The 64,650-nt window shown below is 41.4% G+C and overlaps 1 protein-coding gene across 1 annotated transcript; it reads left to right on the forward strand.

Moving 5' to 3' along the window:
- The first annotated feature begins 19,856 nt into the window (after positions 1-19,856).
- On the forward strand, positions 19,857-60,162 carry LOC137502697 (general odorant-binding protein 19a-like). Its single transcript, XM_068229675.1, has 7 exons — positions 19,857-19,991; positions 44,648-44,720; positions 44,811-44,863; positions 53,804-53,839; positions 55,265-55,382; positions 56,597-56,664; positions 59,887-60,162. Exons 2-7 carry the CDS (start codon positions 44,672-44,674, stop codon positions 59,920-59,922), a joined length of 360 nt encoding a protein of 119 aa, XP_068085776.1. The 5' UTR covers positions 19,857-19,991; positions 44,648-44,671; the 3' UTR covers positions 59,923-60,162.
- The last annotated feature ends 4,488 nt before the right edge of the window (positions 60,163-64,650 follow it).

Here is a 64,650-nt window from a genome sequence, read left to right on the forward strand (position 1 = left end):
ATTTAATGTGTACGTCTACACAAGTACAGCCACTATGCCATGACATCTGTCGTTTGTTTTGCCTGTAAGTGTCATGGCTGCCAGCAGTTCAAGTAGATTCAAAGATGGTCGGTAGGTAGCAGTCTATATCTTTCATGTCGTTGGTACGAGCCAGTTTATTATTCCCTTTCCATTTTTAATTTCTTAAACAAGTCCTGATTATATCAAGTCTCTAAATTTACAAGGAATACCTCATTCTCATGTCAGATTGTCTTTTGACATGTTCGAATATTTAAATTAAATTTCAACATTTTAAAAGTGTTTTCTTAAATTCCTGTTCTTGGTCTTATTTTGAAAGCCTTATTTAAATCACTCACAAAAGTTACAGTTCCTCTGCAAGTTCGTCGCCTGTTTTTCTAAAAAGAAGCCATTGCTTTAAAATTCATACGCATCAAAATTTTCCTTGATTTAACCACGTCAGTCCTTGCTCCTATGAATTATTCCAGAAATCTCCGTTGAACTGAAGAATGAGATCACCTCTTACGAAGTAACTCCCGTTATATTGCTTACTACGTGTTTCTTATTTAATTAGTATTAATTCTTTTAATCATAACTCCTCACAGTTTTTACCAACAGCGCAGCAGTCAAGTTTCATTTCAATGTTGTCCGACTCGTTGGCTGAACAGTCAGCGTACTGGCCTTCGTTTCAGAGGGCCCCGGGTTCGATTCCCGGCCGGTTGGGGGATTTTAACCTTAATTGGTTAACGTAATGGCTCGGGGGCTGGGTGTTTGTGCTGTCCCCAACATCCCTGCACCTCACACACCACCCATAACACTATCCTCCACCACAATAACACGCAATTACCTACACATGGTAGATGCCGCCCACCCTCATCGGAGGGTCTGCCTTACAAGGGCTGCACTCGGCTAGAAATAGCCACACGAAATTATTATCATCATTGCATCCCCATCATGACGCGCCTACGGGAACCCGTCCTGGGATATCCCGGCACTAAAAGCCATACGACATTTCGTTTCATTTCAGTGTTAGTCCTAGTTTTTCCATTATACTACTATAATGGAGGTACACTACCTGAACAAAAGTATCTGGATACCCTTTTATTCTCCTTCTTCATCCATTTCCTGTACCAAATCCCTCCCCCTTAATCGATCTCTGCACCAATCCTCTTCTAGTACGTTATTGCTATCGACTCCTCTAGTTGCAATACATTCCACAACAGCGCTCCTCCATCTCTTTGCAGTCTCTGTATCCATGAATGTTCTCTTTGCTATTCTCTCTCCTATCATTTGTCCAAAACATTTCGGCTTTGGTATATCAGTCTGCTCCTGAAGTTTACACACTCCCACGCTTCTCCTTACTTCCTCATTTCGTATTCTATCTCGTCTTGTCCTTCTCTGTATGCTCATTTCAGCTGCGTGAATCTTACTTTGGTTCCGCTTATTCAATAAGACGGTACAAATCCTTCTTGCACTTTGTTCCATACAATGTTTCTCTCACACTGTTAGACACTTGTATCCTTAAATCAATTTCTCCATTCAAATTTCCATCTTGTGACATCATGCTACATGAATATTTAAAATGTTTCACTACTTCAAATTTTTATTGTAATCTTCATTCCAAAATGTCTCATCTCCTCATGTTTCAAGGGGAGCGACTGCATGTGGCCCGGTCATCCGCCCATGTAAGAGTCCACATAATAGAAATAGTTTATTTTTGTTCACTTGGTAGATTTAGTGCATATTTGTTTTGTTCTTTCCTTCACTTTTGTAACGGGAAAATGTATATGGGCCGAAAGACTGCAAGGTTCTTAATAAATGTTCTAAATGTTCTTATCTCCTCATTCCATAAATCAACTTGTGTCTGTACTTCATTTTCATTATCTCGCCAAACAACAAGATCATCAGCAAAGAGCATAGACTTTACTTGCTCACCCATCACCTTTCCTTCACATTATGTGGAATTCTATCCATGATGATACTGAAGAGTAAGGGAGACAGTGCACTCCCCTGTCTTAAGCCTGTCTCAACTCTCAACCATTAAGTTTGCCCCACTTTAGTTTTAACAAAGCTTTCGCAATTTTGAGACGATGTTGTTACCATCTGCATAATTTCATTCCCATTCCGTGCCTCCGTCAATGTTTCCTACACCAAACTCCTTGGGACAAGGTCGTATGCCATTTCAATATTTAGAGATGTAACTACAATGCCCTTTCCATATTCCCACTACCTTTCCATCATTTGACGCAATGTAAATATAGGGTGAAATGTGGAGCTGCCTCTTCTGAATCCATACTGGTGTACTTCCAATATTCCCTCTAATCTATGTCTTATTCGTCTATCCAAGATTCTATAGAGGATGATGTATCAGTGTCACCCGTCTGTCATTTTCACATGCTTCCTGTCTCCTTTAAAAAAAGAACTGGTACCGAACTCGATAGCTGCAGTCCCTTAAGTGTGGCCAGTATCAAGTATTCGCGAGATAGTAGGTTCGAACCCTACTGTCGGCAGCCCTGAAAATGGTTTTCCGTGGTTTCCCATTTTCACACCACGCAAATGCTGGGGCTGTACCTTAATTAAGGCCACGGCCGCTTCCTTCCAACTCCTAGCCCTTCCCTGTCCCATCGTCGCCATAAGACCTATGTGTGTCGGTACAACGTAAAGCAACTAGCAAAAAATATATATATATTTGTATAATGACCAGTTTCGTCCACTCTTTTGGAATACGCATTTCTCTGCATATCGCTCTGAGGAGTCTATACGACCACTGTAGACCAAATACTTCTGTTGATATTACCATTTCTATGATGACCAGCCACCGTTCCTCTCGTTTCATCCTTTTACTGGCCCACTCAATCTCTGCCATGGACACATCGTTTTCCTTATCATCCGTCTGCACTAACTCTGGTTCTTCGATTTCTCCTTGAAGTATTTCAAAGTATTTTCTCCACCTCTGCAATATATCTATATCCTTTTTCTGTGTCACCACTTCCTCCTGTTCATTTTTAATGAAGTTAACACTTTCACCTTTATTTTTCTTCTTTTTTTCCCACTGGATTAAGATCTTTTTGCTTCCGGTTGTATCTTCTTGCAGATGTTCAGTGAATCTTTGCCAGAATTTCTTTTTCTCTTCTTGAACCACTCTTGAGACTCCTTCTTGGAGTGCCTGTATTCTGTTTTTCAATCTATTGTTCTGCTTCGCAAATATTTTTCCAAGATTGCTTCTTTCGTTGAACTATAAATTTTACCGTGTCATTCACTAGGGCTTTTCTTGATATTTCTTTCTTCCTGATACTATTTTACAGGCTTTCTCTGCAGACTCCACCGTGACTGTTTTGAATTAGGCCCATTCTTCTTCGACCCTTCCAATGTCTTCCTTATGTAGACTTGTTTTAATGGGTGTCCGAAACTTTTCATTTATTTCCTTCTCCTGTAATTTCCACACCGTAGCTTTCTCTGCCTAATCTCAGTCATCTTTTGTATCTTTCGCATCTTCAACTTAGCTATCACAACTCGGTGATCTCCTTCCAAAGTTTCACTTGGGAGGGCTGTTGAATCTCCCAACATTTTCCTGTATCCTTTCTCGACAAAAATGTTGTCTATTAGAGTTATGACTTTTCTTCTGATGAATTATCTTTAGAATCCATGTGTTACCAATGGTCAACTCATTTCTTCTACAAAAGTCTACCAAAATACAGGGGCGGCTTTTCAGGTGAAGTAGGTGAAGTATTTATTTTTACCAGAATGATTTTTTAAATCTATTTCCTCATGATATTTGTTGGCTTTACGGAAAGAAAAAGTTTTTTACGACGTTTGGAGCACCAAAAGCTCGCGTTACTTGATGAGAACCAGGGGAACTCACGAAAGCGCCGGCTGTCGGCCACAGTACGGCGCGGCAGACTGAGTAAAGACGAGAGATTGCGCAGCTGGCTCTACCTCCCAAGTGTTCCCTCGTACCGCTTGGCCTTGGCGGTTGCCATGACAACCGTAACGTCACCCGCGTACTGTCCTCATAGCTGAATGTTGAAGTGAAGTTGCCGGAAGATCGGAATGTTTCGTCTTTTCTGCGTCATCCTGCGTAAAGTACGAGTAATTACGCACCATGGTTCATTCGTAGTGTTGTGCTGTTTCATTTAAACATGAATCCTGTTTATGACATAGTGTGTATTTTATTTGAAACACAATTTTCACGTTGGAGAAACGAAGATCCGAATGAAGTTCTACGTTTTGGTCGCCATGCTGAATCACTGCAAATTTCTGCTACAAAAGAAGTGAAACATTCCGGTAAATCTTACAATCTTAGTTTCAACGATCGTCGTGCTCCTCTCCAGCTCTACAGGAGTTGTTTTGTTGGCCCTGCTTGCTTGTGAGCAATAAAATAGCGTTTGGAATAAAGAAGGATTTTCAGCCCTTTTTAATATAACACCTTCTTTACATAAGCACTCAGGCTCTGCAGTCCTGCTAGGTTTGAAGACTTTGGAAAGAAACAAAAATACGATCTCTGATGCCCTGAAGGAAAATGCTTGACTGTATATTGTACAGTTCAATGAAAATGTAGTTTAAATAGGCTTTTCCTTCAGTGTGTATTTGATGCAGTGCTCTATTTAAGTAAGCAAGAACAACTTTTCGTGGTAATGACGAAATGTTATATTCAATAAATCCCGGTAATTTTAAAATATTGCTGAAATTGCTAGTATCAAGGAGCCCTGCAGAAATACAACACCAGTATTCTAGGATAAAAAGTGTGTTTAGTGGCGAATCAAAGAGTATTCAAAATGAATTAATCGAGTTCAATTCGTAACACCAGTTTCAAATCTCAATCTGACCTGTCATTTATGTATTCCACCAATTCTATGTATTACTAGCGAATGTACCCGTGCTTCGCCACTGTATTCTACATTGTATTCGAATATCGAACTAAATAGTGTGCATGCAGTAAATAAGATTGTTTTAAAATTGCATGTCTCTTAGCGTTATCCGAGAAAGAGCATGGGGAGGTCCCCGTACGTTGTTTCCAATGTAAACTGTTTGTTACGGATTTGTGATATAACGGCAGGCTCACTTGCCTACTGGCATTCACAATCGAGTTGGGAAGTTTACATTATCATTGCAGGCCCCATCGCCTACTACGCGGACAGAATCGATTTGGGGAGTTTTCGTTAAAATGGCAGTCCCCCTTTCCTACTTCCAGACAGATTACAGTTGAGGATTTTCTATTATAATGGCAGGCAATTATCCTACTATCACTCGAAATTGATTTGTGCAGTTATCATTATAATGCCAGGCCCATTTTCCTACTGCCAGCCAGCTTACTGCCAGTCACACCAAGTTCATGAGTTTCCATTAAAATAGCAGGCCACTATGTTTAATGCCAGTCACATTTTAGATGATGACATTTCTTTATAATGGCGGGCACCCTTGCTTACTGCCAAACACAATCGGGTAGGGGAGTTTTAAACAAAACAGCATGCTCACTTGCCTTCTGCAAGTCAAATCGAGAAGGGAAGTATTAATTACAATTGTAGGCCTTCCTTACTAATGACAGTTACACAGGAGTTGGAGAAGGAACCCTTTCCTACTGCCAGTCAAAGTCGGTGTGGGGAGTACTGATTACAATAGCAGACCCACCCTTTCTCGATCGCTACAAATCGACATCGACATCGATATATATCGACATACGAAAGTATATGCGTGTTTACAATATTGAAGACCTCCATTTACAGATTAACTGCTACTAAACGTACGTCATATCGACAAAGGATTATACCATAAGGCACGCCGGATTTAGTGGCCTAAATGGCTGGTCCTATGATATGTCATCTATTCTTGGGTCAGACTGAGTTAGAAACGTGGAACAGGGTAACGTTTTTCTAAGATTATCTCACATTACATTACTTTTCGGATAATTATGTGACAGCTACATACATAGCATTTGGCTCACATATGGCTACTGGGTAGGCCAATTTTCGTGAAGAGTTTGATGATTCTGTATTTCATATAAGTAATTGAAAGTATGAATTATGCATGTGAAAATTCCAAATTGACTTAACATCGATTAATAGAGAAAAATCAAACGTAAAAGGGATACAGATACGGCAAAAAGTCATAAGACCAAGATTGTAGATCATTCCAAATTGAACGGAGATTGTGCAATCCGTTATGTGATAGGAATTACCGAAGGTGTGCACCATCATTAAAATTGCCTGCATATTTCGATATTCTTCGGGGATAAAAAGTGAAAAATTTAATGATCTAGGATGTTTTCCGTTCGTTACAGGCTAAAACGTATAATTTTGTCAAATTTCAATTATCTTCTTTTTTCTTCTGGCAAAAATTAGGACTTTCAGGAAACTAAACCAAAAATTATGGAGATGGTCATTATTACCCCTTAAACGGAAAGCTGTACGAAAATTTCGCCAAAATACTCAGTGTAGAGGCACACAGTCGTTACGATTTGATTGATATAGATAAGGAATCTGCTCCATGTAAAACACCTTTTGGGCTATGTCCGCTGGACTTAACCTGCAAAAGTGACCATTCACGATATCTCCCTTATTAATCCTCCTGACGAAAAAATGCACATGAAAAAAAAGGTTTAGAGGTGGAATTTCATCACGTTTGGTCGATTTCCAGTCAGGTTGGTCTTGTTCTGTAGGCCTATATATTGTGGAAGAGTAAAATCACCATTTCGGTTCCCTATAAACCTCCAGTCCATTCCGGAACATGAAATGTTATTTACGTTTAAAACCTACCTTTGGACAGGTGGATGCTAAATATAAATTTTGGTTCGAATGTCTTCAGTAGTTTTCAATTTGTAAGGAATACGCTTTACACGCACCCACTCGTGAGTTAAGTACGATGGGACTTGTACAGAAAAAGGGTCCGTTATTGATATCTCCGTTATTAATCCTCGTATCGAAATGATGTGCGTGAGAAAAAAGGTTTAGAAATTAATTTCTACCAAGGTAGGTAGATTTCCATTAAGTTTGGTTGTGTATATTTTGTGGAAGTGCAAAATCACTTTTCGGTTTTGTATAAACCCCCAGTCAGTTCAGGGATTTAGAAACAATATTTGCCCTAAAACATATGAGTCGTGGTGGAAATACATCCAGTAGTTTGTAGCACTCGCGTACATACGGCGTAATTAAGGAAGAAAATAATACAGTTGAGAAAGTTGAAAGTAATAGAAAATGGATTATAACTGAGGACAGCCGGATAATGACAAATATGTAAATGCCAAGTGAATGTATTGGAAAATCAAATGCCCCTCAATAAATTATGCTAGTGTGAGTTATGGATATAATAAAGCGGTAACAGAGGAGAAATTTAGGTCCAGTGATTCTTAGGTAAACAAATAAAAAGAAGATGACTAATGGTGTCATTACTTAATCTATTCGAGGGCGGTTATAACATCCAACGATATTCCGCCAATATCCCGCAGATAGGCCGATTGACGCCTCTCTTGCCTTCTACCCAAGGAACAACCACGAATTTAAAAGCATAATGAGGAAAATGGCAATACGTTACTTCCCTGCTGGCATGCAGAGATGTTGCCATGGTAACCTGTAGGTTCGTTGTCGGTCTGTCGGTCACTCAATGCAGAGCATGATACCAGCGAAAACTGTAAATTTCTCCGTCATGTGAAGAGTAAGGTAAATTATGAACATAACGAAAGTTGTTTATAATGAAGAGACGTTTCACGTATGGTGAACTAATTTACAGAAAATCAATAGTATAAGAGAAAATGGAGGAAAACCATTCTGGTTTTCCTGTAAACCCCCCGTCTATTCAAAGATTTTAAAATAATATGCATATCGAAACCTTCCCTGGGATGAGTATGCTCTAAATATGAAGTTTGGTTGTGATCTATCCAGCCGTTTCGACGTGATGGTGGAGAAACCATTCTGGTTTTCCTACATACCCCCGTGTATTCAAAGATTTTAAAATGATATGCATATCGAAACCTTCCCCGGGATGAGTGTACTCTAAATGTGAAGTTTGGTTGTGATCTATCCAGCCGTTTCGACGTGATGATGGAAAAACCATTCTGGTTTTCCTACATACCCCCCGTGTATTCAAGGATTTTAAAATGATATGAATATAGAAACCTTCCCTGGGATTAGTATACTCTAAATATGAAGTTTGGTTGAGATCTATCCAGCCGTTTCGACGTGATGGTGGAAAAACCATTCTGGTTTTCCTATAAACCCCCCGTGTATTCAAAGATTTTAAAACGATATGCATATAGAAACCTTCCCCGGGATGAGTATACTCTAAATATGAAGTTTGGTTGAGATCTATCCAGCCATTTCGACGTGATGGTGGAACAAACAGACAGACAAACAAACAGACACGAAACGTAAAAACCACCGATTCGGTCTTGAGTTGACCTAAAACGGATTAATATCTGAAAAATGCGCAAAACAAAAGAAATTACAGACAGCGGACCCCCTACAATTTTATTTATATAGATTTTAGGTCTTTTTACTATGAGATTTAAACCATTTTTGGCTTCTCTTCCTCCACTATAGTGTAGGATGTATCCTTTCTTTAGTTTTCTCTCACCTTTTCCTTTCCATTTGACCTAACTGATTCCCAGCAATTCTACATCTCTGTCAACCCTAAAATCTATTAATTCTTCCACTTTCCCTGTTAGTGACACAACAATGATGGTCGCTATCTTGATGTATTTGTTTGCTGATCGCCCATTTCTCACATTTCTTCCAGCTTCACCAGAACTGCGCGTCGCTTGTGGGGAACGAACTAGTATTTCCTGAGGCTTCAGTACATTTGTCATCATATAGGCTTTTATTACGATGGGATCGCCAACCCCAAAGGCATTTTAGAGCTACTGCCAGCCGAATCTTTTAGGGCGCACCTAACTTGAAGAACGGAGGGCTTTTGTAGCCGCTCCTCTGGAGTAGTGACGCTACAGTTTATATGGGGTTACAGTGGCATTTTCTGTTCTGATGGCCCAAGTCCCTTCTATAAGGACCCCTCCGCCCGTAGCCATTGGTCCTTACAGTGGGTCAGTCTATTTACCACCGCCCAACACTCGGTGTGAAGACACCGGCTGTATGCTTTACTACGTTACGATAGCAGATTTAACTGGCCAGACTGCGATGTGGACACCCATGTTACGTAATTTTTTCCCATCTCTTCGGAAATTAATTCATGCCGTCTACAGAAAGCTTGAAAGTTTGCATTGCCCGCTCGGCTACGCAATTCTCCACGACGTGGTGGGTTCACACGTCGACAGGCCGCCACTTCACGCCCTACCTGCAACTCGCACTGTTCAACAGCGTAGAGCTTAAAGAAGGCCACAGGCGGGTACCCATCTGTAGGAATCTCTATGGCATTGTGTCGTGGGGATTAACATCTGTAAGGATGAAATAGAGAAGAAACCATGGCAGCAGCAGAAATATTCGAATAAGAGTTAATTCTGTTTTAGTGTGCTTGGTCCTGAAAAAGTGTGTAACCGTGTTCAGAGTTGGTTCAGCCTACCGCATTTCACCAAGTGATATCCACCACACGCATTTACACCATAATGCCGAGAACTACTGCAAGCGGCGAACTTATGGGTTCTTCATGCATCACCGCAAGGGAGTCGCAAGTTGTGTTTCCTAAGATGATGGAAGGCAACAGGTTTTCCCACGATAATGTTCATGTTGTTTGCACTAAATCGGGAAAAATGAGATCTGTATAAGTGAACGAAAGTTTTAATGACGTATTCAAGGAAAATACACTGTCCGGTATAGTGGCGCTCATTCCGGATTCCTTTTCTGAATATAAATCTACACACAATGACGATACCGTACGGCTGATGATGATTCCTCTCTGTGCCACAGCTTACTGTCAACCACTAGACGTACGCGGGTTTAGAGTATGGAAAGGCTTTGTTCGTAGATTATCTGACACTATTCGATTATTGAACTTCGATATCGTCTTGGAGAAGAGAGACACAATCTTGAAAAGGTGACATACCATCAAATGTTGTCTCCTCATTTGCGTCCCATGTGGTAATACGCCTGCTACCGAAGTCAATGCTTGTACAAAGCGCCGGGAGCACGCTGTGCAATATTGTTTTGAAGGCGGTCACTCAATATATTCCACTGTTCAGAGATGATGATTACTTTGTTCTACTTCCTCTTCAAACATCACCATCACCATCTTGCCCTTGTCCGCGCTTCTTTGGACGTGCTTGACGTAGAACGGATTCGTGCGTTCAACTTTTCTAGCACCAACATCAGTGTTGCTGTAACTATATAAAGTACCCTGCCTTCCCTTATCATACTGATTACCCCTTAATTTCACTGCAAAAACCTTATGTTATAGCCTTTTTGATCCACTATAAGCGCAGGAATTAAATTAATTCTCTTAATGTCACTACATCAATTTCGCGACGTGCTACGCAGTTACTAACGAAATTAGAAAGAAGATCAGTGACGCGGTCCCTCGACGAGAGAGAGCAGCACCTGCCGCAGTCAGCGCAGCCAACCGCACCAATTCAAACATCCGACCTTTAACACTTTCTGTACGTTGAAGAAGTTAATTTGCCAAAGAAATGTTTTGGCTCATTTAAAGTGTGTGCAAAATTTACGTAAGATCCGTGACTCACCGGTACGCGCCCTTCCATAGTTAGACTTTACCCGTGTTATCCCCCTGTGTGTGGGGGCGGTAGAATAACACCCACGGTATTCCCCACCTGCCGTAAGAGGTGATTAAAAGAGGCCCCAGGGCCTATCAACGTGGGAGCGTGAGTTGGCGACCCTGTGGTAGCTGAGTCCTGGCATTGCTTCCAATTACTTCTGCCAGGCTCCTCACTTTCATCTATCTATCCGACCTTCCTTGGTCAACTTTTTTTCTTTTCCGACCCCGACGGTATTACAGCATTCGAGGCTTAGGAGAACTTTCATTCTCAAGCCCTTCAGGCCCTTGTCTTCTTTTGGCCGATACCTTCATTTTTCGAAGTGTCGGATCCCTTCCATTTCTTTCTCTGATTAATGTTATTTAGAGGAAGGTACTCCTCTCGAAACATTAACGACGAACACCACCACCTTACCCGCGTGATGTTCCCTGTTAGTGAGCATTAATATGGGATGTGAGTCCACCCTACGCCTATGCAACGCCTTCAGCTCTGCTGGGGACACTCAATGAGATGCTTGAATGTGGATAAATGGTAGCCCATCCTTCCTGAAAAACAGGAACCAGAGAAGGTAGTGATGATTGACTCTGGGCGCCAGTCCATTCCAGGAATGTTATTATTCACAAACCATTGCGTCACAGATGACAAGGTGCATTGCCGTGCTGCTGAAAACAGTCATCGTCTCCGAAATGCTCCTCTTCTGTCCGCAGCACAGACTGGTTTAAAATGTGTTCATATCCCTCCGCATTTAGAGTTTTCTTAAACACAATAAGGGGAACACACATCCAACCACCAAAAACACCCGCGTACCAAAACACCACCTCCTCTGTACTTCACACTTCCGCCAGATTGCCACAAGCTACAGCGTGATTCACCACTCCAAATCACTCGTTTCCAGCAATCCACTGACCAAGGACGTCACTCTGTACGCAAGTTCGCGAAAGACGTCTGTTTGTCTGTTTGAGCTTTTTGGTGTTTTGTCCAATACTCGTTTGTGCACCAATCCACGACCTTCCAGCCAGGTTGTATGATGATGATAACCTACACATGGCATAGCAGGGAATGAATTAGCTGACCAGGTGACGAAAGAGGTGTCTTCATTACCACCTACTTCTGTGTATGTGGGTTCGGTACTGTAGTTCACTTCTTATCAGTTTCGCCTTGACATTTTTAGCGCTGCTTTTGGTGGAGCATAAGCGAATTAATAAACAGCCAATCATAGGTAGCCGATCGCTCAGATAGAAAGCGTTAAATTGCAGTTCCGATTACCAGTGTTGTCGATCAGTTGTTTTCTGTAACCTGGTATTATCTGTAGTGTGTTGTATTTGCTCAGTTCCCTTCTTGGTCTTTGTTATTTCACTCGGCCATTCTTGACAAAGCACCAACAATGGCGGCTAGAAATAGTGAGTTGTTAGATTGGTTGAAGGAGCACAAGATTTAGGCTCGCGATGACATGAGCAAGGGGGCGATCCCATGCATCTTGTGAAACAAAACAATGCCTACGACCTTGTTTACGTGCTGGATGAAATAGCTAATGGGCCATGGGCATACATTTGTTCGCCTTCCACCGTATCATTGCCATTTTAACGCAGTAGAGCTGATTTTGGGGCCAAGTGGAGGAATATGTAGCTGCGAATAACAGACTCTTCACAGCTTCGGAAGTTGGAAGACCACTTTGGGAAGCCGTAGGCACTGTCAGAGCGGAAGACTGGAGCAAATTAAAATCCCCGACCCGACAAGGAATTGAACCCGTGTCCCCTTGAACCGAAGGCCAGCAATAGACCATTTAGCCACAGAGCCAGGCAGAATGGAGTTATTGTGCCATAGTGAATTTGAGTATCAATGTAAGCAGAGAACACCCACTCGTGTTTTCTTTCTAACAAATTCTACGGTCGAATTACTCATTTACCGAACTCGATAGCTGCACTCCCTTAAGTGCGGCCAGTATTCGGGAGATAGAGGGTTCGAACCCCACTGTCGGCAGCCCTGAAAATGATTTTCTGTGGTTTCCTCATTTTCACACCAAGCAAATTCAGTTTGGCCACGGACGCTGTCTTCCCATTCCAAGTTCTCTTTTCCCCCTGGGGGGCGGTAGAATAACACCCACGGTATGCCCTGCCTGTCGTAATAGGCGAGTAAATGAGGCCCCAGGGGCTCTGGACTTTGGAGCGTGGGGTTGCGACCACGGGGCCCTTAGCTGAGTTGTGGCATTGTTTCCACTTACTTGTGCCAGGCTCCTCACTTTCATCTGTCCTACCCGACCCCCCTTTGTCAACACTTGTTCTTTTCCGACCCTGGCGCTATAATGTTTGCGAGAGCTAGGGAGTCATTCATTTTCACGCCCTTCGTGGCCCTTGTCTTTCTTTGGCCGATATCTTCATTTTTCTAAGTGTCGGATTGCTTCCATTTTTCTCTCTGATTAGTGTTACGTAGAGGATGGTTGCCTAGTTGTACTTTCCCCTAAAACTTTAATCACCACCACCACCACAACCACCTAAGCCTCTCCTGTCCCATCGTCGCCATAAGACATTTTTGTGTCGGTGCGACATAGAACAAATAGCATAGGAAAGAAACGTCAGTTTTCTCCATTACTAGTATTTTTGTGGTCTGTGAAATTCGTGGTTCTCCCCTCAAAACAAACCGCCGTCACTGCCACTGCAAAAAGCTTTCGATTTAGTTTCACCGTTGTTCGGTTGATGAATTCGTCACGGACGGCTAACTATAGGCTATATACTCGGGGAACTAGTAAACGCTGCTAAATTCCTCGGCAGTGAAATAGACACGAGGTCATTAATAGGCGTGGTCGAGTTTATCAACAACTCTACATTCCGACCGTCCAACCGAGTAGAGGACCGGTGAGTCCATACCCCTGAAATCGGGACTGGTTCCCAACGTCGGCTCACCTGATAAAAGATTTCCGTGGTTTTCCATCCTGCACTAACGCGCATGCGAGACAGCTCCTAGCATTGGCCACACCACATCTCAAATCTGCTGGCCCGAGAGACGGCTTCACCGTCTTGGAGGCCCGCCGTATCCGTTCAGGGACAGAAAAAGAATAAGTTATATTTTCATTACGAACTTCAGGTAGAATGATGAGAAATGATCGTAAAGTTCATGGAACAGATTTTCATCCAACTAATCCACGTGGGAATTTTTAAAACATTGAGCGAGTTGGCCGTGCGGTTAGGGTTGCACAGCTGTGAGTTTGCATTCGGGAGATATTGAGTTCGAACCCAACTTTCGGCAGCCCTGAATAATCACATAACCCCACCTGCTGCAATAACACATGAAGATACACGACATAATCACAAATACCTACCTCACTTACCTCTTTGATAAATTGCCGTGGACGGACTGGAACGAACTACGACAGTTCGGAGCTGGACCCGCGCGTAGACAAAAAGGGGAGAGAAGGACAGAAAGGCAATACTAAAATTAATACAGGAAAATGGGAAGCTGCTTTAAAAAGTTACTTACAGAACTGCAGGCAAAATGCATATCGAGTAGGTCCATGTTCAATAACACAGTAGGTTGCTATATTTCTCGGCCAGAGTGCACACAGTCGCCCAATTCAATTCAGTACGACCACATACGAATACAATGTTCCAAAAATGCATGAAAATGTGACGTGGGACACGTTACCAAAGGAAACAGAAAATGGAACCACCATGGGATAATATAATCGTATAATTACGAACCGCGCATATATAAAAAGTTAGTATTCCCGTGCTGCGAATGAGCGTCAACTCGATGCTAGCGCGTCACAAGGACAATGCCAAAGCACAGCCTCCCAAAGGAGAAGAATCAGTATCCAAGAAGATATTAACACAGTTACAAAAACCAAATGCAATCGCCGACAATAGAGCAGCAAAGCGGCGAAAAAAAACGAAAGCAGAAATGAAAAAGTAAAGTAATGTAAAATGGAAAATTAAAATTACGAGATACGGAGAGTACTATAACCCGCATTCAGGCAGACAGCACAGCTCGCAGAACAGAGACCCAATATAAAAATCGACCCAGACTAGGTCGGCGTATCAAGGCACGCGACGTACAGATGGCGACGGATATCATGGACTCACGAGATTGGTTCGAACACCTCAGATACAATGCTGATCCTCCGCAAATATAGGCAAAGCTGATCCAAAAATAATAGTACCAGCCATAATTTTCGTCGACCCGCTACCCGCGTCGTCCAAATTGCCTCACGAGGTCACACATGGATTAAATCCCGTAGCGTCAAATCATACAATATACCAATGCTCAACAGTGATTCAAAACGATGAGAAAACAAAAGTGCGTGTTCTCAAAACTCATAAACGCACGGACCCAAACAAACGGATAAGTAGATACCACTCTCCGCTCTCGCGCGTGTGCACACATTTAAAACACACACTAAATAAATTAACTAAGAGCCCGCAAAGACAGGTAATAAAAGACAACGGAAATGCAATCACATAGAACCGTTCTTGTAATCATGGCACGTGAGATACCTGGGTGCAGCACATCCGGAATCTCAAAAATATTTACTTCAATCAGAATAACGACACCCAGCCCAGCGCCGATCGTTGAAATAAGTAAATCCAAGATAGAAGCAATTCTTGGATCAAGAAGCACATTTTAAATCCCAGTTTGCTCATTATTACCGATCCGTCCATTTTTGGTTCCACGAGTAGACCAACTTAATACTCGGGGAGCGAGAGACAGACTCAATCACAACACAGATGGCTACAGCGCCATCTTCAAGGAGAAACTAAGTTTCACGTCACATTTTGGTAACGTTATCGCAAATGGCGACAACGGCAGTCAAGGGTCCATCAACAAGGCAGGCTTGGTGTGGCACAAGATGCTTCTCCGTAGTTTCCAATTTCACGTTAGTTAAATGTTGTGGCTGTACCTTAAATAAGAGCACTGGCGCTTAAAACACACTCCTAGCGCTTTCCTCTCCCTTTGTCTTCATAATTTTCAATTTTCAAACCTCCCAACCGGAGTTCCACTCCGACCACTACTAAACCAAATACCTTCAATCCCAACAGTTTCGATGCCGAAGATGACAAAGAAGTGAAGCCAACCGAATTTCCTTGGTCGATGTTGATACTGGCATTCATTATGTCTTCACCCCGCTCATTTTATATAGGTCTGTCATATGTGGATTTCCATTTCATGGCTGGTGGTGTTGGTGATGGTATTTGTGTTAAGGAGATATTAATTTTATACCTAGATTTCCCTTGTGCAACTGGGAGTAAACGGTCTCTGAAGTCATTTGAGGTATGACAAATATATCAAAGAAAAAGCCTTAAAAGCATTCCACTTGGGAGCAAATTTGGGCAACCACGGGGCCCTTAGCTGAGTCTGGTATTGCTTCCACATAGTTTTGCCAGGCTCATTATTTTCAAATACCCTGGGTTAACACTTGATCTTTTCCGACCCCAACGGTATTAGAACATTTGAAGCCTATGGAGCAGTTTTATATCATACCCTTCTTACACCTTGTCTTTCATTGGCCGATACCTTCATTTTTCGAAATGTTGGACACCTTCCAGATTTTCAGTCAGATTCGTGTTAATAGAGAATGCTTGCCCAGATGTACTTCCTCTTAAAATAATCATCACCACCACTGCTCATAAAGGAAAATGCCGAGTCTTCCATTTAACTTATTTTGTAGCAGCATCATGTGATTCCCTGTCCCATTGTTAATGTTGAGATGGGCCATTGTTGTTGGAGTTGCTATGGAGAGAACGTTCAATCGTATTACACACGCCTGTCGCAGCCTTGTCTTGAGGATTTATGATATACACATCGATGACGGTCAATTCACAATGAAAAGGTACACATTTTTCATACTTTCTTGAATCATATGAGATGGGTAGATGTGAGGCTCTGGTCATGGGCGATTCCATTGTGAGAAACGTAAGGACAGTGTGTGTGGAGGAAATGGAAGCATGGGTTTAGCTTAAGGCAGATGTTGAGGAAAGAGACGACAAGGAGGAGAAAAATAGAACTGTGGTAGTTTTTCACATCGGTACGCACAACGTAAGGCAAGCAGGTACAAGTACCTACATAGTTGAGGATGCGAAAGATCTGGAATATGCAACGCAGGTGAAGTATAAGTAAGCGGAGATTGTTATCAGTGGAGTACTGTGTAGCAGGGAAGGTGATCGGTGATTTAAATGAGAATATGGGGCGGGTTTTTGGGAAACTGGAAGTGAGATTTCTAGATCCTAATGGATCGGTTGGAGATTGGGATCTGTGTTCAGATGGCTTTCACTTTAACCGCAGTGGTACGTGTAAGATAGAAGGTTTGTTGAGAAGCAGGGGCGTAACCAGGAGGCGCTTACCGGGGGTTTGACCCCTCTCCCGTACCGTGGAATTTATACAAGGATAAAGAGAAACTGACAATAAACAATAAACGGAATACACTTTCACAGACATAATTGTATAATCAATAGAACAGTTCAATCTATGTTCTAAGAACCCTCGGAAGTTGGATTTTATATTGTAAACTGTACTTAGCATTGTACTGTGAGATCTGATTATCAGCATAATTCACTTGTGCCAGTGCCGTTATAATGACAGTCATGTGCACACACCTTCTTTATATTCTGTCATAATTCTGACGAGAAACGTATCTCATCAAGTCAATGGAGAATTTTCCGTACTGAATGCGCAGAATTAAGAAAGACATAGCTACCAAAATAATGAAAAATTATTTGGAAAGGATATTTTCCAAATTTACTCAGGGAATGGTTCATTAAGGTATGATGACCTGACCGCTAGTGGATGTAACAAGTGTTTATTTAAAATCTAAATTAATTCTATAAGCTACCTTCATCACAATCAAGCGATAAGCGCAGAATTCTGATCTAAAAGACTAACTAGCATTATGTTTAAGAGAGATTCCCGAACTTGAGACATGAAGTAATACTTCAAATAGGAGCAATAGTGGAAAATTGGATCATACAATGCTTCATTGTTTAAAGTATTCGTCCCTGTTGTGTTTGTCCGCTACAATCTGCTAGCTGTAGAAATGTCAAAGGGAGGAGAGACGCGATTCTCGCTAATGAGGATAGGAAGTGCTGGCACTTTTTTCAACTTTATGCTAAACAATGTTTAAAACTACGACCAAGGATTTTTCGTCCATAGAATATAGGAATCGGTATTGCCGGAATATTCCAGCCAAAAGGGAAACACGAACACAATTGTCCTTTCGTGTAGGATTACCACCATAGTTTAGTACAGAAAATTGTAGGAACGGCATTACGTCTCAGAATTATTTTCTCATCCTCTCTAATTTTTCCCACATACGTAGCTCAAGGTGGGTTCCCAGTGAAATAAAATGAGATACCGATAATATTGTGGATACTTAGATTACTTTAAGAAAAGTATGTTGGACTTTCTTCACATAAAGGCGATGTTTCTTTAGGAGACCACCATTTTCTTTTAAATATAGCAGCCCGTGGCTTTCTTCGAATTGGGTCCCTGGGAAATACGTTCATGGTAATTCCTCTCCCCGGCCTGTTCGTAAAGCCGAAAGCTTAACAACCGGGCATTTTCACCAACTGTGCGAACTACGACCTCTAAAACATTGTGTTTACAATACAGTGCTAGGTACGAACATGGCGGTGCTAGCGCAGTTCCAGGGTTAATCAGAAATAGAATCGATTTGGCCACACTGTATCTATATATTCGTTGTAATCTAGCCTAGGCCTATCCTAATAGTAGAGTTGATAAAGATCCATACACCTTTCCAACAGAACACACGTATTAATTTACCCTTAACATTTTTATGTAAAAACATGGCTTTGGAAATTTTTGTTGGCTTAATATGTAATAGCAACTTCTCGCTCAGTGTGCAGTTAACGACTTTGAATTTGACCAGGTAAAAAAACTCTTAGTCCTAATGTAATAACTCTTTACAACGTTAGTTTCAAGAAACCAACCTTTAGCCTAAATTTATCTTTTAACAAGATGAACTCACGACTTGTTTTCCTTCAGTGTGGACTCGCTTTTTGCAAACTCTCATAGTAACATAGGTAACAGTTACATATGTATTTCTAAGCGGACAGTAAAAAGTTGCATAAAAGTTGAATAAATAATATATTATGTAAGCAGTCATGCATCCCACACTACGTTTCGCATGACGTCAGGAAATAATCTGCACGTGTGCTGAAGAGCATGTTTTGCAAGACCGCAGCACGTGTAAACTAAATTCGTATGCATTCCCTCACTCTTATCTAAGAAAGAAGATCCGACAGCTCTCTTATCAACAGTAAGATAAAAAATACTTCGGATGCGGTTTGTTTGAGAATGATCTGACACTATGCTTTCTCACGCTTATATCTGAGTATATATAAAGAAAGCTTGGAGTACATTTTTACATTCACGAACCTCGTTGCTGCTTGATGGACTGCTACTGCTGGTGTCTTCCTTCTCAAGTAAGTAAAGATTGTATTGTCTACTGAAATTTAGTTATAGATTACTAAACACAACCTTATACGAGAGCAGAAAAATCTCACTTCAGCGGTCCATTTTCACATGCTTATTAACATGTGTGCTATTTTTATTCTTTCAGATTATTGAAGTTGACCGGGCTTGAGCAGATCGCTTAAGGGTCTAGATGCTGCTCGTTGTAATGCTTCTACTAGCATTTTCTTTTTCAGGTATGTGAAGTTTTAAATTTAGTAAAATCTTAACATTGTTGGCTTAGAGATTCAACACTGATAAATGTACTCATATATAACCTTATTCAAGAGTAGACATAAGCTCATATTTTGGGTCCCATTTTTACACTTGTATTCAAACGTGTACGTTCTTCTGTTTCAGAATGGAGAAGTTCACTGTGCTTCAGAAGATCGCTTAGAGTACAAGGAGAGGCCAGACCCTGCGGCCAAACCGACTTCAACGAGCTTTAATGTAGGTACCTTTGGGGGGACCCTCAACAGTAACTCGTGTATAAAGGTTTAAGGTCAACACGCTTTCGCTTTCGAAAACTTGAGGACAAATGTTATGACCCATGATCCGCTTGGCATCAAGTGGAGGTGAAACAACACTAGAAGGAGAAGACATTACACTTAAACATGTCAGGTGCGCAACCTAATGTCTTAGTCAAAATGTGTTGGCCTTTTAGTGTTTTATAAACCTCACTTGATCCGAAGCGGAACCTGCTCATGGCATTAGTCCTCCTTTTTTGAAACTAAAGCCTATTGACCTGAACACTTATACACAAGTTACTTTTGAGTGCTCTCCATAAGGTACACTGAAGCTCGCTGTAATCGGTTGGACGCAGGGTGTGGTCTTTCCTTGTTAGTTGCTACTTGGTGTACTGCTTCTGCTGGTGTTTTTCTTTCCTCAGGTAAGTAAAGATTTAAATTCAAAATATTAATTAAAATTAAAATGACACTAGGAAAATGATGATGTAATTTATTTTCTGTAGGCCTATAGCTTAATGAACAACCTACAAACTCGAATGCTTATAATAATTTAGTCAACGGTAAGTTACGTGTTTTGAAATGCTGATTCGCATTTCTTTCCGAGGGCACAATTATATCTGAGTGCCCGCACATATCCTGCAACTGCATTGAAATACTTAGACTTATCTTTTGATGGCTGAGATAATATTAAAACATTAATAATATACATACTCAAGTATTTCATATCAAAGCATTCTTGCCAGACATAAACTTGCTCAGCACAGTAATAATACGTAGTACAGTCATTAAGTTCAGAGACTGACCGCACGATGGCGCTGTGGTGCACTATAGCGCATAGTAGGCGCCATGGTATGGTACCATATCAGTTAGTCTCCCTTCCCTGCAAGAGGCAGTTGAGTGCATGCACTAGAAGCAGATTTACGGTCGTTGATGTGACGTTGTTTTGAATGCGCCAGGCGGACTTTGACATGCCACAGTTTGAGCAACGGGATAACATCAAGTTCTGCCAGAAATGAGGCAAAACCACTGCCGAAACGTTTGAAATGTTGCAGCAGGTATATTGTGAGGTCGCATTGAGTGCAATGTTGTGTTTAAATGGCACCGGACAGTTTGGAAGATGATGTGTGTACTGGTCGGCTATAAACAGTTCGAACGGAGCAACATCCAAGAAGCTGCAGTATCGGTGCGTGCCAACCGCTCCCAATCGGTGTACGATCTCGAAGCACCAATGGGGGTCAGCCATGGTACTTGCCACAAAATTCTGACGATGACATCAACATACCTCGTGTTAACCAGCACAGTGTGCCAGGAATCCTGTCGCCAAACCAACCGCATGACTATTGTGGTGACCTCTTCAGTGGTACTGACGATGATCCGACGTTTCTGAACCGGATAATAACTGGAGACGAATCATGGTGTTTCCTCCCAGTGGTGGTGCTTCCAGCAGCTGTGCCAACGCTGGCAAACGAGCATAACGGCCAACGGCGACTATTTTGAGGATGGATGTTGTTCTGTGTATGTGTACGCCATGTAAGGCGACATCGTGTGTAACACACAGAGTCGTGTGAGTGCCTATCATCCAGGCGTCAAGTCTCAGAATTTAATGAATGTACTACGTATGTTCCCGTGCAGCCATTGCCAGGCTACGTTTTGAAGACAGTACCATTCTTGTATAAGCTTGTGTTTGAGGACATCTACTAGTTTCAACTGTGTAGAAGCTCTAAACACAGTAATGTTAAGCGTATCACTAAATTCTAGAACACAATAAAATCTTTACTTACTTGAGATTAAATCACTAGCAGCAGTAGTACACCAACGGCAACTAGGGTCTTGAATGTAAAATGTACTCCAAGCTTTTTAGATACATACTCGGATTGAAGCGTGAGAATGTATAGTTTTAGCACATTCTCAATCAAACCGGATACGAAGTACTTTTACTTACTCTTAATAAGAGAGCTGTCGGATCTTCTTTCTTTGTCAGATGAGTGAAGAAAGGCATACGATTTCAGTCTACACATGCTGCTGTCTGGCAGAACGTGATCTTCAGCACACCTGCAGTTTCATTGCTGACGTCACTCAAACTCTGTGAGAAACCATGCCTGGTGGTGATTATTGTTTTAAGAGGAAGTACAACTAGGCAACCGTTCTCCTCATAACAGTAATCAGAAAGAAACATTATTTATCGTCAAAGGAATACGAGGGCCACGAAGGACATGAAGATGAAAGACTCCCTCGGCCGCGAGTGCTCTAATACCGTCGAGCTCGATAAAGAACAAGAGTCGGATAGGATACATGAAAGCGAGGAGCCTGGTACAAGTTAGTGGAACACATGCCAGGACTAAGTTAAGAACCCCGTGTTCGGCAAACCACGCTCCCACGCTGCGAGCCAGTGGAGCCCATTCAAATCGGCTCTTACAACAGGCAGGGAATACCGTGGGTGTTTCTCTACTGCTCCCACCCACAGGGAGTTGAAAGTATGGCTACTTACATTAGCCATTCTTTACACAGCTAACACATAAGAATACAACATCCAAATAAATATAGAACTTTTACTTGGTTACTATGATAGGTTGCTAAAGGCAAGGCCCCTCAACACTATTTTATCATGAAAAAGAAGAAAGCATCATGTTCGAGTTCATCCTGTTAAAGGATAAATTGTTGACATTTTTTAGCAACTAACGGTTTAAGATTTATTCAGTTAAGAGTCTTTTTTACTTAGTCAAAGTCGTTAACTGCATGCGTCCCTGTAGTTTCTACACTGAGCTGGAAGTTGCTATTACATATCAAGCAACCCAGAAATATTAAAATATTTTTTTACCTAAAACATTTAAGGGGAATGAATATGTATGTTTAGTTGAAAGTTGGTTGGATCTTTAACAACTCTACGATTAGGAATGGCCTGGTCTGGATATCAATGAAGAGAGGAAAATGAAATGTAAAGTCAGCGTAACGTTAAGCCCATTGCTTTCCTCACTGAGCCAGAATTTGCTGTTACATATCAGTCTCTTAAGCTGGAATAAACTGCTTAGGATGAGGATAAAAGTCAATTTTCAGCCCATAACTCTGAAAGTAGCAACGCTAAAACAATTCTAGCGCACACCATGTGAACGTTACACACACGCGCGCGCACAGTTTATGTGTAGAAACTATCTTACCTACGACAGGTCATCGTAGCTTACGTGTGGTCAGAGTTGTGTAAAAGTGAACACTTCTCCCGAAGTAGGGGAGCTTTTTTCTGGCAGAGGTGAGGTGCAGCTACTATACCAGCCTTTCTTCAATCTCTGTCAGCACCGTGAATCGAACCCGAGTTTCCCCTAACTCTTTTACTAGAGACGCCAAGCCCAGCTGAAGCCTCGAATAATAATTTACAAACATATATTTAGCCGCTTTCCTTAAATAATCATTGTGAGCTGATCGCGTTCTCGCCACCCCGTAAGCCCTGCTTTCTTTTCCAGGAAGCCGTGTTTTTCAATCACGTCGACGGGAACGCGAGTCGTGTTTACGCGACGTGTTTTTGTTTTGCTAGGGGTAGCGTGTCAATCTACTCAGTGGACGAACGGACAGCGCCTGAGTGTGTTGAAATGGATGAAAACAGAAGAAGGCAGATGATTGCAATGCTTATTGTGGAACATATAATGGATGATGATGAGGAAGACGGCTATATGCTTTACAAATATGCGAAATTCAGAAAGGAGATTAGTAAAAGTGGAAGGATAAAAAAAGCTTTTTATCAGTACCCATCTCATTGAAAAAGAACAAAAGTTTAAAAGATACACTGAAGAAAATTGCAACACCCAGAATGATTGGTGCTACATTTCTGCAATTGAACATGCAGGACGAGTGTTCGGTTGTGATTCGATGATTACACTTTCAGGTCCCTCTGACCACAAGTTTGAACAACAATCAATACAGAATGTGCCATGCACTACCTGCAATATATTGAAAAAATTCGTCCAGGTAAGTCCCTGGATCGCTTCCTCAGGAATTGTGGCCCATGCTTGCTGCACTGCATGGGTCAGTTGTTCCAGAGTTGTGGGTGGCTGAGGGCGGTTGGCCAGTTGTCGACCCATCATGTCCCACACATGATCAATAGGACTGAGGTGCGGGGATCTGGCGGGTCATTCTAAGGTTGTGATGTCGTGCAGAGCTTCTCTGGAGATGCGTGCAGTGTGAACCCGGGCATTTTCCTGCTGAAACACCCCATTAGCAATGTTCGCCATCATAGGGACAACCACTGGATTGAGTACCCTATCAACGTACTGTCGAGCAGTCATAGTGCCCTCAACAAGCACTAATTGTGATTTCACATTAAAGCCAGTAGCTCCCCAGATCATAATACTTGGTGTTAGCCCTGTGTACTTCTCGACAATAAGATCTGGGCGGCCCCTCTACCCGGTACGTCGGCGCACACGATTCCGGCGATCACAGCGGGCAAAACAGAAGCGCGATTCATCACGAAAGACGACCCTATGCCATTCGTCGACCCACGTCGATCTTTCTTGTCACCAGACCCGTCTTACACGTCGCTGTTGTGGGGTCAATGGAACCCCTTCTGCAGGGACACGGGCTCGTAAGCCAGTTGCACGCAGGCGATTACCAACTGTTTGTTGTGTAACGTGGGGTGCCACAGCTGCTCGAATTTGCGCTGCTGTTGATTGGGATTTCATCCGGGCTATATTAATGATGCGACGATCCTCTCTCACAGTTGTCTCTCGCGCTGGGTCTGTGCCAGGTCTACGAGTGTGGGTACCTTCATTTGACCACTACTGCCATACACGTTGTACTGTAGATGCCTGTCGGCCAACACTTGCAGCGACAGTCCTTAGCGATAATCCAGCCTCACGCAGCCCAATTATCCGAGCCCTGTCAAACGGCGACAGTTGTTGATAGCGTGTTCTCCTCTGTCGTCGAGGCATATTTGACGGAAACACTTCACTGCACAGACTGCAAGTCAACTACGCTACACCAGAGTCCGTATACTGGAGTTGATTCCTCCGCGACCAATCACGTGGGGAGACCTGTAGCAAGAATCCAATGGGTCTGAAACTTTGATCGTTTACATACCTACATGGCATCGTTCCATATCTTGAAAATCAACACAAACGACCAATGCCTTCATGGTGTTGCAATTACCATTTTCTTAAGTGTCTTCTTGATTGACCCGCGAAAGATCCATATTCGTTTTGAACTTAACAGAAGAGCACTTGATGACTTCCTCCTGCAACAGAGAGAAATCACCTTTTACAGCTGCCGAAAAATTTTCCTCAACTCTGAGGTAAGTGAGCAAATAATAAAATTAAGAAATGCACTTATGGTGTTTATTTTATTTATAAGCTATATTATTATACATATCTCTATAAGTTCAGTATTAACAGTCGAGCGACTCATCTTAAAAGGTGTTAACTATGTCACTGGCAGCGTTGTAAGCTCTTGAGTAAGAAGTAAATGCTGATGTTGATGAAGAGTAGGCCGTCTGGTTTTCATACCATATACTTGTGAATGCGGTAGCTGCTAGGTCCATACTTCCATTTCTGTAAGGATTTCAAATATCTAGGCTTTCATACAAGTGGCGAGATCTGGCGAATTGTTTTACAGAAGCCACAACGGTTTTAAGAAACATGTCATTTTAATCGTCATCTTTCAAAATGTTCTCAAACATCCTTTTTTGTTTTCAAATACTTATTAAGAGCACCATTTAGTTTCCTCTGTTTGGATTTCGGAGATTGAAATGCGGACGTTTGACTTTATGAGAATGTGCGAATGCAAGGATGATTGATTAATCGCGAGAAGTTTGTTCTTTCAGTCGTTCGATTGGGGTACGTTCTTCACCTCCTCCTAAGTTGCCAAATTCAGTTTCTGTTGTTAAAGTTGATGGCACATTTTTGGCATGTCCGGCTCCATAGCTAAAGGTTAGCGTGCTGGCCTTTGGTCCAGAGAGTCCCGGGTTCGATTCCCGGCCAGGTCGGGGATTTTGACCTTAAATGTTTAATCCTCTTTCCTCAGAGTCTGGGTATCTTTGCTGTCCTCAACGTCCCTACAACTCACACAACACACACAACACTATCCGCCAAGACAATAACACGCAGTTACCTACCCATGGCAGATACCTCACACCCTCATCGGAGTGTCTGCCTTGCAAGGGGTGCACCTGGCTAGAAATAGCCATACGAAATTTTTTCTAATGTTCGCATCAGTAGCAATGTTCGTAAAACTGATCCTTTCATTAACAACACATAAATCTCAACCGTTCCTAGTAAATAGCCCTTTCCTTTTTATCAACACTGCTTGTTGCAGCTTTCTCTTCATTTTTTCCCTCTTGTAGTGATCTCCCATACTTGTCTACCTTCCCTTGCATTCACCTCCTCCGACAGACAAACACGAGACCTCTATTCTGTCCTGCATAAAACACTGTATTCCATGCGTACCTATATAATTTCCTTCTGTAAAATGTGTAGCAGCGTAAAATATGGTTCTGTTGGTTAGACATAAACCGAAAGAAAGTCAAAAGCTTCAAAAAAGGATTTCTGAAAAGCCCAAACTAAAATATTTGCACTAAGAAGTGTTTGACCTGTTCAGTTGTGAATTTGAACAACATGAATGTACTTATTTCTATGCGGCATTTACTGCATATTTTTCATTATCTTTCAGGTTTCTGGCCACGGGAGAATCATACACCACCCACCACACCATTCTTCCTGGGAACCTTGGCCTATTCACTTCGGAGACAACCAAGCTCGAGTTGCACCCTGCCTGCCAGCTCGCCGCCGTCGTCGTCCGCCTGCCAAGCCATCGTCGCCCGCCAAGCTCCTGCTCAACAGTCGCCGCGAGCTCCCTCACGCCCCACTCCATTCGACCAATCAACGAAGAGCAGCGACGTTCTCTGCGCGGTCCGACTTCTCAGATATACTCTGGGACCCAAGTTTCTGCGGTCTGCCATATTTCCACCAGCTCTTCAAGCTACTGCACACCCAGCCAAGCACTCCAGCACTCTATAGCAAATTTGTCTAGCACTCAGTGGAACATCTGTTCGTGTCTTGTCCCGTTGAGATCCGTATAACTACACCTGACACGACTGGTGCCCACTGAGCGCGCTTTATTCCGGTCCTCTTCGGAGTTTGACCCATCCATTGCTCCATCCTCACCCCTCACACCCCCCGACCCGCCCCTGTCAGGTCAATCCCGGTGGATTGAGTAGCTGGGACCCTGACAACCCCAGTCATGAACCCTTCCCCAACCGCTAAGGCGCGTCCTTTAATCTTGGACCCGTCCTTCTGAATATACACCGACTCCGAAACGCCCTCGCGTAAATCACCAGCTTCCAAATCCCCCCCAGTCACCGACTCGTCCAAGCTCCTAATTTCCACCAAAGACCCCTATCGGAAACCTCTTTTCCAATGTGCCAAAAAACTCGACACCAAATTCCTACCCCTGGTCATTCCACCCATGCCGGATTTCCTCACTTCTAGCAAATTCCGCAAACTCGTATCCACAGCAACATCTTCTATCTCTAAGCACATCCAACTGATGCAAGAACTAGAAAATGGCTATGTAATCATATTTACAGATAGCGAGGACAGTTTTCAAGCTCTTTGGAAGCAGCTTGCACACCACAAGCTGCTTCCCTACACTTGCCATATTGAAGCCTCATCTGTGGACGCGAGCACGCAGACCTCTCCTCCCTCCAATCACATTCACACTCAAACACTATTCTCCCGCCTCCCTCCTACGATCTCCAGACCCTCACAGTCAGATATCACGATCCCACCTGATCACCAGACAACAACACCCACCATCCCTACATCACCACTCACCGACTGTCCACCATCTACCCAGCCCGGAAGTGAGACCCCTTTAATCTCACAACCGGACAAGGTCACTCTAAACAAGCATACTCAAACTGGGAGCAGGCGTAACAAACCTGCCTCCCAGGGAATATCCTCACCAACACCTAACACCTCCAGAACAGCTATACAATCCCGCCCCTCTACACTCATTACACAGTGCTACAATTGCCTGAAACTGGGCCACTCTGCGGCTTCATGCACAGAGGCTACAAGATGCAATAGATGTGGTGGCCCTCACCGCCACACTGTCTGCACAATACCCAAGGAACAGGCGAGGTGCGCTAACTGCGATGGCAGTCACGCAGCCTCCTACCCTGGCTGCCCTTTTCTAAAGCAGGCAATTAAGGCACATCACAAACATGCACAACACCTGTTCACACACCCCACCCCACCACCTCAACCACACCGTCGCACAATCACTATCACGAACCCAGCACCCCCTCCTACTCAAATCCCCGTCCTGCCAAGTTTGGATAATGCCACCCTCCTTAACCTGCTCCTTATCCAGCTACTTTCGTCCCTTAACCAGCCCATGCCAAGTCGTCAGCTAATTGTTAGCTAATATCCCCCCTGTCCAAACACCGCCCTGCTCCAAGATGCTTAACTCCTCATCATAACCCCCTGTTACGCCTGCACCCTCTCTGACTTACCTAACTTTCCTCCAACAATTATGTTCACCCATAATCAATTATGACAGCAACATTGGGCATTGTCACCTATTGGATGGGTGACCATCCACCTGATGTTGCTACCCTCTCACCGTTGGCCTCTAATAACAGAGTACCATCATCGCCACCAATCCTCTGCCCTATTAAGGGCACCTTTCGCCCCGTCAGGGGCCCAGGCCATATCCAGGTCAGTTCGATCCTCCACAAGTATACCATTTCATCCACACCCGTTATGTCACTACTACCTTGATTTGTGAAAACCACTCAAGGCCTGAAATATCGGTCGACGGGCTATAATCACTCACTGGTTCCCCGGGACCTCTGAGAATAGTGGTCTGGAATCATGCAGGTCACTGTAATTTGGTTACCGCATTTCCCCTTCTGCTATAAGCACTAGGACATTGGCTGTGCTACAAGAGAAACTTGTGCCTGCCCCTCATCACATACACTGGGACCAGAAATCTGAAGTGTCGGGGATTCCCTAACTGTGTAGCAGCAGTTGATGGCACCTTTCAAAATCAGAAAGTCTATTCTTCAACTTCAAGGAATATTTTTCTATTGTGCTACTTGCAATGGTCGATGATAACGGCAAGTTTCTTGTTATTGATTGGGGAAATCTCCACTCATCTTCCGCCACCAGACCGCGGGAAACTACGAATCTGCTTGGAAATATCACCCAGTATTATCTCGATCAGGTTGAAACATGTATTCAAAATGTTGACATTCTTCTTGTTGCAGTGTATTTTTTTCAGTAAATTTACACTATGGTAAATGAAACCCCCATCATGTCACAGAACTTCGCGTATTAGAGACCTGATGGCTCAGGGGCTTAATTATTCCGTCCTGCAAACGAGTCCACTCTCGTAGCTGCGGACTGCGTAGCACAACGAGTGGCTAACAAAGGTAAGAGAGAATTTTGCATGGCCCTGTTCTTTGAAAATAACTTTTTAGGAGGCTTAACTGCAGTCCCCTTCTCTTTCAATACCGCGTTCTCACTTTACGAGTAAACTTCCCGTCATTCTGCCGTGGTACAACTTCCGGCTCTCGCGTGTGAAGTTGCTCCTGAGAATTGTACCAGAACGTGTGTGCGACTGTTGTTTGTGTATTAATTAATCGATTGGGAAAGGACGTATTCGATAACAGAGAATATATTTGGCGGAAAAAAGAAAAGATAACTGTACAATATGGCGGAGCAGTGCTGCCAGCTTGGCCACCATGTTGGCCGCCATATCGTGAATTAGAACTCGTGCCGAGTTAGTCCGCGCGCATATAGCCTACTCTTGGAATAACTGTGCTGTCATCTGACGTACGGTATCCAGTAAAGAAAACTCAGAAAATGTTAAGTTTATATGCCGAGCGGTACCACAGATTCGACGTAGTATACTGGCGGAAAATAATAATGGCGTGTGGCATCCGGAGAGGCTTGGTGCAGGTCTTTTGTTTTGACCCCCGTGTGCGACCTGCGCCTCGTGATGAGGATGAAATGATGATGAAGTCGTCATATAGGCCTACACTCATTCCCCGTTAAAATTCCAGACAATGGCGGGAATCGAACCCGGGACACATTGTGACCAACGGACAAAACGCTAACCATTTAGCCATGGAGACGGACACTGGCGGAAAATGAAATCCCAACACCAAAAGGAGATGAGTTTAGAGGAATGCAATTTAGGCTAAGCAATTGTCTAGCTTCCAGGTCTCAGATTCAAGAAGGCATCTAACATGGGATACACCAATAACTGCTTCAGTGGCCATGTTTTTTAATGCATTGTGTCATTCAGGTGTCGTATGCCAGTTTTTGGGATGGAGTTCATGCCTGCTGCACTTGATCATTCAAATCAGCGACGCTTAAAACTGTTATTTAATGACGCTGGATTTGTCGTCCCGTTATGTCCCAGTAATGCTCAATGGGCGGAGGTCAAGGCGGCTGGTCGAGTCTTTGCAGAGCACGTTGGTGACAGCAGAGGTACGATGACGGGCATTATCTTGTTGGGAATGCAGTACGATGCACCACAGCCATGCAGTGAATACGGTGGTCGTCCCTTTCCGTAATGGCCCGTGTGCGGCCGGACACTGGTCGTCTTGAGGCAGTGCTATCCCGTGACCATTGTTGTCAACACCGATGGACTGCGGATGAATCCCTGCCAAGACTTTCTGCAATATCGCGAAAAGAGCATCCACCTCCTCGTAACCTTATTACACGGCTTATTTCAAACTGAGTAACCTGCTGATACCACCTACTTCATCTACTTTGTAAGAGTTCGACTGCTCTTCACATTAGAGAAAACCACTCAGTCGAAACGTATTTCGATATTTTGTCAGGCTCTTCTCGAAAGACTTGTTGACAAAGTTTTAATGTAGTTTGTCTCTTGGAACCCTTTAGCGAGTAGTGGTAAATATCATTTCTCGAGACAGTTACGGCCCTTTTGGGCAGCTATATGCACTATAGTACAGGGTGTATCCTTTCTTTAGTTTCCTCTCACCTTTTCCTTTCCATTTGGTCTCAATGACTCCCAGCAATGCTATATTTTTGCCAACCATAAAATCTACAATTTCTTCCACTTTTCCTGTTAGTGTCACTACATTGATCAGACAGAGGCTCCTCTATGGCCCTGGAAATAGAAGCACTCAGTAACAATGGGGCCACAAATCGAGAAACTGAAATGAAAATAAATTTGTACTCACCATCCAGAAGAGTTCTGAAGAGAGTGGGAGGAGTGAGGAGCATGCTGACCGTAATCCAAAATAGGAAGGAGAACTGGATAGGGCATAATCTAAGACACAACACCTTACTACAAGGGGCAATTGAAGATATGATAAAAGGGAAACGAGGAAGAGGGAGGAGACGATGTTATCATCATTCCTGGAGTGTTTAGATGTAATGGTATTACACCTAAGACACTACACAGGAGCATTGAAGCACTTAATCTCCACACTCTCACTTACAGAGAAGGACAAAAGAGCACCAGTCCTGGCCACTTGCCATATAGTGAGGGATTTCATTGGCATAAACCATCCACCATATATAGAGGACTAATGAAAATCGTCTACTGATGATTTTGACTATTTATGTATAATACATATCGTAGAAATGTTTGTGAAATTTATTTGTCAACAATGTAAGGATATACCGGTATGTATGGAGTATATGTGCATATGTACTAAGTAGTACTTCTTCCACGTATATTGAACGGAAGAAGCACAATAACCCAATTCTAAAATTGTGAATTATATAATAATAATAATAATAGCACGGACAGGAATTATGTGAAGAGAACAATGAAGACGAAATATGGCGAAGTGAAGGTCACAAAGCAGTTTAAATACCTGGGAGAAATTATCAGCAGCAACGGGATGGATAAAGCGGCCATGGAAAATAGAAGACTTAAGTTGGAAAGGCTAAACATTGCCACCAAAGCCATTTACAACAAAAAGAATCTCTCCATCAATGCGAAACTAAGACATTACGATGCTGTGGTAAAACCAGTGATTCTGTATGGGGTGGAAACAGCAACACTAACGAACCTGGAAAAACTACTAAAGATTGAAAGGAGAATATTGAGGATGATTTACGGCCCAAGGGTGGTAGAGGGAAACTACAGATTACGCTCAAATAAGGAGATATACAAAATAACAGAAGACCTGGAAACAACAATAAGGAAAAGACGGTTGCGATTCTATGGACACATGGTCAGAATGGATACAACAAGGTTAAATAAACAAATTTTTAATAAAATATACTACTTGAAGAGCCAGGGGGGATATGCCAAGCAGATGGAGAAAGAACTCAAGAGGTTAGGAATTGCAGATGAAGAATGTCGTGATAGAGACCAATTCAGGAAAAGACTTTCCAACATAAAAGTTCTGGTTGAAGAAAAGAAAGAGCGCAGAGGGGGAAGATGGACTGAAGAGAGAAGAGCGCAACATTCTGAAAGAATGAAGGCACTGTGGAGAAAGAGGAAGGAAGAAGGGATGATTAGAAGGAAGTGAAGTGGTATTGGCGTGGTCCTAAGTTTGGCCGGTTCGCAAGAAAGAAAGAAAGAAAGAAGAAATAATAATAATAATAATAATAATAATAATAATAATAATAATAATAATAATAATAATAATAATAATAATAATAATAATAATGAACTGGGCGAGTTGGTCGTGTGGTTAGGGGTGCGGAACTGTGAGCTTACATATGGGAAATAGTGGGTTCGAACACCGCTGTCGGCAGCCCTGAAGATGGTTTTCCGTAGTTTCCCATTTTCACACTAGGCAAATGTTGTGTCTGTACCTTAATTAAGACCACCGCCGCTTCCTTCCCATTCCTTGGCCTTTCCTATCCCATCGTCGCCATAAGACGATGCGACGTCGATGTCGACAAAGACAAAGACACCTCCGTACAGGCCATGAAGGCCCTTGGAAGAGTGGAACGTAAAGGCTTCCATCATTGTTAACCGCGGCACGTGATGGGGTAGAGTTTTTAGCTCTACGCTCGGCTGCTTTTGCCCTCAGAAATTAACCTGGTACTCATTTTTGGTGTAGGCTGAGTGAACCTCCGGGCCATATGCACCGGAAGTGGAAATCTCGTTTCTTAAATTTTTCGACTTCCTGACGGGGATTCGAACCCACGTCCTTCCGGGCGAACCGAGCACGCCTTTACCACCTCGGCCAGGCAGCCTCTGACGACGATGTCTGGGCGAATTAAAAAAAAATTGTAAAGCAGCTTATTTGAAAGAAGGAAAACGTTAGACATGTGATGGATTTCCGATATCCGAAAAGGAAGTAATGAACGAACGTACCTCATTGCGATGATCACTGCCAATAGCCAAGTGTTAATTTAAGGTAAGATCTTCATTAGGGCAATCACATAAACAGGACCACAGATCTCTTCATATGGTTATGAGGTTATTTAGGGGTAAAGATTGTGAAGGATAGGATGCCTTTGGTTAAGACCACAATTGAACACCTCCTCGCAATAAGAATATAACCAACAAATCAGGAATTTTTCAGGAGAAAATAAAATTCGGGGCTATTTAATGATTTACAGTACTTGAACCACTCGGTATGCGAGCGTGTTCATCTATTTAAATAGTACATTATCAACAAGCGTATACTGGCAATAATTAAGACACGAGTATGTTTATAAAACTCGCCATTATAGGCGAGTTGAATACGACTGTTCATTCTGACGATAATTATAACTCTATTTTTTAAATATTCATAAATATATGTCGAGATGTCGCTTGACAGTTGAGTTTTACTGAACAGAGCGTAGAGTGCATGCGCTGGGTTATTGATTTTCCGTGAGTGGATCAGAGACCTTGACAATGTCATGTGTTATCAAAGCTTTGATAGAAGGTTGTCATAACCTAGCTTTATTTCAAACAAATTGTTCATTGTACAGCTGGTAAAGTGAATTTGCGGGAATGTGCCGTGTGGTTGTGGAATATTGGAAGTAGAAAGTGAATTGATGATAATAATTGTGTTCGACATGATTGATTTTGCTATTTTTACATAAATGGTCAAACAGTTGTATTAAAATGAAAATCTGAACTCTGATTGGTGGAGAACCTGCCTGATAATGAACTTTGGACTATAATGTACCTCATTAAGATTCAGTTTTCTCGCATATAATATTTATATTTCCGCATCGTCGAGTATAAAAAATATTTCATTGTTATACCTTAAGGTATTAAAAATAATGTATGCATTGGAAAAATAATGGAAAATAATGTCTTACATTTGTACATGACAGAAGGGAAATGCTGTACATGCACTTGGAACACAAATGGTAGCAAATAATATTAGCCTAATAATAAAAATAACAACAATAACAAGAACATTGTTAAAATATTTCAAAATACAGGTGTGATTTCGTCTATGTCTTTATTTAAATGATTTAAATTATCCATTACACAAACACTGTCCGCCATCTTGACTGATGCTCCAACCTCAAAGTTCTGTAAAGCAGCTTGAAGTTCAAATGTAAGACATTAAATAACATAATAGCATAGAGGCGTGATCACACAGCCCATTTCCACTGAAATCCCACTTTTCAAAAATTTGTTGCGTACGTGTGGTACTTATTCCCGAATGTCTTCCACCAGAGTACGGTTCCACTGTATGGGACCAAGATTATTTTATTCGAGAAGTGGAAACAATCCAAAGAATTTGATCTGGGCGATTCCGTTATCACTTTAAAGCATGTTTCTTTATTTTCATGTTTAAAAGTTACTGTTTGGATTTTTCACAAGGTTTAGCATATATAATGGGAAAAATATTGAAAAAAATATCAGTTAGTAAGTTTCCAATTAAAGCTACAGTACATCATGAGTAAACATTCAACTAGTTACTACATAAAATGGATACAAATGGGTAACTAAGGTCAACAGCAAAGGTCAATTAGTAATGTTACGAATATGCTGCGATGTTTGGGTTGTGAATTCTTGGGAGTGAGGAGACGAGCTGCTCGACTAAGTGGTATGTTCCGAGTTGTCAATGTATAGATGGCGTGGCATGACGTTAGTAGACGAATAAGGTTGAGTGGTATTTTAAAAGTATTGTATTTTGTATTTATTGTCTTGTTTTATATGGCGGGACTCAGGCTATGAAGCCTGCTATTCTGTCCGACCATACATACACCTACATGAAAAGTTAAATATGCACTAAATTATCTACAATCTAATATCTTAAAGTATCAATTAAATGTTTTAATTAACCTAATCACTTAGCTATGATCTAATCCTACTAAGAAATTATTATTATTATTATTATTATTATTATTATTATTATTATTATTATTATTATTATTATTATTATTATTATTATTTATTAACCAGGTTTGACAGAGTTTCTTAAAGTGGCGGAGGTTTCACACGCTTCTAATTTCAGCAGGTAGGGAATTCCAAATTCGGCTGGCGGCGACTATAAATGATCTACTGTAGCCAGTTGAGCGGTGAATGGGAATGCTTAGTACTGCGGTGGATGATGATCTGGTAGGAATACTAGAAGGTGTTGCTAGGTAATGGAATTGTGTGGCAAGGTATTCAGGGGTGTTAAGGTTCAGTATACGATGTAAAAAGGAAAGAGTATGTAAATTTCGTCGCTCTCTTAAGCGTAGCCATGAAAGTCTATCAAATGCGGGAGAAATATGGCTAAACCTTGGTATATCTGAAATAAATTGAACGCATGCGTTATGTGCCTTTTGGAGCTTGATGGAAAGTGAGGCGTTCAGGTTACTGTATACTACGTCACAGTAGTCGAATATTGGCATTACCATACTTCCGATAAGCAGTTTTCTTACATTTGGGGTAGTAAATCTCTGAGATTCTTAAGATAATGTAAGGAATAAAACACTCGCTGACATATACCTGTTACATGATCGTTCCAACTAAGGTTTTTATCCATTATCATCCCTAAGTTTTTAACTGTGTCTTTTAATTTTAACTGAGTGCCTTTTAATGTTACTGAGTGAGTATTCACGTCTGTAAGTCGTGCGTGGGTTTTTAGGGTAGCTAAAAGAATACACTGCGATTTTTGGGCATTGATTTTTAGTGCATGGTCATCGGTCCACCTACATATTCTTCCTAGGTCGTCGTTCATATTATTTATTGCAGTCGGTAAGTCACGAGGATGTGCATGTGTATATATCTGCATGTCGTCTGCGTACACATGATATTGACAATGTTTAATTACTTGTGTTAGTCCTGAAATGAAGATCGAAAATAGGAGTGGCGCTAGCACTGACCCCTGTTGTATTCCAGTCACTAACAGATTGCCATGAAGAGAAATTTTCACCTGTAGATACACACTGCCGGCGATCAGAGAGATAGGAATACACCCAGGATAGTGTGCTTTGTGAGAAATTAAGAGCACGTAATTTTGCTATCAGTATGTCCGTGTCAACGCAGTCGAAGGCCTTACTAAGGTCTAGAAGAGTTAAACCAGTAACTTCTCCCTTATCCATAGCTACTCCTATGTCGTTTGTAACTTTAAGCAGTGCAGTAGTTGTGCTATGATTGCTTCTAAAACCAGACTGGTATTTGTCAAGAAGTATATTGTTATTTAAAAATACGGTTATTTAGCTGTGAAATATTTTCCTCAAAATTTTGGACAGAAATGTAAAATGCAAATGAATCGAAAGTCTTTGAGTTCCACGGGATTGTTGTTCTTTGGGGGTGGGTGAACAATTGCACATTTCCAAAGGGAAGGGAATATGCCGGTTATCAGTGAGGTATTAATGATGTGGGTGAGTGTTGGTAGGATTAAGTATTGCCATTTTGTAGAATTCTGTTAGTCGTCTGATCTTTTGTTGTCTCGTCAGTGTTAACGGGTCTTGTAGTAAAGTATTTGTTTAAATCATCCAGTGATAGTTTAATGTCAGCAATATGTATTTTATTTCCACCTATGCCCATTTTTGAAAGGTTTTCCGGATTGTCGTGTTTCGGGTTATTTTCTGAAAGCTTTGTCTTTCTCTGTTATTAAGTCTCGTATTTCCTGAGTCATTCATGGAGCCGCAGTGCGTTTTTCGCGTGTTTGAGCTCGCAGTTTTGTGTTTATGAACTACACTTTGTCATCTTCTTCTTCTTCTTCTTTGCGTTTAGGCCATCTGTGAGAGGCAGGCGAGCTACCATACACCGAGGGACCAATTTCATATCCAGTAGCTATTACTCAAGTTTCTTTCCAGTAGACATAACTTTAGTCTACGCCGTGCTAATCTCATTCTTGTTGCTTACGAGTATGTTACTGTAACTTTAATTTACGTGAAATCCCCTGGTTGGTTCGACCAAGGGACACTCATCAGGAAGTATCGAATGACGTGTTTCATTGGGCAATAAAAGCCTCTCCCATGGTCTGTTGGCTCAACTGACCGGAAATACGACAAGGACGGTGTGCAACATAGAAATATAATATACTGTAGCACGCTGTTTCTTGTCAGAACAGCGCAGACACGATGAAGATTCTACTGTTGTGCGTCACCATTTCCATCGGCGCTGCCACCATACTTTCAGAGAAGGTGGGTTGTTTTCCTTGTACATCAGGGACGTGGGATACCAGCACATGTTGCTTAGGGGAATGTTTTTTTTATATGTACTGGAGTGAAATGTGCACAAAGATCCTTTATTCTAAGAGACAACAGGTGGACATTGGGCCATGACTCAACCAGGACGATAGAGCAATCATCAGTGAGTCCATTATTCTCCTAGGTAACCAATACTCCTCCATTCGCCTCACATGACCCACCACCGAATCCGGTTTCTGGGTACAGCTTCATCCATCGAGTTCATTCCTAACTTGTCCTTTATCTCGTCACTCCGTATACCCTCCTTTCATTGTTCCCACCTGTTTCTACCAGCAAACATTCTCCTTACTTTCATGTCTGTTACTTCTCGCTTATGAATAAGGTATCCTGAGTCCACCGAGCTTTCACCCCCGAAAAGTAAAGTTGGTCTGAAAACAGACTGATGTAAAGATACTTTCGTCCGGGAGATGACTTCCTTCTTACAGAATCCTGATGATCGCAACTGCGAGCTCACTGCATTAGCTTTGCTACAATTTCACTTACTGTACTACGACCCTGGGAGAACACACATCCTAAATACTTGAAATTATCTGCCTGTTCCAGCTTTGTATCCCCAATCTAACATTCAGTTCACTTGTATTTCTTAGCTGTTGACATCAATTTAGTCTTAGAAAGGCCCATTTTCATACCATATTCACTACCCCTATTTTCAAGTTCCAAGATATTAGAATACAGGCTTTCGGCACAATCTGCCATTAAGACAAAGTGCTCACTACACTTGTACCTAACTGAATCCCTCCCTGCCAGTTTAAACCATTCAGCTGATGATCCATGCAAACTATGATCAATAAAGGTGAAAGATTGCAGCCGAGTCTGTAAGTACCTTGAACCAAGAACTCATTCTACCATCAATTCTCACTGCAGAATTGTCAACATACATGCCTCGACTGATTTCAATAATCCCATAGTCCCCCATCTTTCTCCTCTGTACTCTCGCATATGCTTTCTGTGGATCTAGATCTAGATTATTATTGTTATATTAGAGAAAATCGAACATCAAATACTGAGTAAAATATTCGGGCTGAAGATCCAAGATGTTATCTGGAAGCGCAAACGCTCTGAAGAACTTGATTCACTGAGCACACTATTCACTTGAGTCGCACGAAAAGGACGTATGACATACAGCACGAGTGACCAAGATTATCTTCCTTATCATCAATGGAGCCCGACAACCCAAAGTACGCTGGTTAGTAGACACCCAAGAGTATCTCATGGAAGTCAATATTGACCCACTGGCAACTACACAGAAAATCAACTCACACAAGTTCACAGTCGATAAACCGACGCGGCAAGAAATTTGAAGAGGTTTGGGAAGATAAGAACAACAAGAATACTAATGCTGACTAACGTGTATCCGTGATCTCTAGAGTGCCAAACGCAAATAATAATAATAATAATAATAATAATAATAATAATAATAATAATAATAATAATAATAATAATAATAATAATAATAATAATAATAATAATAATAATAATAATAATAAGAACTGGGTCTTCCACCGAACATCTACAAAATTATGCAACATTCTGTCCTCCTGTCAACATGCAACATTGTGCGATCATTCCTCTCGCAAGAATGAAGATCCCGTGATCTACAGTTTTGTATATACCTGTACATCAACGTTTGTATTATAATGTGTAAATAGTTTAATTATGTAAGGCACTTGGTGCATCCCGTGCCCCATTACTACCCATATTTCCTGTGGAGAAGTGTATGAATAATAATAATAATAATAATAATAATAATTATTATTATTATTATTATTATTATTATTATTATTATTATTTATTAATATTTTTATTTATAATTATTTATATTATAGTATTATTTATAATATTTATAATTAATTATTAATTATAAATGATAATAATAATAATAATGATAATCAGTCGTATTACTCATTACTGAGTTTCTCTAGAGTGTTATATGCTTCACAAAATGTCGTCATCCAACTCTATCTTCAGCTTTTCTTAGGACGTTTTGAAGAGGAAGGCCAGTTATCTTCCTAGCCTGATCTAGCCACCTGCTTGCTGTCCATCCATGTGATCTTCTGCCTTCTATTTTGCCTTCTATGATAGACTTCTCCAGGTTGTCTCCATGCCTCCTTAAGGTATGTCTAAGGCACTGAAGTGTTCTTTCACTGACACGTATAGAGAGACGTTTCTCTATCTTCAGCTCATTAATTATGGACTCATTTGCTCTCTTTCCGGTCCAAGTTACACGTAGCATTCTACGCCAACACCACACCTCAAAAGCATCGTTGTGGTCTTTTTCCTTAACGTTGACGGTCCATGTCCCACTACCGCAAAAGAACACGGAAAATACTAGTGCTTCAACCAATCGAATCTTCGTGATTTTGGATATTGCCCTGTTCTTCCAGATCTTAATTAGTTTACTCATCGCTGCACGCCCCAGGACAATAAGCCTCTTTATCTCTTTCTCGCAATTCATTAACCTACTCCAGTCCCTTTAATCGACCTGTGAGGTGCACTTGATTTCCGCTATCAATGTTCATGTGTTTGGTCTTCTTCAAATTGATTTCTAATCCATACACGAGACTTGCATCCTTTACTCTTGCAAGTAAATCTGCAAGCTCATCTTCACTCCTGGCAAGGCAAGGAGTGTGGTGTCGTGACCAAAACGCAAGTTGCTGATTTTTCGTCCAGCAATTGAGATACCACCAGACCAGCCATCAAACGCTCTCCTCATGATGTGCTCGGAGACAATACACAGCCTTGTCTTACGCCTTTGGTTGCACTGATAAAGTCTGAGGTATCACCACCCAACCTTAAGGTCGCCAAGTTACTCTAATAAAGGCCTTTCAGCAGTGATATGAGATGTGCCGGAACACCGAGTTCATCTAAACATTCCATAGTTTGTCCCACGCAACAAAGTCAAAAGCTTTTTTGCATGTACAAAGCAGATAAAGACAGGAACACAAAACTCGTGATATTTTTCAATTATTTGCCTCATATTCAGAATTTGCTCTCGTGTATATTTATCTTCCACAAAACCTGCTTGTTCCAGGGATATCTGAGGTTGTAAGAAACGCTTCAAGCGTTTATTCAGTATGTGTAGAAGGACTTTGTTTGCTATGGTTGGGTAGATAGAGCAATCCCTAATGGACACTTTCTTGTACAGGGGAATTAAGATAGAACTTGTACAGTCTTTTGGCCACTCCCCTGTTCTCCAAATCAGTGCAATACGTGGTACCTTCCTCTCCCATCTCTTTAAGCATTTCTCCTGAAACACCGTCGATACGTGGGAATTTGTTATTTTTCAAATGTTTAATTGCATTCTCTATTTTACTGAACACAATATCAGGTTCCAATTGAGGTTGTTTCATTATTTCCTGATTTAATATGTTATTTTCTTTAGAATACAGTTTTTTGCAGTATTGTTTCGACCTTTCTACAGCTTCTTTTTTAATCTCCGATGACGTTGCCATTTTCTTCGTTTATTACCCATGTGCATGGTTTAAACTCTCGGGTAATGCTGTGCAGTTTTTTGTAGAGGTCATATTACTGCTTCTGGTTTTGATGTTGTTATATGTTTTTGCACACACTGTTGAGAAAGTGTGTCCTGTCAGATCTGTAATTACGCTGTATTTCACTCCAAAATGTCTTCTTATTATCGTTGTCCTCCATGGTATGTATACCACGTTTCTTTAAAATTACTTCCCTCTTCAATTAGCAATAATGTGGTGTGTGAAATCCAGGGGTGTTTCACATTTGAAGTTCTAGTATCTGGTTTAGGAATATATGAGGAAATAATCTCTTTCATTTTCTCCTAGGTTTGCGAGACTGATTCATTCTCATTTTTATTAAATTTATGTAGCTTTGATCTTATGCTTCCTCCAAATTCTTGGAGGGTTTTCTGATCAGCAATTCGAACTCTTCCAACCGTTAACTTCTTGGTCAGTTTGAGTTTGATTCTCATTTTCATAGCGAACATAATATGACGACTGCCACAGTCTGCTCCAGGCAAGGTCTTACAGTCTAGAATGGAAGTCCACCAACGTTGTCGCACCAAGATGCAATCAATCCGATTTCTGGTCCTGTCACCTAGAGAAACCCATCTATACCTGCGTCCTGGATGATGCTGGAAGAGTGTATTACAAATGACACTGAATTCCAATAAGCTCTCACCTCGCTTATTTCTCTCACCGAGAGCGCAGTGTACAACCACGGACTTCATGTGGCTCTCCTTGTCAGCGTCTCCTTTGATTATTAACATTTCCTTGTTTGGTATTTTCTTGGTGACATGGTCTAGTAGCTCATAAAATTCGTTAACCTCGTCAATCAATCAATCAATCAATCAATCAATCAATAAATCAATACTGATCTGCATTTAGGGCAGTCGCCCAGGTGGCAGATTGTTGTTTTCCTAGCCTTTTCCTAAATGATTTCAAAGAAATTGGAAATTTATTGAACGTCACCCTTGGTAAGTTATTCCAATCCCTAACTCCCCTTCCTATAAATGAATATTTGCCCCAGTTTGTCCTCTTGAATTCTAACTTTATCTTCATATTGTGATCTTTCTTACTTTTATAAACGCCACTCAAACTTATTCGTCTACTAATGTCATTCCACGCCATCCCTCCGCTGACAGCTCGGAACATACCACTCAGATGCTGCTGACGTAGGAGCATGAACCTGAACCAAATTGATTTTACAAGGGGAAGCGTTAAACTTAATGAAGAAAATCCTATCAGAAATGGGTTAATATCCCAAGACGGTACCGGATAGTCTCTTTGAAAGGAATACAGCGACACCATTCCGGCTTTCATTCTCACACCCTGAAAAGTACACTGTATTCTCTCCGTTGGTAATGAAATGACTACATCCTTTCCAATGTGTCTGAGTCCTAGTATGCCCAAATCATGTAAGTGCATTTCTCTTTCAATAATTGCAAGCTTTCCTGCCTGTAACAGGCCAGGAATATTCCAAGTTGCAAGCTTCGTAATCGTGCGCAAGGACAATTTGCATTTATGATCTCTTTGCGAGGCTTCTCTCAATCCTGTCTCCCCCGCCCCGGGTATCCGAATGGATAACTTACTCCGGAGGCTAATTTAAGATTAAGCAAAGCCATGGTTATGCCATGGATAAATTACTGTGGTGGTTTCCCGATGCCTTCAAGTGGCCTCAGAAACCTGTATACTCACCGACTCAGTTTCCCGCCTGGGTTGGTTACCCAACCTTCCACTGACTTTCTCGGCTTAACCGGGGGCACCACGTGTAGGTAGGAAGTTGGAGAATTGAGGTGACAGAGGCTGAGGGAACTCTCTTGCTGTGTTCTTATAATCGCATATCAACCATTCTCACCCTAATTTTTTGTCAGAGTCTCAAGGTATTCGCGCGTCTCCCCAGGTTATCATCTGGGCCCAATAATAATAATAATAATAATAATAATAATAATAATAATAATAATAATAATAATAATAATAATAAAACTGGAAAGAAAAAGAAATAAACAAGACCCCAGTTGGTGTATCGTTCCAGTGTATGGGACCCACACCAAAATTATTTGGTACGTGAACTGAAAAAGATCCAAAGGAGAGCAGGAAAGGGAAAACATTATTATTATTATTATTATTATTATTATTATTATTATTATTATTACTATTATTATTATTATTATTATTATTATTATTATTATTATTATTATTATTATTATTACGGGTTCAGCTACCGTGTGCAATCATTTTAATTTGACTCCATGTAAAGCTGTTTACGTTGCAGTTTCAACGTTCCCTTTTACTTCGTCAGATGGGGAGATTAAACTCGATCTCTGTTGAGCGAACTATGACTGATCGTTAAACATCAAGTACGTCACCACAGATCTCGTACATTGAGTGTTGAATGCAATATTTTCTGCCCTTCAAAAATCCCACTAACTGGGCCTTAAAATTATGCTTCGTCTCCTGTGTTCTCCACATTCCTGACATTTGCTCCCCTATTTGGTCCTCATCTGCAAGTTCAACTACTCTGCGCTGCTCAGCTCTAAGTCTGGTTTACTCTACTGCGGAGTATTGTGCCCCCGTCTGGATGAACAGTCCTCATGTGAAGAGAACAGATGTTACAAAGAATGAGAATGATCACGGCCACGATCAGATCAACTGCAATTCAATGGCTGCCTCTACTAACCCATATTCCTCCACCCCACCTCCGTAGATGTACTTCTCTGATGAATGAATACAACATCCAGAATAATCAAAGATTGCCCATTCATGAGGATGTCCTCTACTTACATATAGACAGACTTCCCCCCATCTGCACGGCGGAGAACCTTACAGCCAGTAATTTCAACCTGACTGAGAGATGATCTAATGAATGGAGACAATATGCTCCAGCAGAATCCTTAGAAATTCCATGCATTACACAGCAGAAGGTACCTGGCTTTGAACACCCTCCGAAAGTATAGTCCAATACAAACCGGATGCGGACTAACCGTGGTGTGTGTGCAGATCTTCTGCATAAAGGGAGGAAAAAGTCATCATCCTGCTGTGACTGTGGTGCTAAGAGGCAAACTGTGAAGCATATCAGACAAGAATGCCTAGAGACGTTTCAATGGAGAAACAAGTGAACTTTTCCTGGCGACGCCACAGTCAATTACCTATGTAAATAATGTAGATATAAATCTGTAATTTATTGTACTGTTCATGTATATGCCATACGATAAATAATAAATCACAAAATTAATATATCTCAATTAAATAGTATTTGTAACGGGTATATCAGCTAGTTTGTTATATTATTAGTGTAAAATGCCCCCTCCCCAATTGGTGTATCTAATAAATAAATAAATAAATAAATAAATAAATAAATAAATAAATAAATAAATAAATAAATAAATAAATAAATAAATAAATAAATGAATAAATAAACAAATAAGTAAATAAATAAATAAATAAATAAATAAATACATAAATAAATAAAAAGGGTTTGAAATTCTAATATCGTCGGGGTCAGTAAAGAACAAGTGTTGACCAAAGGAGATCGGATAGGATAGAATAAAATGAAGAGCCTGACGCAAGTAGGTAAAAGCAATGCATGGACTCAGCTAAGGACCGGATCGATCAATCAATCAATCAATCAATCAATCAATCAATCAATCAATCAATCAATCAATCAATCAATACTGATCTGCATTTAGGGCAGTCGCCCAGGTGGCAGATTCCCTGTCTGTTGTTTTCCTAGCCTTTTCTTAAATGATCGCAAAGAAAGTGGAAATTTATTGGACATCTCCCTTGGTAAGTTGTTCCAATCCCTAACTCCCCTTCCCATAGAGGATCATTTGCTCCAATTTGCCCTCTTGAATTCCACGCCTCCATGATAAGAGTCCCTGCGGCCACTTTTAGTCGCCTCTTAAGACATTCAGGGGATACCGAGGTTGTTATTTTATTCCCCCCCCTCCACTCACAGTGGCTTGAACGCTAGAAGGCATGGCAATCTCTAAAGAAGTTATTAAATGGTGCTACTTTTTGTTTCAGGAGGAAAAGGCCCTGCAGGAAGCGATGGATGTAGTATACATCATATGCAGAGAGCAGCATAAGATCTGTGAAGGTATTCTGGAATTGATCTCTTCAAGTACAGTTTTGTATCTTTCTCGCGTTGGTCTTATTAATAAGCTAATTTCTTGTTTCTTTTTTGCAGAAGAGGAGAAGGATCTCGCGGAATGTAAGATTCCCGAAAGTAGGGATGGAAAGGTAAGTTTATAACTTACCAGCGCTGCTCCACATCATTCGCTATAAATAGGTCAGATAATTGACCTTGATATCACTGTCTTAGCCCCTTTCAGTGGTGTTATGAACATTTAAAAAGAAACCCGTTAGGGCGTGCTGCAGTTCCTACTCAAAATTCATTCATTCTGACGTCATCATGCCGTTTGTTTGGTAAAAATCTATTCATATATTCGCTTGTTTATAGCGGGCCCCGTCTTGTAGGGGTAGTGTGCCTGCCTCTCGATTCCCGGCCAGGTCAGGGATTTTTCTCTCGACCTGAGGGCTGGTTCGAGTTCTACTCAGCCTACGTGATTAGAATTGAGGAGCTATCTGACGGTGAGATAGCGGCCCCGGTCTCGAAAGCCCAGAATAACGGCCGAGAGGATGCGTCGTTCTGATCACACGACCCCTCGTAATCTACAGGCCTTCGGGCTGAGCAGCGGTTGTTGGGCAGGCCAAGGCCCTTTCAAGGGTGTTAAGTGCCGTGAGGTTTATATATTCGCTTGCTTATCCTGCAGTTCTTGATGTGAAGCTTGGTATTGTCATAGAAGGCAGTGGCAGTTCTTCTGTTGTCTTGTGAGCTCATAGTTTAGTCTCGAAGGAGCGTTTTTTGCCAGGCTGTGAACTTTCTAAGATACACGGCCTTCACTCTTTCTAGTGTAGCTAAGTTATCCTTCGACAGGTGTTCCCAGATAATGTCTAAAGCGTATATCATGATGGGGTCTGTTTGTACGAATACTTTTTTCCTTAGCAGCATTTAAGTTATTAGAATCGCTCTGCCATCTTTTGAGTATATCTGGAAGCTGGGAAAGGTTAGAGATTCAAAGAGTATCTAGCAGGAAATTGTATTCTTCCGTGATCAGAGGAAGTGGCTGCATGCAATGACATTAATAAGGTTGAAAATCACATGTGTCAGAATATTAATGAAAGTGTTAGTCGCCTAGCAACCTGCTGAGTACAGAATGTATTGCGGGTTAGGATAGGCCTTCGCATGCAATTATTGGAGTGATCATTTTATGATTCGATTTTATGATTACTCAAAGTTGGCTGGACTCCCAGCTTACAAATATTAATGACAAAATATACAATTGAAATGCAGATAATAATAATAATAATAATAATAATAATAATAATAATAATAATAATAATAATAATAATAATAATAATAATAATAAATCGAATACTGACAATGGTATATCTCACCTCTACATATAGTGCAAAGGTGTGATATATGTACTATCACAGTACTGCAAACCGCCACAACTGCGTGTACTGGGCTCCTGAAAATCCTCACGTTCACGTTGACAAGTATGATAATCTACTCGGTGTTAGTGTGTGGTGTGGTCTGTCATCGCGCGGTGTGATTGGCCCATTCCTTTTTGAAGGTACCGTAACTGCTGCGGTGTATCTTCATATGCTCTAACATCGATTTCACCCGCCATCCGAGAGTTTGCCTACTCTTGTTAAAAATCACCAAAGTGTCCACCCGATAGTCAGGGCAGGTCCAGTTTTTGCACTTTGAACTCCACCTTCTTGTTGTCTTATTCCCACTTCGCCCACATTGATGACAGCGGCAGCTATTACCTCGGCGTTTCTCGACCGGTGATCAAATTGTCAATCCAAAGAATAACTGGGCTCGTTTTCTTATATCACTGAAAATTTGATGACTTTTCGCTCTCCTTTCAACTTGAAGTTTCAGCAGCCCCCAAGCAACATTCTGTAAAAAGTCTGCCCTCTTCTCTTCCTCCTCTCTGTGGGCTTACAACATTTCAGTAAAACAACGACGATACAGAAGTGTTCGTGTAATAATAGCTAACTTACCATGCAATTTGTGGAGAATCCCATCAAGAAGAGGACAGTTTGCATTCAGTCAGCGTAAACTTACCAACGGCTAAATTTAGGCCCGTGGATTACAATGGTCCTCCAAGCTAATATACCGGCTAAAGGCAAAGCCAGTGTAGCAGTACAGCATTTGAGACACAAATGAGTGATTAAATAAGAGATCACCAGAGAGGTATACAAAGCCGTGTATGCGTAGTTGCTCAGAGTTTTAAACAACCGTTGTCGAAATCTGACTTGACGACACCTGTCATCCAACCGCCTCAAAGCAAATGCTGGAAATGTCTTCCTTACTGGGCTAAACAGGCAATGCACTGGGTGAACATGATTTAGTTCGACGACTGTAATATTTCTGGTGCTGTCGAATTGGCGCGATGGTTAGCACAGGGGGTGGGGTCGAAATAGTCAAACGCTAAAATATCAAAAATAACAAAACCAAGGATCGATAAAGCCTTACCGTCTGCTCATATATACACAAACTCCCCAATAAAATGACACTAGAACAAAATATTAAATATACGTAGCGGACTTTCGGCCTTGTCAGAAAAGGTATATATGTAGTGCCCTTTAGGTTAGTTCATGTTCACCACTTTAGATCCGACTGTGTCTGTCACTTTTCAATATTTAAATCCCTCAAGAACGACCAACTTTAAGCCCCTCTCACTTAACATGGTAAACATTGTACACGTCTACGAGCACGACACTGTCTGAGAACTCACACTGAGTCTACGTTAGTAAAACAGCTGGATTCTAGGATTGCAGGATCAAACCCGGCGTAGGTATTCGTATTTTTGATGGGCAGAATAAAGTTCATTCGACGCATGAAAAAGATCTTTGGTGACACATTTGATGTTCACCTGACAAAATTAATTTTAAATTCACGCGGATCTGGTGCATCTGGCATCCAGCGATGTAAAACTCAACATCGAAATTGACAGGCTGCAGCCTACAAGGCAGCAAATCACAATGTTATGGCGTATTAATTGTAACAGTGTCGGAGTGCATTAATGTCGCTAACTGGTTGGATAACTTTGTAATGATGTATTTTCGGACCCAAGTAGACATAACCTTTTCTTCTTCTCTGTATGAGAAAAATTCACTTCTGAAGGTATGTCATTGACTTTTGATGCACCCCGTATTTTATTTGATTAGTAAACAGTGAGGCAGCAAAAGAGGAAATGTAAAATTTTCCGGTAATATCAACTCTAGCGAAACAATGTAGGCAATAAAATTGTTAAAAATATACTTTCCCATCTTCTATATTTTAAGCATTGTTTACCGCACGAGAAATAATAACGAAAATGTTGGCTATTATTACATTTTCACAAACTTAGTGATATCTTTGGAATTCAAGGGTTTTTAAATTACGATTCCATCATCAGTGAGCTTCCCTGCCATGTTGAGTTGCGATGGTACGGTGGGGGGATCTTACAACGTAGTCATCGGTCTCTGTGGATCAGGAAGCAATGTAGAGGACTAACGAGATGAGAGGAAAAACGCGAAAGAAAGAAACGACCATTGGAAGAATGAAGGAGGACCGATTTATTGCTAATGTAATTGTGGGCGCCTTAAATAAGGAGCAAAAGACGATACCATCACTCAGCATTTACAGCTTCTGCTTCAATCTCCAACAAATAAATGTAAGTTTATTATTATCAATACCAACTTGACTTGCCTACTGCCATTTTCATTTTAATAGTGCATGTTTATTGGCATATTTTCAAGTTTTAAGAGCATATTTTCATGCATATTTCTTAGTATTTTAGGGCTTGAGCTTCCGAGCCTTAGTCATAACATAGATTCGAGTAAAGTCTGCGCATACTCGCCTCTTTTACGAGACATAACGATGACCTCGGCGTCTTGTCTCGCTCTCCTCGTCAACTTGAGTTGACGAAGTGAATGCTGGGCTGGGTCTGTACCTCAATTAAGGCGGCTACCTTCCCAGTCCTAGGCCTTTCCTGTGCTTCCGTCACCAAAAACGTTCGATGAGTTAGTTCGAAGTTAAAAATGTAGTAAATAAACAGGAGTATAAGTGTGGGAGTTCATGACCACAACTCTATACTTTTTCATACACAGGGGGCGAAATGTGAGTGTCTGTAATAAGAGTACTCGAGTATTCCAGGTAAGTATACTGCTGTTTGTAGAAAGTGAAACAATCAGAAGCAATGGTCTGAAACACGCCAAAATCAGAGGACCTGTAGGACAATGGAACCATAATAAGTGATTTAAATTGCAGAGAGATGGCGTACGCGTAGGGCCAGTAGTGGCCTTCTGTGTGTGACCGGCCAGGGCAGTGTTACGCAACGCTCAGTCAGTGCGGAGCCGTCATATGAAGTGGAAACGTGTACCTCAGTGCCACTATGCCTCGCCGACATCACAGGAGGGAATATCAGCATGTGTGTGTGTTCGAACGGGGCAGAATGATAGGGCACGGGGAGATGGGTCTGTCGTTCCGTGACATTGCGGCTCGTACAGGGTGCGCTGCTTCAACAGTGAGGCGTATGTGGAACCAGTGGAGAGAAGAGGGCCGTACACAGCGCTGACAGGGTACTGGACGACACAATGTGACCACAGCGTGAGATGACCGCCATCTTGTTCGCTTGGCCGTAACGGACAGAACAGCTTCGTCCACGATGTTGGCTCGACGTTGGAGTACTGCAACGGGTGTGAGGATGTCTGCATCGCGGTTCGACGCCGTCTTCTGAGGGCCCGACTGGTAGCACGCATTCTATTTCGCCGGCTCCCATTGACCAGCAACCACCAACGCCGTAGACTGCAATGGGCACGTGAACACCGACACTGCGTGCTGAGTGGCAAAATGTAGTGTTTTCGGATGAGTCCCGCTTCAACTTCTCCTACAGTGATGGCCGCATGCGCGTTAGACGCCGCTATGATGAACGCTATCGGGCAGACTGTATTTTTGAGCGGCATAGCGGACAAACGCCAAGTGCGATGGTTTAGGGCACAATTGCCTATAAAATACGATCTCGCCTCCTACGTCTTGAGGGCAATCTGAACACCTACTGCTACACCAGGGAGTTTTTACAGCCCGAGGCACTGTCCCTCCTGCAGGGCATTCCAGACGCCATATTGCAGCATGACAATGTCCGGCTGCATGTGGCAGGAATGTGCAAAATTTCTTCGAAGGACTACGGATACCGCTGCTTCCCTGGCCTGCCCGTTCGCCGGATATGTCACCCGTTGAACATGTCTGGGATATAGCCGGTTGGCAACTTGTTCGTGCAGGTCCTCCTGCAGCCATTGCTGATGATTTATGGACTCGCCTACAAACCTCGTGGCAGAGTATTCCCCAGCAGCATATTCAGGCGCTCTTTGATTCCATGCCACGACGTCTAGCGGCTCTGATTGCAGCGCGTGGTGCCGCTACGCCGTGCTGAATTTCCACGGTCACCGTGCATGTACAGTTCTGTAATTGTAATAATGTGGAATAAATTGCATTGTGATCCCAGTTCTCGGTCTTGCTGTTTCACTTTCAACAAACAGCAGTGTATTTTTCGTGAAAAAAAATGCAACACTCATAGAATGAAACATATTGAAAATGCAAATCCACAGCTTGTTTACAGTTTCAACCGCGTCAGGAATGAAACCAATGAAGCCCCATCCAGCGGCGACAACAGGAACTCTGCCGGGTGCCCAAGCCTGCCGCACTCCTTCAAGACAACAATTAATGTCTGGCAAATGAAATCAAATGACATTGGAGATTGTTGCTGGAACGAAAGACGACAGGAAACCCGGAGTATCTGGAGGAAAACCTGTCCCGCCTCCGGTTTGTTCAGCACAAATCTCTCATGGAGTGACCGGGTTTTGAACCTCAAACCCCAACGGTGAGAGGCTGGCGCGCAGCCACCTGAGCAACGGGGGCACTTGTAGTCTACATCCTAACTGAATTCTGTGCATACGAACTGGACGAAATAAGACGGTATTCATAAAATGCTACGTTCGTCATTTCACACCGACTATACTGCTAAATGCCACAATCCTACGTACCTGGTATTACTCAAAAGGATGTAGAATCCTAGAAAAAAGCTCTACTCATTCCCGTAAATGTAATAGTAGTGATTTACAACACGGTAATGAGAGTACGTTTAATATCTCAAGTCACGAAAACTAATCATGATTAGTCCAGGGGTCTTCCATATAAACTCAGACTGAACGCACAGTGTTTGTACTGTGCGCTACGACAGTTGCCTCAGCCGAACTTATGTCGCGCGGTCCTGTAATAGTGTATGAAATCTGAAAGATGCTGCTAGTGTCGTCCTTCCTGGCTTGTACAGGCCACTGTATCTGGTAACCACATTGTGTCTGACGCGAGTGAGTTCCGCCACTGCAATGTTTCTGATTTCATTCGTAATGTTTTCTTTCAGTTTACCCCACGAGTAAAGTCACACACTGTTAGATCGGAAAAACGAGGGGAAAATAGACCAGTACTCATCACTCTATCTACAAACACTTTAGAGATTATAAGAAGAGGATTTTCTCCTGTATGAACAGGGGCTGAAACTTGTTGAAAGCATCCTCGTGATTCTTCTTCCGTTAACTAATCGAAGAACGGAGTCATAATGTCATCTTCTTACTTCTCTCCATTTACTGCAGTCTCGAAGAAATTTGGCCCAGTTATTGGTCTTCCAGTAACAGCACACCAAACACTAATCCTCCTATCATAATGAGGGACTTCATAAACACCATTAGGATTTTCTGCACACCAATAACGAGAGTTGTGACTGTTCATACGATCATTAAGATGAAACCATGCCTCATCCGAAAAGAACACAAGCTGAGGGTCGAATAAACAGCAAAGTAACAATCACAATATCTCACTCTTGTGGCTGGATCAGCAGGTTTTAAACAGTGCGTCCGTGTAAACCTGTACAGTGTGATGTGTAACACCTAGTTGTTGTGCTAATTTTGTGAGTGATTAATTCTGTTACCGTTCAAGATTCGCACCATTGCCACCTAGGTAAAACTGTTCGTGTGCGTGCATGTATTTTATTGAACATTGAGCCAGTAGTTTCAAATGTACTTGTTTACGAATGCGTGTGTCTGTGTTTGTGAAGGTGGCATTTCATTAGGTAATTGATGAGCTGACTCGTACTTAAAATAATTTCTGCATACGAAAACATGCAATGGTAACTGCCTCACCATGTCATACTGACGACTGATGCTTGCGAGGTCGAACACTTACGTATCGGAAAGTAAAAATGGTGCTTGGAAGGTCTTAGTTTATTCTAGCTGATGTACCCGTGCTTCGCTATGGGATTCTCAGAGAGAGTGTCTTTGTGGTTTTCCTAACTGAAGTCGACATAGGTCATTACAAAAAAGTCAGTAGGAATGTAGCGATTAAAAGCAATGTCTATATATATATAATAAGAGTTTTGACTGTACATTGCTCAGAATTTAAACAGAATGGTATTTCTGTATCGGTCGTGTCTACAGTAACAAGGAAATGCACTTATTAATTTTCCGTAATTTCTCTCTGTCTGTCTGTCTGTCTGTCTGTCTGTCTGTCTGTCTGTCTGTCTGTCTGTCTGTCTGTCTGTCTGTCTGTCTGTCTGTCTGTCTGTCTGTCTGTCTGTCTGTCTGTCTGTCTGTCTGTCTGTCTGTCTGTCTGTATGTACACGCATCAGGAGAAAAACTGCTGACGGGAATTTAATGAAAATCGGTATGCAAAGTCGGGGAATAAGTCGCTGCAATCTAGGCTATAATTGTATTCAGGCTGAGAAAAATGATAGCTTAGGGGAAGACCTAAAAATTTAATTCTCAAATATTTATGTTATTAGTGGTCGTATCGATAAATACTACATAATTAAAATTATATATTATTACATTTCCGATCATTTTGTTCTTATACATTTTTACCGTACCGGCTATGATCACAGAGAGATTAATGAATTTGGATTTTTTTACTAAGTCCATATAGCGCCGAGTCACGAGAAAATGGGTAAGCAGAATTTACTGAAAATCGGCATGTAAAGTCGGAGAATAAGGAACTACAGTCTATGCTATAAATAATTTTTTAAGACGTCTTTTAAGGAGCCCCCGGACTACTCGCAGAGAAATAAAAATAATGTATATGTAGCCTAATGTCACTGGACGGAAATGATCAAAGCTGTTTTGTAGAATCATTCGAAAGAATTAATTGTTTTTTACAATTTGTCTGTAGAGGAATTGCCTCTTGGTTGCATCTAGCAGCACAGCACAGCACTGTGTTGTTAACAACAACTCTCGCAACACCGCCACAAGCTCTTCACAAAATGCAGAAAATTATTGGAAAGTAATTACAACAATCGCAATTGATACAAATATATTTTAGTTAGAAACTGCTACTTTGTTAATGAGTAGCCTAGTGCACCTGAAGTCAAATTATGAACAAATTTTGCTGAACATTTAACTTGCGACACACATTTATTGGAGAACAATGTACAATGCCAATAAGCAACTGGTGTAGTTAACTCAGTTTGGAACGCGCGCTCTCTCGCTACGCGAAGTTAATAATAGACTAGGCTTATCAATTCTGTGATTTTCAAAATTTATTTGAACAGTTTCTTTATTTAATTTTTTGGTTATCGAATAAATTATTATAACCGAGACTTCGGTATCGATTAGCGTAGTTCTGTAATAACTGAAAAAAGAAACCAATTAAACTTATGTATGAACATCTAAGTGGTGCATGGTTGGAAACTCAGCAGCTTAGACGTTAAACTGTGTACGGAGGTAGTCAAATGAACGCTATTAAACGTTATTTTTTAAATAATCTTACGATCAAGAATGATATCCTATTTTTATATGAATTGATATCATATTGCCTTAATTCTACCTGCTGTAATTACATTTATATAAGTTATTCATACGTTTTTACGTTTCTTTGATAAGTGGGGGGCCCTATTGCATTCGTTACTCTCCTGCCTGCTCTGGATTGAAAAGGGTGACCTTCTCTCGTCAAGAATAGCCATTAAAATTAATAAGAAGTATGAAATGTTTATCTTTGGCTTTGACTAAGACAGTAACAAACTGTATGCCTTTATTGTTGTTGTTGTAATGTAATAAATTTATTATTTTATCTTTCAGTGTTTCGTGGGATGTTGCTTCCAGGAAATGGCTCTGGTAAGTAAAACTACAGAGAGTCCTTTGGTACAGTACCTTGTAATTTTGTGATTCCCCGATAGATGGGTTACAGGCTTTCCTGCACTGACATGTATTAGAAAACTAGATAGTCATATAAGCTTTTATCAGTCCTCCTTGGTACAAGACGAATTATACTAGAAGGTAAATTTTATGCAGATCACAACACTCAACTTTATTGTTGTTCAAAAGCTTGTTTTGAGCATGTGTGTGGAACGCTGTGATGGTTATGATGGGATTGACCATTAGAGTCCACAATTTTAGGCAGAAATTGGTTGGAATGCAAATTTACTGCGAGGAGTTACAAGTATACCTTAGCCCGCACATCGGTTATGCTGTGAGATTTGCATGAATATTCGGGGCACGGCCTAATAAAACTCCTAGAATTTATGTTACACTCGCTGCTTTACGGCAGATACAACACTTCCTACTCAGCAAACTAGTTTTCATTCTAACTAACCTAATATTGCTTAACATTGCGGGATCTAATGATTTTCGATTTAATATGTCGCGTAGTGATGAGATCAATGTTATAAAACATCTGCAATACAAATATATTAAATGTATATCTTTCAGTTCGTGTGATTTATCTTAATTTATCTTCAACTATGTACTTCACAATGCTCTGACAATAATAATGTTATTTGTCCTGCTTCCCATTAACTACTTTTACGGTTTATGGGGGACACCGACATTTTGTCCCGTAGGAGTTCTATTAAGTACCAGTAAATGTACCCCGACACGGGGCTGACATATATCAGCACCTTCAAATACCATCGGACTGAGCTAGGATCGAACCGGCCTACTTGGGCTCAGAAAGTCAGCGCCTTAACCATCAGAACCACTCAGCCCCACCCCTCCCCCATATATACAGGAGTCGTATAAGGTGACTTTTATACTTTCAATGCATTTTCATTAAACACGTCTCTCTTAATTCAAACAGTGTATGTCTTCCCTTCATTCATCTTAAATAGTATTGTTCTGCAAGCCTGAAGAACTCGATACGCAGGAGTCATGTGGAGTGACCATGGTGGCCAGTGATTGCAGTTATTTAAATATTAATATTTTAATTGATTTAGTGTATCGCTTATCTTCGTCAGCTTTAAACAATATTTTCCAACATGCTCATAAAATAAATACAAAGGAGTCAAATAAGGTGACTCCGGTGACCTGTCAATACATTCCCCGTAATCAGATCTAAATTTGCAAGACAATATTTTGAAAGCACTTCCTTGCCCACAGTACAGAATGAGGAGTTGGGAGAACAGATTATTTCTAAAATGTGTAAACTTTGATTTTCATCACAGAGAATCGTCTATTCATTCTGTCCTACAGTCTATTCAGTGTTTGATACATCTCACTTTATTATATTCTGTTTAATAGAGACTCATTTAACACGTGTTCCAGATTACTAACGGGAAATTCAACAAGACATCCTGCCAGGACCAAGCTACGGATATATATGGAGAAGACAAGGATGAACTGGAGAGGGTGATGGGAGTTATAGACAAGTGTGAACAGGAAGGTATGATGAGCATGATTAATAATAATAATAATAATAATAATAATAATAATAATAATAATAATAATAATAATAATAATAATGAACTGCTAGTACCGGTATTCACTTTCCAATCGTAAAGTAACGAACGTTTCTTCTTAGTGCTTTTGCTTTCATATTAAACATCAGTAGTGTTTTTACGGTGTACTTGCCAGCGTCTTCGACAGTGTGTCATTCCAATTGATGTGGCGCTACCTCACTAGAGAAGAAAGCTGGTTACTTTACAACTGAAAAAGCTGCAATAATTCCAAATTCCGGTTTTTTAGTTTGATGTTCTCAATTTGTTAAATTAAATGAAAGTTCTCTACTGTTCAGTTTCTTTTTTGCAATAATAATAATAATAATAATAATAATAATAAACTCGAGTGAATGGCTGCTAGGTTTGTTTTAAATAGCTGTGAGCTTGCATTCGGGGAGATAGTGAATTCGAACCTCACTGCCGGCAGCGCTGAAGATGGTATTCTGTAGTTTGCCAATTTTACACCAGGCAAATGTCTGTTAATTAATTAACGCCACCGCCGCTTCCTTCCCACTCCTCCCTCTTTTCTATCCCATCGTCACCATAAGACCTATCTGTGTCGATGTGACGTAAAACAAATTATGAAGAAATTAAAATATACAATATTCAGGATTTTTCAAATCGTAAGTTGTTGGCTTTCATATAAAGAACGTAGGAGGCTTCCAGTGGTGTCCCGACAGTGTAGCAACCGGGATGTAGGCAAGGCGAGAAATAAAAAACAGTATCCCGCTGACGTATTAAGAAGAAACGCCAGTTATTTTTTGATTGAAAAGGTCTGAATATTTTAAATTCCTTTTCTGTTTAATATTGTCAGTCTGTGAAATTAAAGTTATGGATAATGATCTACAAATGGACGATTCAATATATGTGCGAAGTAAATGTGGTCAACCTGCTTCCACCTCTGTCACACTTCTAGCAACATGATTAGTCTAAGTCCATAAAAGTGTGTCCAGTTACAAATTAATTCTAAGTCTCTATATAAAGTTTTAATTTCAGTATTTCCGGTTCGCAGTGCAGGTCATGTGATATCTGCAGGTGCAGAGTCTGCTGTAGAGGTGTGACGTCACACAGTACTGAGCTGGCGGTGACGTCACATAGCATTCTGTTTGATGGCGATCTTACAGGGTAATGAAATAATGATGCCTCTTTCTTCTTGCAGTGACTGGAAACGACATATGCGACAATGGACCTTTGCTGATGTCCTGCATTAAGAACCATGGCGAAGGGGTAAGTAATACTTCTTGTTAAATGGGCTGTTTTGAAATTGTCTGGTGGGGACCAATGTCCGTTCGTATCTCAATTTAGAACGCCTTGAAGGTATCCATTGCCACTTAACAGCGTGGACGGACAAGTTGCTGGTTTAACTCCTGGCCATTCCAGCGCAAGACACCTGCGTTACCGCTGTGTAGAGCGGGTTGTGGCCTCCACAGGCTGAATATTCCGGCTGTACGGATTACAATGCGAACGAACGCATGTCCCCACCAACTATACAGTAGTTAAATATTCACATAAAGTGTCTTCGAAGTACTCATATACCAGTTAAGTGTTGTTTAGTGTTTCACTATCATCTTGTTCCTTTTCATCGTCTGCCACCCTATGGTATGGGGGAAGTAGAATACACTCATCGTATCGCCTGCCACTCGTAAGAGGTGACTATAAGGGGGATCAGAGGCGTTTTGCTTGGGAGCGTCCGTTAGCGACCACAGTTCCGCTAGGTGAGTCTGGCATTGCCTTCATTTCCTTGTTAGAGCCTCCTCGCCTCCATCTTCGAGCCTTAAGGAGTCTTTTGTTTCCAAGCTCTTGGTGGCCTTTCCCTTTTGCCGACACCTTCATTCTTCGAAGTGTCGGCCCTCTTCCATGTTTCCTCTCATTAGTGCCAACAGAGGATGGTTGCCCAGTTGTAATTCCTATTCAAGCAGTAATCACCAACACCATCTCTTGTTCTTGTTCTTCTTCTTCTGCTGCTGCTGCTGCTGCTGCCGGGCTGAGTGGCTCAGACGGTTGAGGCGTTGGCTTTCTGACTCCAGCTTGGCAGGTTCGATCCTTGCTCAGTCCAATGGTATTTGAAGGTGCTCAGATAGGTCAGCCTCGTGTCGGTAGATTTACTCGCACGGAAAATATTCCTGAGGGAGTGAATTCCGGCACCTCAACGTCTACTAAAACCGTAAAAGTGCTTAGTGGCTCGTAAAGCCAATAACATTATTATTACCTTCTTCTACTATTGTCTTATTCGTTCCGGATGCTGGCTACCTTCCTGGCGATTCATTTGTAAATCAATTTTTTGAGAAAAGTTTATTTGAATTTTAATGTTCGAAAGGACGTTGCAAGGAATATTTTCGGCAGAAGATTTTAAAAACCTTTGATCAGTGCTTCACAAGTAGTTGTTTATTTTTCCAAAGCTATTGTTTTCTTTTGTGTATATTTCATTGTTTTTCAGTTTTGTTGTGTCAGATGTTATGTCGTTATTAAGGCGATGATTCATAGGCACTAAAATACCCAAATAGGCAGGCAAATATGCACTTAAAAATCCCGATATATGCACTAAAATGGCAAAAATAGGCACAAAAAACCAACCCGAATATACCATCTGCTTATCATTTAAAATTACTCAGTATATGTGCATCATGCCACTTCGTTCTCAGCTAAATGGTTTACGTCAAGGAACAAGTGACCACCAAAATACTGAAAAGGTAAAAGTAACCATGATTATTATTATTATTGTTATTATTATTATTATTATTATTATTATTATTATTATTTATTATAATAATTATTAATACAATTTAAGATACTTATCTCTTACAGACAATAATTATGTGAACAAGACACTTCAAATGAATCTTAGCACATGTTACAGTGGACAACCAGATATTGTTCCTAATTTTGCACATTAAATATTTGCCTGTTGTCAGTTAATATATTTTTAAATTGTGAAAATGAACTTTCCACTTCACATGAGGTCAGGAGAGAGCATGTAAAAGCAGCTAGCTCTGCTGGGGTGAAACCTGGTAGTGGAGGTGCTGCTCGAACAGTAGCGATGATCAGAGCTTCCTTCCAGCCGGGATTCCTCTGCATTATGTTGCGAAATTTGGCACTGATTTTAGCTCCTATCGGTCCATTAAGGTTAACCATTATCACCTCCACCTCACGAACATTCCCTACGGCCTTCAGAGGAGGAATTTCTCTGTCTTCCAGCTGCTTTATTTTGGAAGGTAGCTGTTCCAAATTTGAAGAAATGTATGTGAGACCACTGAACATCTTCGTGTTGGCCAGTGCAGCCGTAGCTTCTATAATGCTTATTCTATCTTCATCAAAACTGTCCGCTACCTGCAGAATTTCATAAAATTTCACTTACCTAATTTATACAGTGTAATATGTGTTACGCTTCCTAAAATAACTGCACTTATACACTGCCGATACAGAACAGATCTGCATGATTTGTCCTTCGGCATTTGCTCGAGAAATTACTGCACTTCGTTTAGGGAATGGAAAGCACCGCCCGCTATTTCCTCCCTGACACCTTCAACTATATTAACACCAATGTATGTGGTCCACTAACAATCTGGCTTTAACACATATATTTACGAGTCCAGGAATTCCAAAATTACTTGCAGCTTAACACAAAACGAGTAAACTGATGTGTAAACAGCTCTTCCCACCGTGCTCTTTCCCTCTCTCTACCCCCACCTCCCCCACAGCAGGGTGCAGATTCAAGGCCACCTCGCTCCAAGCAGAATCAGAAGATAGAGAGAACGCTGTGGTCCTCTTAATCTCATTTAAGTGCCTGTCTTTGGTAACTACCTGCAAACAATACATGCTTTCAGCGGCTATCTGGTCAAGAAAACTAACAAAGTAGAGATGGGTGGAAAAATACGACTTAAATACTTAATATTTGTCGTTTTAGGCGCTTAACATGCAAATATATTCAAAATAGGCGCTAATGCACGAAATAGGCATTTATTGGCACTATAAAACCCATGTATTTTCTTTGAAAATCTACTGAAACAGATTTTAGACTTATAAGCATACGATTCTGGATTGATGATAAAAATAGGCATTTATGACGAAATCCTCACCCTAGTCATTATATATGATTGTGGCTTGCTGTCTGCTTGGCCCCCTGGACCCCAAACCAAATAAAGGAAGAAAGAACTCCTGGCGATTTTCATCTTGCGGGTGACGTTTCGCAACACCCTTAAAACCAGTCTCCCAAGTTCTTAAACCAGGAGTTCAACCTTTGTCCTCTACCTCTCGTATCGAAGAATGACATAAAATAAAATACTACTTACTCTCCATCAAGATTACTGTGTCAGTAATATTGTGCCTTCGCTGATGTTCATAGTAATAACAATTTATTGTGACACCTGCCTTTCAGCATTTGGCGGTTCTACCTGCAAATTACCAATTCCCGAAGTGTTTGCATTTGTAAGAGATTTCTTTATGTTTCAGCTCTTCATCCCGTATCCAGGAATGAAGTTCGAGTAGACCAGTTCTACCAACATTCACCTCTCCGCACGTCTCACTCAGTGCATTGTTCTTGTTCCACTTCAGTTCAGTTGGACATCAGAAGCGTCTGGCCAACAATTCACCTGTTCAGTAATAGTGAACCACAACTGGTGCCCTCTTTGAACGCACAAAAGAAGAAATTATATTACGAGATAGTCATTTTGAAATAACTATAAGCATTTCTACGTGAAGGAAAACCCAGCTATTGACCAATATACAACTGGACCTCTAAGAAACTTGAATTTAGTACGAAATAAAGTTGTTTTGTGGGACCAAGAATGCATTTTATCTTCCCTCCGTGGCGGGTTCGTCGGTAATGGTGTGTCGCACGTGTGGCACAGGTCCATTTTTAAGTCAGTCTGCCCAATGTCGAGGGTTGTTTTCGGTATTTCTGTGGTGGTTGGTAGTGAGGTGTGTGAATGAAGTCAAACAGAAACACTCAGTCATCATCATCGTCTTTATCTAATTATACCCATAGGAGAAAATTGATCATAAAAACAGTAAGATTTTATTAGTTCTTATTATTCTTTATCCTCTTTCTCTCCTTCTTCTTCTTCTTCTTCCACTGTAACCACTCCTCCACTTCAACAATGTATCCTTCGCTTCCTCTCTTACGTCACTTAATGTATCATTGAACTGTTTTCATTTTCTAGAATCGTTAATAATAACAAATCACGTAACTAGGATTGTAACAGCGTTATCATTCCAATTAGATTTTTGTCCCCCTTTTTCAATGTTTGCATAGAACAGGCAGTAAAGGACATTAAAGAGGACTTTGGAAAGGGAATCACAATCCAAGGAGAGGAAATCAAAACCTTGAGATTTGCCGATGATATTGTTATTTTATCTGAGACTGCAGAAGATCTCGAGAAGCTGCTGAATGGTATAGACGAAGTCTTGGGTAAGGAGTACGAGATGAAAATAAGTAAGTCTAAAGCAAAAGTAACGGAGTGCAGTCGAACGAAGGCAGGCGATGCGGGAAATATCAGATTAGGAAATGAAAAAGGAAGCAGATGAATATTGTTACTTGGATAGTAAAATAACTAACGATGGCAGAAGTAAGGACATAAAATGCAGACTAGCACAAGCAAGGAAGAGCATTCTTAAGAAAAGAAATTTGCTCACTTCAAACATTGATATCGGAATTAGAAAGATGTTTTTGAAGACTTTCATCTGGAGCGTGGCATTGTGTGGAAGTGAAACTTTGACGATAACTAGCTCAGAAAGAAAGAGAATAGAAGCTTTTGAAATGTAGTGTTACAGAAAAATGCTGAAGGTGAGATGGATAGATCGAATCACGAATGAAGGGATACTGAATCGAATTGGAGAGAGGAGATAGATTTGGCTAAATTTGACGAGAAAAAGAGATAGAATGATAGGCTTAAGACACCCAGGAATTGTTCAGTTGGTTTTTGAACGAAGTGCAGGCGGTAATAACGGTAGGGGTAGACCAAGGTATGAATATGACATACAGATTAGAACAAATGTAAGATGCAATAGTTACGTAGGAATGAAATGGTTAGCACAGGATAGGGTGGCATGGAGGGGCTGCATCAAACCAGTCTATGGACTGATGACTCCAACACACACATTATTATTATTATTATTATTATTATTATTATTGTTACCGTATTTTAGTGGTAGGTAGAGGAGAAAGAAGGTGCGGGCGTGAACGGGTCTCAAGCTACGGAAGAGAAACTAAGTAAAATTTAACCAGGTTATATTTTCTTTTCAATATTAAGTAATAACAAAGAACAGGTACTTAGTAGCCGAAACACAATTTGAAATGTACAATTACAGGGGTTACAGAGTTTGGGCTTCGAGCCCTGAGTTCACAATTCTTGAGCAACTAGCCCAACTTTCCGATATACAAATTTTAACAAAGGGGCAGAAGACCCCAATCAAACCCTGGAGCACTTGCTCCAAATTACACAGTTAAGCCTCCTCGAGGCACACAACACTCCGTTTCCAAAAGAGCCACACGCTCTTTAATTTAAGCCTCTCCCAGGCCACACCAAACTCCACCTTCAAGTTGTCCACAACGGACACAAACCCAGGGGTAAAATACCCAATCTACTGAGGTCTATTAAATGAAAAGCAGGTTAATTAAATGACCTCTAAAACAATTTGAGAGGAGGCGAACTTGCACTCCTAATACACTTTGATTTTAAGACCTACTTTGGCTCTTAGGCCACTGATGCAAGGGCTAATCCCATACTACAGAGGTGACTTAGAAAAGAACAATTTGTTTTACGTTATCGAAGAATAGGTTGAGAAACAATAAGTTCACCTCAAAACATTCTGAGTGGGAGCTCGAGAGGGTTAGCACTCTCTATCCCAGTATGTAGCTTTTCAAGAGAATAGAAGAAAAGACTAGTTACATTTTAGGAAAAGGTTACATGGTGGAACGCTTCGCACCCGCCCCGAGAGTTAAACTGCTGAGCAAGAAAAGAAAGAATTTATTAATCGGCCATTACCTTATTGTTGACCGCTGCCGAAGAAAGAGGCGCTTCCCGCCTCCTGCTATGTACTTAATACACTGAAAGATGGAACAGAAGTGGCCCGGAGACCCTAAAATCAGCAGTTTATATACTCTCGCGGAAGTTTCTAGGCGTTAGGGGAATGAAAACACCCGCCCACAATGTTTTTATTGGATAGGACCCCGCAACAGATACAAGTTGGGGGAAGATACACTAGATTGGTCAGAAATTACTAAAAGAAATTCGGGATTGGATAAATCTAAAACAAGGGGAAAAAGAGGGGTATACAGCCAACTTAAACAATAACAGAAAGAAATTCAACAAAACACAAACTTTTGAAATAAAAATTTCTCCAACAAAATAGTTCTTTGACTCCGCACTAGGGTGCACTATTGTTGATCTTCAGTAGTGTCCTCTAGAAGAGAAAGTTCACACTTCTTACTTCAAGCGAAACAAAAACACATCGAAAGTGACACAGTTCAAAAACTCAAAATTTTCCACGTGGTGACATCTTCTGAGAAAGTAGAGAATTAATAGAGCAGATAAAGTTCAACCTTCCTCCAGAAGAGGAGTTTCAACTGGCGCAACTTTTAAATAAACGGTGTAGAGGTGTACCGCCCGGTACAGACCTCCCCCCCCAAAAGTTCCTCCAGGGGTGACACATGAAATCAGTTTGAAACAAAGTCCAAGTAATTATGTTGATAGATAGCAGAAGCATTTACAAGATTTCTTAATTCAGTTTCAAAATGTTATTGTTGCAGGTGAATGAAAGTCTTTAAGTTTGTAGAATTTGAATTTCTGAAGATAAACTTTTAATACTTAGAAGTGAAGAAAAATTTTTTGCACGGTCCACCAAATATTGCTGTTGAATTCCCAAGTGACGGTATTAAGGTTGAACAGGCATGTCTATGTAGTTGATGTAGGCTAAGTTGGATGGCCAGACCGGCCGTTACAGCTTGCGTCCAAAGGAGGCCGCTCGGACCCCTCAAGTACCCTGAGATACCGCTCGCCCGCACTATGAGGGGAGCAGAGGTGTTGAAGCACGCCGCGCCCGCGGTGAACATATACAGGCTGCGGGCAAGTAGCAGGTCGTGCGCCGCACATCAGCCTAGGCCGGGAGGAGAGCTCCGGCTCGCCGTGCACATGTCGTCCTCGCTGGGGCCGAGGGGGCCCGACCTTGGCTCCAGTTGCTGCACGGCGCCGCGCGGCTGCGGGGGCACTGAAACATTAAGCTAGGCGGCAGAATTGTGTTGGACCATCATGTTTCTTTTAAGGGCACAGGCATGTAAAGAGATTGAGGGGCCAGCGGCGTGCAGATATCCATGGCATTTCATCTAAGCCAGCCACTGAGTGTGGTGGAGCAGGAGACGGGAGCGTGGTAATGGCCGTGACAAGGACAGGATGGCAGTTTAACGATCGGGGGAGGTTTACAAGAAATGCTTGCATATAAAATAAAATAGAAGGAGCAGAATGCCTTAAGAGTTGAACTCAAAAAAAAATATAACCTTCATATCCTTTCAAATTATATGAAGCAAGTTGAAACTAAATTTACACCGGTTTCACCTGGGACAGGTGAACCCTAAATATCCTCTCGGTAGCTGGATTGCTTAGTAACAATGTAACCGGTGTGAGAAAATCGAGAATGATGCATGGCCCATGAAATCTGGGGGCAAACTTTCCCGCGGGAACAAAATTTTTGACCATAACCTGGTCACCTACCTTCAAAGGGGTGGGTCTCCGTCCACGATCATACCTTTCCCTAACCTTTTCATGAGACACTTTAAGATTGGCTTTAGCCTTCTTCCAAAGATCTTTAATATTGTCCGGATCTATTGTCTCGGGTAGAATGTCACTCAGAGACCAGAGGTTAGAGAGCGGCGTGTTGGGAACAAACTTGAACATCAAAGAAGCTGGAGTGAACTTATGAGATTCATGAACCGCCGAATTCAAAGCAAAAGCTAACCAATGCAGGGACGTGTCCCACCTAGAAGGATCTTCATGATGATAGGCGATAAGTGCGGACCTGAGATTACGATTAACCCGTTCAGCCAGAGATGGTTGAGGGTAATAAGCAGAAGTGGTTACATGAGAGATGGACAAGTCAAAACAGAATTTACGAAAAAGATTTGATGTGAACGCCTTAGCATTATCAGATACAATATATTGGCACGGACCAAAAGAAGCAAAAATAGAATTTAGACAGGTAATGGTGGACTGAGCGGTAGCC

This window comes from Anabrus simplex, chromosome 11, assembly GCF_040414725.1.
Source record: "Anabrus simplex isolate iqAnaSimp1 chromosome 11, ASM4041472v1, whole genome shotgun sequence".
In the NCBI taxonomy this organism is placed as follows: Eukaryota; Metazoa; Arthropoda; class Insecta; order Orthoptera; family Tettigoniidae; genus Anabrus; species Anabrus simplex.

Excerpts from the sequence above, each read along its gene's own strand:
- LOC137502697 (XM_068229675.1), top strand. The coding sequence starts at position 44,672 with ATGGATGTAGTATACATCATATGCAGAGAGCAGCATAAGATCTGTGAA. Across the intron at positions 55,383-56,596 it reads AGACAAGTGTGAACAGGAAG|TGACTGGAAACGACATATGC; the intron begins GTATGATGAGCA and ends TTCTTCTTGCAG. Across the intron at positions 56,665-59,886 it reads TTAAGAACCATGGCGAAGGG|CTCTTCATCCCGTATCCAGG; the intron begins GTAAGTAATACT and ends TTTATGTTTCAG.